The following is a 72,089-nucleotide window of genomic DNA, read 5'->3' on the forward strand; positions in this document are numbered from 1 at the left end:
TGCTCTACCCAAACTAGTACCTTGAGATACCTCCCAAACTCTCTGCCTTGAATTCCTATTTTTGCCTCTCCCCACCACCCAGCTGGGAGTGGGATCCTAATGTCACAGCTCCTCTGTATCACAGAACAAAATCCATCCTCCTCAGCCTTAACACAGAACATGCCACAACCAGAGTACGATCAGAGTATGACCGGAGGAGGGAGAAAGGAGAGTCAACAGCTGTAGGTGAGACTGAGCAGGTGCAGTTTACATGGAATGATCTGGTAGCTTGAGCCTGTAGGGCCATCAAGAGACTATGTGGGCTTCTGACTCTCAGACCAATTCAAACCTCAGAGGCTGCAGGAGAGCCTGAAAGAGGAAGTAGGTGTGGTCGTAGGTCTGGAGCGACAGCCAGTGCCGGCTGAGAGTTAGGGGGGCTTCTGCCTTTGTGTCTGCGACATAGCCAATAGCCAAGAGTTTCTGAAACATGACTGAGTGGTTCTAGGAGGCCCATAGGTGAGATCTCACTCCCCCCAAGCCAGCCCCACATTCTCTCCTGGAGGTGGGCATCTTAGTGACTATAATATCACCTGGGTGACATCTCCCTAAACTAGGAAAGAAGTGTGCCTGTCCCCTGACACTTCTAATACAGCCGTTTCCAGTCCTATACTCCTGGCCACACAAGTGGTGCAGTTGGTCATGGAAAGAGAACGTGGGCCTGATGTCAAGCAGGGTGAGTCTGTGTCCAGGGGCCCTCCATTCACTGCCCCTCACAAAGGCTTCCTCTGGCCCAGCCCCACCTGCCCACCCTGCTTCTCTCCACTTGGTCAGTGGAGGTGAACCAACACAGTGGTCCTTCTGCCCACCCGCGCCAGCTGGGCCCCGCGGGTGCACTGAAGTGATGCCGAGGCTCTGGATTCTTCCTCAGCTGACCGCCATGGGGCAACGGGCTTTGTGGTCAATGCAAGTGAGGTGTGGAAAACGCGAGGAGTTTCCATTTGAGGTATTCTACCGTAAGCATCCCTTCCTTGCTGCCTCACCCACAATGGAGACCTCCTCTCGCTATCCCAGCAACCCTCTCTACCTGTGACCGCGGGTCTGGAAGGGGGACCTTGGGCTTGAACAAGTGCTTTCAGTAGGGCCTTCAGAGGAGTTGGCTTCCTCCAGACCAAGATTACCACTGTGATACCAAGGGACCCTGAGCTGTGAATACACGCCCTTCCTTAGGGAGCAGAGGATGCTGTGGCCTTCCCTACCTGAATCCCTTTCTGGGGCCTGCCTTCAACTGCTGCAGAACTGACTGGAGAGTTTCAGAGGCAAAATCCAAATGCTCTAGCCAGAGGGAACCTGGTGTGTAACATAAGAGTTTAGCACATAGCTGGGTGGGTAGGGGGTGTGCACACCTTTAAACTCAGCACTCAGGAGGCAGAAACAGGCAGATCTCCATGAGGTCGAGGCCAGCCTGGTCTACAGAGCAAGTTCTAGGACAGGTTCTAAAAAGCAAACGGTTAGTGAGGTGTGTATTAGGAAAAGCATCTTGCTGTTGTAGACACAAAGGAGCAGCAAGTAGGGTAAAGAACAGTTAGACCCAGGGTCCCAGCCCTGTGTGCATGATGGAATTGCCTGTGGAGATTCAAGAAAGCTGTTTGGAGCCCACTTCCAGAAGTCCTGTTTCCTAGCCGGGCAGTGGTGGCGCACGCCTTTAATCTCAGCACTCGGGAGACAGAGGCAGGTGGATCTCTGTAGGTTCGAGGCCAGCCTGATCTACAAGAGCTAGATCCAGGACAGGCTCCAAAGCTACAGAGAAACTCCGTCTCGAAAAACCAAAAAAAAAAGGGGGGGGGGGTCCTGTTTCCTTTAGCTTAAAATGTGGCTTGAAGAGGAGGAATTTCTTAAAGCTCCACACTCACAAACCTTGAGTTACAAAGACACTGCTAATTAGGGAGAGGAGGAAGAAGAAGAAAGAGGAGGAAGGGGAGGATGAGAAGGAGAATGGGGAGGAGGAAAAGGAAAAGGGGAAGAGGACAAAGGAAATATGGCTGTACCCTGTGTGGTAGCTTGATCAAGAGTAATGTGCTAGAGGAGAAAAAAAGATGGATCTCTGAGGAGGAAGAATGGGTGAGAGGAACCAAGACGAGCTCTGCCACACACACACACACACACACACACACACACACACACAGACAATTGGTTTGGGTATAGACAAAACCCTGGAGTAATACCACTTGTGGGGTCCATGGCATGAATTCAAGTTTGACCATGTTGGGCGTCTGGTGCCTGTGAGCCATGTGAATGAGCAGCTGGCAGCTGGATGCACAACCCTAAAAGCTCGTGGAGTCTGGATTTAGTGCTTCTAGGACCCTAAAGTATGTAGGGCTCCCAGAAATGGCCAGTCTCCCTCCAAAACTATTCCCTCTACTTATCGCCAGTTATTATGCACTTCAATAACTATGTTCCAAAAGAAGCCCGATAGGTCCTGACAGTGGCAGGTTTGGGAAATTAAAAACAGGAACAGAATTACAAGCAAGATTTAACCAGATACATGTACACTGACATTCATGCCTATCAATAGCCTTGAATGAGTAAATAAAATGTGGACAATCCATATAATGTGACATTATTCAGCAATTAAAAAATGAATGAATTATGCTATGAACTTAAATAAAACACAAAAGAGCCAAAACACATTATCCTGAGTGACAATCAACAGTAGATAAAAGGACAGAAACTCCATGGCTTTACTTGTAAAGGCCCCCAGAACAGGTAGTTCATAGAGACAGACAGAAGCTGCAATTCTGTTTGGAATATTAAGAATGTCCTGGAAATAGATAGGTGTGATGGTTGCACAATATTTTGAATGTACTTGAGGCCACTGAATCATACACTCAAAATAGTTAAGCTGGTAGCTTTTATGTATATTTTCCACAATAAAAAAGTATCTGCATAAGTACTTTATATGGGGTAAAGAGGCACGCCAATCACCATTGATAATTACTGTATTGCTAGGGTAGATGAGTGTTCCAAAGTTCACAGGCAGATTGGCAGGCAGAAAGGTGCTGTGTAAACACAGCCTGTTCTGGCCCAGACCTGTTGCTCACTGCCTGTTCCAGCCAGGAGATCTGATGACCGAGTTAAAGAATGAACGGATGGTGGCCAGGATTCTGGAAAGACAGGGTGTCACACAGCCACCACATTCAGCCTGGAAGCCTGTTGTTCCTTGCTCTCAGACAGCACTGCCTTTGGGGACCAGGATGACACTCTTGGCTGGGAGATCTGAGATAGTTCTAGCGTCGGTGGAAAAGATCCACTCACAAGAGGCCAAGTCCCCACCAGGCCCCAACATGGGCACTTGTTCTGGGGTTAGCCTGGTCCAGGAGAGTGTGTGAATTGCTTCTCATGTTGCCAAGTCAAACCCATTTTCAAATGTCCAGTGTTTAGAGACACACACAAGTATGAGGTGGGACAAAAGACTCCAGGGACCAACGGGTGTGCTGTGGATACACTTGCCACGGGGTTTTCAGACAGCAAGTGTGCCTAGTGTGATTTGGGTTTCACTTCTGTCCCACCTACCCAGCCCGTGATTCCCCTGAAATCTGTAATCCCCTGTTGGCATCTGTGGGGAGACTGTCTATAGCTTCCATTAGGTTCTCAAGTGGGTGCATGACCACCCGCTCCCCAGATGCTTTAAAAATGCCCTGTGCGTTTACAATGTGACCTTAGAGTGATCAACTTCTGCCCCATGTTCAGGCGCCAGAGGCCTTGTGGATTGCTTCAAATGATCTGCTGGAATGCAGGAATCTGGTGGCTTACAGGTACATTGCTACCCTGGGAGGGAGGATACCCATGTTATTATTCTCAGTGAAACAATTTTGCGTGTGTGTGTGTGTGTGTGTGTGTGTGTGTGTGTGTGTATGTGTGTGTCATGAACTCTTGGATGTGGAGGTAGAGATCAATTGTGGTGTTTTCCTCAATTGCTCCCTATCTTGTTTTTTTTTTTTTTTAATTTTTTTGTTATTGTTGGTGTTGCTGCTGTTGTTTTGGTCTTTTTGATTGTTTTGAGGCAGAAGCTCTCACTGAATCCTGAGCTCACTAGGGTGGCCACAAAAGCCAGCCAGCAAACTCCACGGATTCTCCTGTCTCGACCTTTCCAGTCCTAGACACCCAGCCTTTTGTCCATGGGTGCTGGGTATATAGGACTCACATCCTCACATTATGTAACAGGGATTCTATCAACTCAGCTACCTCCCCAGGCCAAGTGATTAGTTTTCAGTCAGCATTGTCAGTAGAGGGGCTGTTTCATGTGACAGTGGAGTCTCCTGGTTGGCATTTATTCCTTCTCATTCCACAGGGCTTCCATACAGGTGTCAATGACACGCCTAAGTCACCAGTTTGTCCTTGGATACAGAGTAACTGTCTACAAAAGAATGAGCCTTCAGTTCCATCTGGTCCCTTCAATAATTTCTTACAGCCTCTTTTAAGCTGCAAAATGAGTCTCGAGTGGTCTAAAGGGGCTAGCTAGTCTTCAAGGTCTGGTCAGTCTAGCAAGCAGCAGGCACCTGGCCCTGCCCTTCCCCCTGCTGGGAGAGGATACAGGAAGCAGAGGGCCATGATGAATGTAATTTAAAGACTCCAGAGGATGACTCAGACATTCCATTGGAGCTTTGCTTTCCCCTTTGTGTTGATGGGTGAAATGTAATTGTAGTCATTTTTTCCAGCATTGATAAACAATGATTATCCATGGCAGATTATGAACTGGGGCTGGCCAGAACAGTCCATGTGCCAGCATTTCCTTCTCCCTCCCCCAACACCTGAGACAACTGTCCCAGCATGGATTGCTAGCTTCTCGATCCCAGGGGTCTTAGCAAGGGTTCAGTTGTAGGTGTTGAGAGGGACCAGTCTGGAGGAATGGGGAAATAGGGAAAGTTCTGACCTGACCTTGGGCCTATTCTCCACTCCCCCCACTCCACCCTCCCCCATCCCACCCTCCCCCATCCCACACTCCCCCATCCCACACTCCCCCATCCCACACTCCCCCATCCCACACTCCCCCACCCCACACTCCCCTATCCCACACTCCCCCATCCTACCCCACACTCCTCTGTTTCCCCAGGATGAAGGATGACTGCAGAGATGGTTGGGTTGGCATAGAAAGTTGCTATGAGGACAGAGGCAGAAGGCAATACTTGACAAGGATCATGAGCAGGTTAGCAGCCTTGCTAACCAACTCTTCCCACAGGCTTCATTTCCTACCACCCCCGGAGCACCAGAGAAGTGGCTAATGCTGAGTTGCTTAGCCATATCCAACTTTGCAACAAACAGTTCACCAGTCACATTTTCAAGAGCCAAATCCTCAGATTTAATCAGCTCTGGGTTAAAAATACTTTTTTAAAAAAATGTCTGTATTGAACCTCTACACACAGTTGTTTCTTGTCGTTATTTACTAAACAATATAGTGTGACGATTATTCTCATAGCGTGCACATCATTTGAGGTGTTGTAAGTAGTCCAGAGTTGACTTAAAGAGTACAGAAGGACGTGTATAGACTCTATGCAAATATTTCACTGTTGGACGTAAGTGCCTGGAGCATCTATCTTCAAGTTTCAGTACATGGCAGAAGAAGGTATTTGTAACCAGTCTCCTACAGGGACTAATTCATTGCCTCCTTCCACTTTCCAGATGAGGGGATTAGAATGTCACATGGCTGCTCCGTGAACAGTGAGGAAATCAGGTTTAGAAGGAGGATCATACAAGTCCAAAATCTGTTTTCTCGCCCCAGCAAAGGCTGCTCCCCATCAGGAGCTAGTCTTGCTGATCCCCAGCATCCCTATAAGATAGACAGTCTTATACCTGCAGCTACGGCAACATGGAATAGCCCCCAAGTAGTTAACTCTTTACCAGCTGCCAAGACACTGGTTGCTTGCAAAAAAACAAAAAACAAACAACAAAAAAAAACCCTCTCAACATATCTTTGAATGAATAAATCTTAAATTTCAAGGAAAAAAAAAAACCCTCTCTATCCATGATCTGGTCACCAGGGAACTTAGCTGGGGAGCTAGCCCGGCTGTGTGTCACCAGCAACTCTTTTCTCTGTTGTCCCAGAGGCGAAGGGACACAGGGCTCCTTTAAGTGGCACCGTAATTGCTTTAATTAAGACTTCTCCAGAGAAACAGAACAAATATGTGTAAGAGGAGACTATTATTGGGATTCTGTCACCTGTTTGTGGAGGTCAAGACACGCCACCAGCTGCCAGCTGCAGACTGGAGGACAAGGGAGGTGTAATTCAGACCTTCTGTTACTACTCTGGCCCTTAATGAATAGCACAATGCCACCCACATGCAGAAGGCTGTGTTTAGCTTATCCATCCAGATGCTGATTTCTTCCAGAAACACCCTTCTAGATATACCTAGGAATCTTGTGTCACCCGGACATCCCTCAGCCCAGGCAAGTTGATACACAAAGCTAGCCATTACAATAATCCTGAGATTTTTGCCCTTGTGGGGAAAATTCTCTGGGAACGGCAACACAGGAGGAACCCCAAGCCACAATGCCAAAGCCCAAGTATTACTGCTGGTGTTGGGTAAAGGAGGAAGAAGCCAGCAGGCCTGGGGTCCTTAGGGAGTTCTAGGGAGGCTTCTCACCCTGCTTTTTGGCCCTTGCCATTGTCTTGCTATATAATGAGGGTAGGATAGCAGTGAGGGCCGGAAAAGCCACTGGGGAACAACATTTGAGTGAGTACCAGTCATATTGGGCAGGGCAATGAGTTAGGGAAAATAGCAATCTAGTGACCTGAAGCAAAGATTAGAAAAATGGAAGCAACTTTTTCTAGTCCAGTTTATCCTGTAAACCAACTGGGGCTTGAATTTCTGTCTTAGGGTTTCTGTGGCTGCCATGAAACACCATGACCAAAGAGCAAGTTGGGGAGGAAGAGTTTATTGAGCTTACACGTCAGCATTGCTGTTCGTCACTGAAGGAAGTCAGGACAGGAACCTGGAGGCAGGAGCTAAATGCAGAGGTCCTCTAGCGGCCTGCTTACTGGCTTGCTTCCCCTGGCTTGCTCAGCCTGCTTTCTTACAGAACTCAGGACCACCATCCCAGAAATGGCACCACCTACCATGGGCTGGGCCCTAGCCCTCCCGCATTGGTCACTAATTGAGAAAATGCCTTACAGCTGGATCTCATGGAGGCTTTCCTCCTCTCTGATGACTCTAGCCTGTGTCAAGTTGATACACAAAACCAGCCCCATTATAACTTTGAAGCTTAAAATTCAAATATTTAAAAAATTATTTTTATGTATGTGTATGTGTCTGATTGTGTACCATGTAAACACAGGTATATCTCTTCAGCCCCGCAAGCTTAAATTTTTATTAGACCCAAGACCTTTTTGAAAAGGTTGAGTAAGAAGGGGCAGGTAATTTAGTCAAATCAACTTTGGCAGGGAAGTCATGGAAGCTTGGAATTAGAACTGCCACTGATACCCTGGGGTCCTGAACTGCTGTTTCTCAACATTTAAATAGGGCCCTGAATTGCTCAGTCATTGGGGACAGTATTTGACACACAGAAAGCATGTGATTGGCCGTTGTTCCTTTTAAGGTACAAGTAGGTATATTAGTCAGGGCTCTCCAAAAGAATAAAACAGATAGAATGTGTGTGTGTGTGTGTGTGTGAGAGAGAGAGAGAGAGAGAGAGAGAGAGAGAGAGAGAGAGAGAGAGAGAGAGAGAGAGAGAGAGATCTCACAAAGGGGATCTATTAGATTGACATCATAGGGACTGGCTAGTCCAGCAATGGCTGTCTGCATTCTGGAGCCTGGTTTCTGCCCAGATCATAAGACTGAATGCCTCGACAGCCCCAGTCTTTCCTTGAAGACCTAGAGGATTCCTGGAGAACAACTTGTCTGCGGTCCATGGGAGTGAAGGACCAGAGCCGTGGTTGCGCTGGCCAGGAAGAAGCAGGCTTCTGTTTATCTAGGCTGCTACTGGAAGAGGCTGCCCATCTAAAGGAGTCTTTCCCACCCATCAACCCTTTCTGAACCCACCCAGAAATGTCTCTGATGTCCACCTGACAGAGGGTCAGAGGAACTTGGCTGATCTAGAAAACAAGAGTAAGAAGACTGCTTTTTGCTCATAAAGTTTTAAAGAAAGAACTGGCAGAAAAGAGATGAGCCTATAAACCATTTAACCCAGAGTCCTCCAGGGTACTTCTACTTCCGGGTGTCCTCCCATCATTCCAGTGGAAGCTGTCCCTCAATTTAAATGAAGTTTGTTCTTTCTGCACTTTGGCTTTCTCTCCATGGCTTCTCGTGTGTCCTCTCCCTCTACCTCCCTTGCTGGTGTCCCTGTCAGCTAGCTCACTGTCCTGTGGAGTTCACTCCTGCTTCCTCTGCCTCAGTGGCTGCCTCTCTTCTCCTGTTTTGTTCTATGTGGAGCTTCTTCTCCAGGGAAACAATTCTTTGCCCATCCTAAGAATGAACTTGTGACACCCCTAGAGGAGCATCTCTCACCCAAGGTCCCCATAACACAATCAAGTTGACACCCAAGGCAGGCCACCAAGAGGTGGCTTGACTGAGTCGGGAGCCTTATACTACCTTTACATCTGCAAACTGTTGCAAAATATGTTTCTGTGAAGACAAGTGAGATGAAGAAGGGAGGGGCAGAGAGCTCTTTCTAGGTCTTGGCTACCCAAACTGTGGTTCGTGAACCACCCCTGCCAGTGATATTAGTATCACCTGGAAGCTTAGAAAAGGGACATTAATCTGGGCTCACCCTGAGAGGTGGTAGTTTCCTTGGTTTGGGATGAGGTCTGTACATTTGGGTAGTTCTTAAAGCTCCCCAGCAATTCTATTATTTGTCAGGGATTGGGAAGCATTTCCCCTTAACAGGTCCTCCTAGCCAACCCCATGCAAAGCCCTCGGTCTTGGCATTCCTCTGAGGACAGCCCACAATTGAAAAGAAGGGGGACAGCTCAAGACTCCTGAGTTCTAATCTCAGCTCTGCTTGATCAGCTGTCCGTGTGTCCCTCGAACCAGCCTATGCTGGCCACACAGGACTAAACTCTCTGTCATGTCTGAATCTTCGGTCTGCTGTCTGAAAATGAGCCCTGTGATTTTCTCCAACCACGACACCTGGTGCTCCCCCCCCCCCACACACACACACTCTGCCCCTTTCCTGTCTCATGGTCCTGAGGAAGTGACAGCTTGTGCCAGCTGTGCCTCTGCAGGTCCCAGAGAGCCTGGCTCCATCACATATGAAGGTCGTTCAAAGTCATGGTGGGCAAGGATCAGCCGAGCAGTTCCCCCTTGGCAGAGTCATTGATTGGGAAGAGGATGCTAAGAAGCCTCGGGTACAGCAATCTATATCTGTCCCTTGTGGTGGCTTCATGGTGAGTAAGTGGTGATTGTGACAGTCAGCCAGGAAACCAGGCACCTTATGTAAATTATATCTCAATTATAAACAAAGAGTGAGTGGAGCGAGACAGGCCCCCGGGGAAAGATGAGTCTTCAGGGCAGTTGGCAAACAGGATTCGGGGACTTAGGCAAGCTTGAGAGTTAAAGCAAAAGCTGGGAGGAGGGAATGAGAAGGAAAGCCCCAGAGACCCAGACAAGTGTGAGCAGAGATGAGGAAATAGAGAAGCAATAACTTTACTCCAATTCTAGGCAGCCAAATTAGTCCTAGGAGAAAGGATGGGGTTGGCTTCCAAGCAGAGTGAAAAGCCTTGCTGTCCTGCTTCTGGGAACTCTCCTTGTTTCACCAGGTTTGTTTCCCAAGAAGCCTCTTAGATCAAGATAAGTAAATGGGCTGCCAGTTGATAACCCTATTCCCCAGGCCTGGGGCTATGCAGAGACAGCAATATGCAACAGGCTTTTCCAGGAAAGGAGGAATAGACAGGTGGACTTACCCCAGGAAAGAAACCCACAGCAGACCAAAGTGACCACGGCAGAAAAGTCCGCCTTGGTGAACCAATGGGTTTTTGTTGGGACTACTAGCAGACTATGGGTGAAGGCTTACTTACAGGAGCAGAGATGGCTCAAAAGCAACTACCTCACCCCAAAGCCTACCACATCACAGCTGACAGCTGCCAAAGGCGGCGACCTGGAGCTCTCTGCATGACTTGCAGGCGGCTCCCCAGGTCTGGGAGTCTCCTCTCTGGTCAGCATCTCCCTGCCAGTAGCTGGTTCTATAGAGCTGGAGAGGGGCCCGGAATCTTGCGTGCTGTTTCTACTTCCTACTCATGTGATGTCTTATTTGTCTCCTGGGGTTCACGTGTCTCCAGCTCCTTCCTGATGGTTCAATTCTAGAGAAACTGTCACGCAGCTGATAGTTGGTGAGAAAGAGGAGCAAGCCTAGGAAGGTGCTGCTCCCCAAGCATCTTACCTCGGTTTGATGGATGGGCTCTGTCATCTTGATTAGAAGTGGACCAGGCATCCAGAGTCAGAAACAAGGCGGTGCCTGCCCACTCCTCACCACCCAGGTCCCACAGCTCTCCCAGGCTTCCCCGGCCATGCTTCTTGTGCAACCTCCACCCATTCATTGCCTCCAGATCACTGTGCAATTGTTTGTTTGCTTGTATTTCCTTGGGCTCCGAGGCCCTTGGGTGAAGGGTGCATCCTTCTTACCTTTCTACACAGCTCCAGCCCTGCTCGGGGCCATAGCACCACCAGTTTATGGGCAGGGAGGGACTGTTTTTGTGTTGTGGATCATTTCAGAAGCTTGAAGAAATTTTGATTCTCTTCTCAGGAAAATGCTCTAAGTGTCATAAGATGCAGAAGGTTGCAAAGAACATCAATTCTGATAAGATGCAGCTATTGAAAGATGTTTAAAAACACATGGATTCGTGGAAAAGTCATAAAGCTCCCTTCTTAAAGCATTGTATAGTGTGGTCCAGCATGGGGTGTGTTTTGAAGTTGCCATGACAACGAATGTTATTTCATGATACTCTGCAACAAGTGTGTTGTGAAAAATGAAAACACTCGTGACTTCTGTTGGTGGAAAATAGGTACGGCTTACCTTGCTGCGGTTGGTGCCCTTCCCCCTGCTGGCAGGAAATGCTGAACTTCACTGAATCGTGTATGAAAATATACGTGTCATCTTGTTATTTCACTCACACCCCTGGATTGTATGGATTCCTGCCGTAGAAACGCTACAGAAACTAATGAAAATAAGACAATGGACCTTGCAAACTGTCAAGCGTGATGTCCTTGTGAATGTTGTTAGTCTCTGAGCGATGTGGTGGTTTCTAAGATGGGCAAGAGAGGTTGAAAGCAAGGCTCAAACCAGATTATTCACAAGCCAGGGCTCTAGGGGACCAGATGGGAATGAAAATTCTAGCTCTTGCTTTTCGGACTGAATGTGGAGTCTCCCAGGTAAGTTGTCTGTTAACACAATGAGCCTTAGCATAAGGTTAGAGTTGTAGCAGGCATTAGTTAAGGAGAGGGCTTCTGGGGTGGGCGGCTGCCTCCTCACAGTTCCCAGAGCATCCTCTGGAGGGGCAATCCTCTGAGTAAAAACTGCTGGCCCTGAGAGCCCCTAGGGAGTAAGGGTGCATCCCAACCAGAAGGTCTTGACATTAGTGATTTTTAATATCCTCTCTCTGTGTCTCTGTCTCTGTCTCTCTGTCTCTGTCTCTGACTCTGTCTCTCTCTCTTTCTCACTTGCTCATGTGCACAAGAAAGTGAGAGAGAGAGACACACACACACAGAGAGACAGAGAGACAGAGAGACAGAGACAGAGAGACAGAGACAGACTATAAGCCAGAGGTTGATCTGAGTGCTTTCCTCAGTTGCTTCTCCACTGTAGGTTTTGAATCAGGGTATCTTTACTGAACCTGAAGGTCAGCAATTCATCTAGACTAGCTGGCCAGGGAGCCTCAGGGAGCCTTGGGGAGCCTGGGGAGCCTTAGGGAGCCTCGGGGAGCCTTGGGAGCCTCAGGGAGCCTCGGGAGCCTTGGGGAGCCTCCTGCCTCTACCTCCCTGGTACTGAATTACAGATGCCATGTCTAGCTTTTCTGATGTAGGTACTGGGAATACAAACACAGGTTTTCATACTTTCTTTTTTAGGTTTTCATACTTTTGAGACAAATACTTTACCAACTGAGCCCTTTGCCCAGTCCACAGCATGAGTCATTTTTTTTTAAAAAAAAATATTACTTTATATAAAGGAACGGGGGAGTGGCAACCCTGCAATAGGAAGATCCCATTCACGGCACCAGTCCCAATGACCTCGGGTAGGAGAACTGACCTCTCATTGGAGAGCAGGAAATTGTGGCCCCACACTGTGTCACTGCCATGACCCCAACCCCAGTTCATTTGACAGTTCAGCACCCTACATAGTTTGCCTGCCTGCCCTTGCCCCTGCACAGCACAGCTGAGACCCCGAGCTATTTTTATCACGTGGTTCTGGGTGTCTAGTAGAGGCTGTGGTGGGCTCCAGTGAAAGCTAGCTTGCAGCAAGTTTCCGGTGTAGCTTTCTCTCTCCCCATGTTCTGTCTCTCCTCCAGGCTCAGGAGCCACCTACTTCCTGGAGCTCACCCTTGGCCTCGGAGGAGAGCAGGGACAGAGAGGCCTTCTAAGGCTTTCATCTATACCTTGTCTGCCTGTACCTCAACTTGGGCGCCCAAGCTCCATTTCCTGTGTAGAGAGAGCTCTCAAGGTACTTCTCCTCATTTCCCTCCTCCCACTCAGGACTCTGTTACATAAAAAGAGCAGCTTTCTAGAAAGTCAGATTCACCAAGTTGGCTCTCAAATGTTTGACTATGAGCCACAGCAAGAAAAAAAAAAATATGTTGTCCATGACCCATCACAGATATATCTATATAGTTGTTGTTCCACCCCCTGATACCTTTTCTTCTATTCTAGACTTCTTTTCTTTTTTGAAAAATTTTTGGTTGTAACCCACAAACAAATAAGTTGATTTCATCATCATTGTGAGTCATAATTCAGTTTGAAAAATACTGTACTGATGTGGGAGTCCCCTCTGTATGCTGTGATTAGCACTAATGAAAAAAGAAACTGCTTTGGACCTATAGCAAGGCAGAACTTAGGTAGGCAGGGAAAGCTGGACTGAATGCTGGGAGAAAGAAAGGAGGAGTAAGGGAGCCACCATGGAGCCACAGCCAGAGTCAGACATGTTGGAACTTTAGCTGGTAAGCCACAGCCACGTGGCGATACACAGATTAATGGAGATGGGTTAAACTAAGATGTAAGTTAGCCAATAAGAAGCTAGAGCTAATGGGCCAAGCAGTGATCTAATGAATACAGTTTCTGTGTGGTTATTTCGGCTCTGGGCAGCAGGGAACAAGTAGCATTCCCTCCTCCAACACTTTTTCCAGTAGGTTTTCTTTCCTGAGCTAGGGATTGCTCTGGCTTTTGAGGTAGTCATTCCTTAGAGAAGGAAGCCAATTCTGTGTTCTCATGACTGAGAAGGGGCCAATATGGAGGATTCCAGAGCTGTGCTCAGCAGAACCAAATTTGGTCCCACGTCAGTTCTATGACATTGGCCACAGAGAAAGCATTGATACCATGGTGATGGGGAAATACTAGCATCATTGCTTTTCTCATTTGGTTTTTCTCTTAGCCAGTTGGTTGTTAACATATTTACTAGTACAGAATTGATGCTAATACTGCTCCTCGGGTCACAAACTGTATCATGAAGCTCTGGCATCAGCCTCTCCATTGATGAAATGCCCTGAAAACGCCTACTTCACTGAGGGAGGGGGGAGTATGTATTCATGGAGTCCTCTTTGGTGAGCAGGAAGGACAGCAGCTACCAGAAGGAAACTAACATGCAAATAACCCGTTTTCTGCCCAATGGGATTTGACAGATGAAGTCCCCAGACTCTACCGCCTTTTGTCATCCCCACCATTGCTGGTTGTGTGAAAACAAAATCATCTCCTATATGAAAAGCCACAATTTGCAGAAGGGTGGCGAGAAACAGAAGAAATGGAGGAAGGCCAGAGCACTGTGAATTGGAGCCAGACAGAGAGAAGAGTAAACTTGTTTTGCTCATTTAGTTGGTTTCTTTCTGGCAGAAAATGGCAAGGAAGTATTGCAAATCAATGGCCTTCCGGCGTAAGCTTTCCATCCAGGTAACGAGAGAGAGAGAGAGAGAGAGAGAGAGAGAGAGAGAGAGAGAGAGAGAGAGAGAGAGAGGAGAATTCTACTAGATGAGAATTGTGAGTTACTAATTCTCAAGCGTCTAGTGCAAAGGCTTTATAGTCTCCAAAGCAATCCAGTCCCAGGTCCTGATGGCCTCTCCACATGACAGATGTCTCTGCCTGGTGCCTACAGAGGACACTGAGACTGAGGAAGTCTGGGACCCTGGGCAGCCATTGCTCTTGGAAACCACATAGACAGGGCCCATACACAGGGATGCGTTTTAGTTTCTGGTTGTGGATGTAACACTATTAAAACATCAGTAACTTAAAGTAATTTACTCTCATCTTACAGTTGTAGATCAGAGGATCTGCCTGCAACTGCTTCATTGGAAAAACAAGTGCACCATTATCTATCTATCTATCTATCTATCTATCTATCTATCTATCTATCTATAGTTCTATGGGTGTATAAATAGATCTATAGATGTCTACCCTGCAGGGAAAACGTATGATATGTTGACCTATTTTTACACTCAGCTTTTTAAAAATGGGTCCTAGAGATCTATCTATCTACCTATCTATAGATATCTATAGATCTATCTACTTATAGATCTATAGGTAGATAGATAGAGTATAATGGTGCACTTGTTTATATAGATATCTATAGATCTACTTATATGCCTACAGATCTACAGCTATATCTCTATATAGATGTAGATAGACATTATTTTGGGAATTTTATAATGCATATAAAGCACTTGAATCATATTCACCTCCAATCCTCCCCTAGCCCCTCCAGATCTATTGATTTCTCCCACCATCTTCCAACTTTATGTCATCTTTTATTTTCTGCTCCAGAAACCATCAACTGTCAATAGCTCTTTAACTAGAGATGGAGGTTCATGACCCACTCCCTGACCAATGATAGAATGTTGACTTGTTTGAGTTCATGCACACAGCTGTAGCTACTGTGAGTTTATGATCACAGAAGTCAGGTCCAGAAGACAGTGTTTGGCTTGGATCCTCCCCTATCTCTACCTCAGTCCTTTTGCTCCTCTACTAAATGGCCCCTGAGCTTCAGGGGAGGGCTATGATATACTTGACCTATTTGTATACCCAACTTTTTTTTAATGAGTCCTGGAGATCAAAGTCAGATCCTTGTACATGCAAAGCAAGCACTTCATTTACTGAGCCATCTACCCAGCCCTCTCCCCCCTCTTTTAATGCAATGACCCTTGTACTTAGACTGGAGTCACTTAGATAACCCAGGATCCTCAGGCGTAGGTCAACTGATAAAGTAACAACCCTACTTCCATCTGCAATCACGACTCCACCTCTTGCCACTTAATGTAACATAGTCACAAGTTCCTGACATCAGGATGTGGATATCTTTGGGGTTGGAAATATTCTCTGTTCCTCGATGGCTAGTTTTTTTTTTCTTTTTGTTTATTTGTTTTTTTGGGGGGGGGGCGGATGGAGAGGCTGTTTTTGTTTTTTTGAGATAGGATTTCTCTGTGTCACAGCCCTAACTGTTCCGGAACTAGCTCTTGTAGACGAGGTTGGCCTCAAACTCACAGAGATCTATCTGCCTCTGCAGGCATGAGCCACCACCTCCCGGCTCTCTTGAGCATTTTTAAAGGCATGATACAGTTCTAAACAGGCTACTTTTAGAAATGCATTTAAGCTCATCATAGCCATAATCCATAATGGTTTATAAATGAGGGAAGTGAGGCAAAGAGAAGAAAAGGTAAGAGGAAGGGCTAGGCTAAAGGTCAAGCATTCTTCTCCCAGAACTCATATTCTTGTCATAATCAGAGTTATTTAGGGATGGATAAATGACTGAATTCTATTTGATTTCATTCTTTGAAGATCTAGAATCCCTGTTAGGATGGGATAGTTTTTTGGGTCTACCAGTTTCGAGTGGGCAGACCAAAAGATGTCCACGGCTGTCTGATGCAGAAGCTCACTTCCTTGAGCATTGCTCACAGAGGGTCATATAACCTCAAATTCACAGGTTTATAGCCGTTAGGACCCACAGATGTGGTCTCTGATCTGAGCCACCTTTCTCCCTCTGCTGTAGCTACTGTTTTATGGACATGTCTCAGAAAGGTCAAGCCAAATTCTCCCGCAGGGCCTTTCTATTTGCTATATCCCTCCCCTGGATTTTCTCCTCTGTTCATGCCAACGTCAACCATCACTTGTTACATAACCTAAGGATGCCCTTTCATGCCTGCTCCTCTTGTTTCTCTCTCCTGAGTTCTATAATTACAGCCCTGCACCACCTCGAGTTGTATCTGCAATGCTGGGGATCAAACCTGATGTTTTGTCCAATATCTTGGTGGACGGTCAGGCTTGAAATTTTCCTACTTCTCTTTGCTTTTCAAGTCTCAGAATGATGAACAAAAGGTGTCAGAAGGGGAATTGCACTTGAGGAGAGAGGAACATTTTACCGTGAGGCTACTTTTATACTGTGTGCACAAAGGAGCCAGAGGAAATAATCAGGGCCCAGAAGACAGGAGCTATTATTCGTTAGCCATATGATCTTCAAAAATAGGGTAAAGAAACTCCTGACTGTGGGGGCTGGCTAAGTATTTGAGTATTCACAATCCTATTTAAGAGCTGTTTGTCTATCTCCAGTCCCCAGGCAAGAATGCAGAGTCTAGACAGGACGAAATTGGCCCGAAGTACAAACCAAAGAGCCAAATTCTATCATCCTTTGTAACACAGTTCATCAGTCACTCCTTGCTGTACCTCTATTGGGAGATTTGAAAAGTAGGATGATATTGAAGAGATTGGCCAACCACGAGAAATGAAGCAGCTATTTTCAAACAGAATCATTCTGCCTAGAAGAGCACATGAGACAGAAACGAAGAATTGGGGGTCTGTGACCAGAAGCTCCTGCTTTCACAACTGTTGAGAGAACTCTTTTTCTCCAGAGGACTGCTTTAGAACTTTTGTCAAAAAAAATCAACTGGCCTATGTCAAGTTATTTCTGGACTGCAGTCTGTCTATAAATCTATTGGTTTATCTTGATGCAAATACTGTGCTGTCCTGATGGCTGTTGCTTTGTGTTAAGTTTTTAAATCAAGAATTGCAAGTGCACGGGGTTCTATTTTCTATTCCAGCATTGCTTTGGCCCTTCTGGGTCTTTTGAGTTTTTATAGACATGTCAGCATCAGATCATCAGTTCTTAAGGAAACTTTTTTTTAAGTTTCTTGCAGTGATTTTGATTGTCTTGAATTTATAAATCAATCAAGAAAGTACTGCTTTAATTACGCCAAGTCCCCAAGTCCATGAACATGGTCTATCTCTCGTTTATGTCTGTCTTCTTTAATTTCAGTTTTGTGGACTTGTTGCCCAGGTTTTTATATGCTGAACATTTATCCCTAAGAAATAGTTTTTAGATGCTGCTGTAAATATTATGTTATTTCAATTCCAATTTCCAGTTGTTTATTACTATATGGAAATCCAGTAAATGTCTATATTTGAGTTCAGGTGCTACGACCATGTAGGTCACATCCCAATTCTCTTTCCTTTTTTGTCACTTCATAGCATTTCCCACAGAAATGATATCTATGCAAGTAAAGACAGGTTTCTGAGATGGTGTGTTCAATGTGTTCAAGGAGTCCACATTAGATAAACTTCCAAATATTGGAGTAAGATAGAGGGACAATCTAATATGGAAATGGATGAATTTTTCATGTTCCCCTCTGGGTAGCAGATTCATCTATCTGGGAGCTTCATAATGCTAACATCTGCATGGATTGATATTCCATTAGTACTGGCTGAGAGCTGAGCACAGATCACACAATTATGTCTATTCACCAATGTTAGGAGCCTAAATGAGGTCTTATTGAAGGCAAAAATACGCAGCCTCAGGGTAGAAAATGCTCAAAAATTCGTCTGTGTGCATCACCTTCTCCCCCTCCAACACCCGCCAAGTCTGCTCTGGTCTTGGAGAGTCTCACCTTGCCTCCTTTTCCCTGTACCATGGAGTCAGTCTACATCAAAATGCAGATGACACTTGGCGAGATCCTCCCCTCAGAACAGCAGAGCGAAGTCTAGAGGTCCCCATGGCCGAGCAGTCCTCCTCACCTTGTCTGTTTTCACCCCTGCCGGTCAAGTTCACGCCAAGGCTTTCCTCTGTGCAGCCCCTACTCTCTCAGCTCTTCATTACCCCATCAATTCAGGTCTCTTGAGCCCTTCCGAACTTTCCCATTGACCTGACCATCATTCTCAGAGCACCTAGCCTCTTCCTGACCTTGAACTCAAGTTTGCTATTTGACACTTACAATATGACACACCAGAAGAGCCTGGGTCATTGCTAGTTTGTTTACTTCCCCTTTTGTGGGACAGGCAGTGGGCACTGGACGAGCAGCTGGGACGGTGTTTCATTTCTGTGTTCATACTTAGGTATGGCCACTCCCCAGCCCCAGCCTTTAGGAACACTCTTATGACAAAATCTTGAGTTTCTCTTCCTTTAAAAGGTTAGTTCAGACCTTTGGCTTCATGCTAAAAAATCTTCCCAAGAGATTCTAGAAAATACAGTTGTCCAGTCCACTTCAAACCCTTGAAATCCAAGTTTCTGGGGCTAAGGGCCTAGCATTTGCCTATGGGGTTCTCCAGAGAATTCCGATGTGCCTCAGGAACTGAGAACTGCTAACGGAAGAAGGGTGTTTCCATCCCACCAGGTGTTAGGTGGACTCACACGGAAAGGTCAAGTTGTAGAACGCTGTCCTCTGAGTGTTGACGGTCACCACAACTTTCACCAGCACAGTTGTGGTCACACAAAGACCCTCAAGGTCAGAAGGAGGGACTGAGGAGGATCCTTACACCCTTCCCTGAGAGCCCAGCCGCTCTCTCCCTCCCGTGCGTACTTCCTTCCCTGTTTTCTGGAATTCTACCCCAGTTGCAGTGGTCTCTGGAAGTCGTAGAGTACACAGAGGGTGGAGAGCTACGTGAAGAGGGGACTGAGTCTACTCAGCTCTGCAGAGTCGTCCTTCGTGCTGCAGTGAGAATCTGTCAGTGATGTGGCGACTTCAGGGTCATGTTCTTATTTAAAAACAAAACTCATCAGTTCACCACGCTGGACTCGGATGAACAGACTTTTATTCATACCTCACATGAAGCGTTAGTGTAATGGGAGACACATATGTGAGACCTCTCCAGGGCAAGTCCCCTGACTCCTGAGCCAACTCCATTCCCATGTATGGTGGGGGAGGGGGGTGGGAGAAGAAACCCAGGCCAGAATGGAAAGCATTTTCAAACTTTATTTACAACTGTCACAGTGACAAAAAGTAGTTTGGAAAAAAAATGCTAGTTTCTCCCTGAGCCTCAAAACAGAACAGACAGAAGTCACAGGAGGTTCATCTCACAACAGGCAATGTCACTGAAATACTAGGATTTTTTTTCAATACGATCAGTTAGAAATACACACAAATTACAAGAAGAGGAGGAGGAGGAGGAAGAAGAGGCCAGACAGGAGTTCAGCCACTTGCTCAAGAGCAGCTGGGTCTCCCCAGCAGGCTCAACGGCTGAGGGGCCTGACAGTTAATGTCAGGCCCTGGCCTGCTCAGACTGCACACAGTTGTACAACACGGTCTAGTGACCAGCCAAAGGAAGAAACCACCCCATAAACACACATATACACAAAGCTGATTGGATACTGGATTTACAAGCACGTCTCCATCACACAGCAAGACCAAGACAGATAACTGGGGTAGGGCTAAGAAGACACCAAAACACAGGAATTTAAAAGGCCAGACAGCTGTCCATAAGGGAGGCGAGGGACAGGAAATGCTGCAGGAGGGGAAACATGGGATGAACAGATCTCTGTAGCCAAAACAGAGCAGAGCGAGAGCAAGAGAGAGAAGCTTCCCCCATCACGAGGTTGGCTGCAGCTCTCTCCCACTTCTGCGAGGAGCCGGAAAAAAGTTATTGCCATCGGTGTGTATCACAGGCAGACGACAGAGGGAAGAGGCAGGGGGTGGGGGAGTGACCATCGGCATCCCCAATCCAAACCTCGCTGAATGCCGCGTCAACAGCACACCCCCACGCTCTTGCCCCAACGTGGCCCAGAGCCACACTGACTTTGAGGTATTAAATACAGCTAGACACACTAGTCCAAAGATGGGGGTGAAGCTGGACTGACAGAGATATGAGGGGACATTGGGAGTGTCTCAGTTGGTTGAGGGAAGCCCAAGGAAGGCTTTAAGTCCACCTCTTGACCAAACAATCCCACTCTGAGAACTCTGCCTTCTAACCTGCTATTCCAGAAGGTTCTGAGCTATGATCAGAGGCTGAGTCCAGATGTTAATTTCCCCCATGCAGCTGCTACCCTTGCCAGAAACAGGTGAGGTGGGAAAGGGATAAAGGCTGCTATTCCACAAGGATATCCCAGGTCAGCCCATACCTTCCCCCAACCTACGTTCAGGAGCAACACGGGGAGCAGCAGTGACCCCAGGGTAAAAACCACTCCACTGGAAATCTGGTACCACATGGGAGTCTCGGCCAATCTATCAGCATCATGAAAGCCCCCACTAGCCAACCATCTAACCAGGAAAACACACTCTGCTTTTACCTCCCACGGAAGCCAGGCTGGAAACCCCGTTGGAGTGGTGCTGCAGGTCAGATGGGTGATAGTTCATAACAGAGCTAGGGACGGTGTTTCATTTCTGTGTTCATACTTAGGTCCCCCTGACTGCTGTGACCAAAGGAGACAGAAAAGCAGGCCTGGGGGAGCTGAGTCTTCTACCATTCTGCTCCATGCGGACTTGGTAAGAGGTCTTAGGAGACCCACAGTGGAGGGAGGCACTCCGTGTTCAGGCTGCAGCCTTGGGATGTCCCACAAGGGCCGGAAGTGCTCTGGCTATTCCCCCAATGTATTAGGAGTCAAAAAGGGTAAATAGGGAGAAAAACTCAAAAGTACTACCCCTTACAAGCCTCCAGGTCCCTGGGGGCTGAGAACCTGAAGCAGCTGGGGCAGAGTCTGCGGGAAGGAGAGGGGGAAGCTTCCTTTCCTGTGTAGCCCCCCAGCTGACTTCGTAGGCCGTTTGTCCTGGCCCTGTTTCTCTGTGGGTAGCCAACAGGCTCGAAATGAAAGCAAAGGCTAGTGGAGGTGAGTAGCAAGACTGGAGATGAAAACTTGGTTGTCATATGCCCCGGCAGCCAGAGCAAACGCTGCTAAGCACTTACTGGCTGTAGTTCTCTTTAAAAATGTGGGGTTTGTTTTGTTTTGTTTTGTTGGTTTTTTTTTTAACCCAAAATGTTTCTTGCTCATGTGCTCACCTCCCTCCCTCAGCCAGAACCCCCACCACCACACACATACTGCCTCTAGCACTAGAGTTCAGATAGGGATCTTAGAAGCAGCACCCCTTTCCCACACCCCCACCCACACCCCTGTTTTCAGCAGCTTCCTTTCTCAGCCTTGCAAGTTGTCAGAGGGCTCCATTGCTCAACGAATTAAAAAAAAAAAAGACAAAAGAAAACCGACTCGGAGATTTTCAGGTGCAAAACGGAAGCCTCGTTTGACGTTTTTCAGAATGATTGTGGCTCACTCTCTTCTTCCATCGCCATGAGAAAAACAGTTCAGGTACACTGGCTCATAGGACCCAGGTGAGCCGCGGGACTCTACTGTTCCTTCTTCTCTTTCCCTGTCTCTTCGCAGTTGTCTTGCTCATCCTCCTGGACCAGGAATTCCTCAGGGGGCCACCGGAGCTCCCCGCTCTCCACCTCCCCCTCTGTGGGTTCCACCACGATGGAGGGCAGACGGTCCTTCAGTTTGCAGCATCGGTCAAAGTCCGATGGGTCGGGAAAGATCTGAAATTTTAAAGAGCAAAACAGACATCTGGTCACATATATATATCTGAAAAGAGAAGCTTGGCTCTTTCCTTACACACACAAAGAGAGAGAAGAGAAGAGAGAGAGAGAGAGAGAGAGAGAGAGAGAGAGAGAGACAGAGAGAGAGAGAGACAGAGAGAGAGACAGAGAGAGAGAGAGAGAACAAGAACACTGGCCATCTTCCAAGGATTATGTTCTGCCTTCTAGATACCGTGGGTGTAAGAAAGGAACCAGGGGAGTACGTTCTAGGGAAAATTATTCCAAAGCCAGACGTTTCTTCTAATCCTGAAGCTAAGAATTTGTGGCCCAAACGACTGAACAAAAGGGTGGGTGTAATTCTGCTTGTGGTGCTTTCCTGCTAGATAAAAGAACAGAAAATCATGTCTTCACGGTATGCCAGGCCTCGCTTCGGAACAAGCTCTTTGTGCCTGCAGTCCACATCATACAACAGACGTGAAAACATCACGCTCCTGCCTGAGTAATTACCGGTGCCTAGAAGAAACAAACAACTGGGCTCTTCATCATTTCAAACTGACACAGTCAAAACCAAGTGCTCCTCATGTTCTAGTCTGACATTAACTAAGACGCAAGCTCAGGTGTGCTTGCTCCCACACTGCGGCATCGCCGGCCCCTTTGGATCTTATTGAAACTGTCACATCCAAGCCAAACTCAGATCAAGGCAAGGCCACCAGTCACAAGCTAGCTGGGAACAGAATCCTTAGAGCCTTCCCCCTTTTTTCACCTGTGAGCAACCCTGGCTTCTTGCCAGTTGTACACCTGGAGGATTCAACTCTCCTTCCAGAGTCCCGTGAAAGAGGCACCATTTATTAATGCCCACTGTGAGTTCTGTCCAATGCCGACCGAAACACTGAGCCAGGCTATAAAACTAAGAGCCAAGCTTGGCTTCCCTTTGCAGTACTGCCCTGTGACTCCAGCTGACCCAATTCTCTGCCCAGTAGCTAAGCACTTAATCCTCTGGACTGCCAGTCCCTTGCCATTCATAACCCTCGGTGACACACCCAAGGAGAGAGGAGCTTTGGCCTGGGGAATCTGGGGCTCACCAGACCCTGATACTTAGCACCTGCAAGGCCATCTCCCACCTCTGTCCGACAGACAGGAAACCCAGGCCCCTGGGGGGAAAGGAGTCTTCACTGAAGGTCACACAGTCTGTTCGCATCGAACTCGAGTGGATGGAAAGAGATATTTGGACTTTGGAGAGATCCAGGGAAGCTGCTGGCTTTTGCTGTACGCTGAGGGCAGAAGAGATACTTAGGCCGCCTCCCCAGTTCTGCGGAACTCCTGGAGCGTCTGATCTCCCTACACACACACAGACCCCGTCACAGGCCACGTGGGGCTTCTGAGAATCAGGGGCCTCACAAAGCGTCTCAATCCCCGCAGACCAGTGATTATTAACCATTTATCCAATAAAGGCCTATTGCTTGGGATTAAACCTTAAGCCAGCGGCAGGAACACGCATCATTAAAGACTTAAAAGGGCTCGTAAAAAGTATCGTAATAACAGCCAGAAGAATAACAAACCAGGGAGGGGCTGGACCCACACAGGTCAGGTAGGAAAGCTGACCACCAGCTCCTGTTAAGCCACCCACTCGGATTTTTGCCCTTGGACTTTGCGGAACATTCACAACGACAAGTGTGGGTGGAGGGAAAGCAGGTCAGCTAAGCTTTAGCGGTGGGGTGGGAGCTAGGGGATGGGGGTTGTTGCTCACTTCTATGGAGCTGAGCCCTTCCTGGGGGGTGAGGCCATGAGGACTCTTCCAAGCATGAGTTCTGGGGTCAGATGTAGGCACTCTCCAGCGAGCGGAAAGCAGGCTTCAGTTTGCAAAGTTCTACCAGATATCTGTCCCTTCACGGAGACATCACTACCACCTTAGGGATAGCAAGAGCCCGGGACTCTGAAGGCCACAAGGCCAAGCCAGGATTCAAAGCTCATCCTTAAGTAGGATACACCTGGGTCCATCTCATCACTTTAGTTTTTCCAGAGGGAAAATTGAGCAAGACTCAGATTCCTACTGCCCCATTGGCTGAGGCAGGTTCCAGTTCATGGACAGGGATGACTGTCCAATAAATAAGTCCAATAAACAGAAGCCCCAAGTTTTCGCAGTCTAGACCCTCATCCTTCTGGACCTGAGATGTAGCTGTGGGAGCTAAAAGGAAGCCTCTGGACCAACCTTCTCCCTGATTCTAATGATCATTCAAGTCACCGAAAGGACTACAGGCAGCCCAGGCAGCAGCAGAACTGCGGATCCTACTACAAGCTGGAAGGGTGACGTTGATAACGGACGAGGCCATTGCTGAGCAGGACCTCCGTCTTCATACTGACAGTATGAAGTAGGTAGTGGTAGATCGCTAGAGCTAGAAATGCAGGCCACACTCCTAGAAATCAGATATCTACAGGACTTAAGTGAAGTAATCCCTTTGAGGATACTGGGTTGAGCCACGGGATCTGGATCCTTACTATAGACCCTTGTCATCAGCTGCGTGACCCCTGTCAGGTCCTCTCAAGCTCCCTCCTCAGTTTCTCCTCCAGAGACATGAAGTGGCCTTCTCATCACACTTGGTGGGTCCAAGTCAATCAATACAGAAGTGATGCACTTCTTGGAAGACCAAAGCAAAACTCAAATCATAATGCCTTCTTTGCAACGATTTCCACTGGTCTAGAGTTGGTATCTACTCCCAAACGTGAAGCAACACGACGAACACAGTTGCGAAAATGACAACAGTCAATGCTTTTCACACCAAGAGCTCCACGGTGAGGTCTCATAAGTCCGTGTGGGCGTAATCTGAGCATCTAACAGCCAATGCTGCAGTGTTGCCAAAGACTTCTGCCCTGTGAGCTCCTCAAAGCAAGAAACATTAAAAAAGGTGTGTGTGTGTGTGTGTGTGTGTGTGTGTGTGTGTATGTGTCTGTGTGTCTGTGTGTTTTGGTTTGGTTTGGTTTGGTTTTTTTGAGAGAGTGTTCCTCTGTGTAGTTTGGAGCCTGTCCTGTCTGTAGACCAGCCTGGCCTCGAACTCACAGAGACCTGCCTGCTTCTGCCTGTGTGAGCCACCACTGGCCAGGCTTAGGAAAAAAAAAATTTTTCACAAAGCTGTATTTGTAAAAATCACTATAATAATTCCTCTAACCCTGACATCAGAGATTTTGTTTTATTATCAGATCACACAAATTTGTGCCTCTAGAAACTATATCTCTCTCCAAAACTAAGCAACCTCCAAAAACACATCCTGCACCAGAATAGCTTCGGGAAAAGACAGAAAGCCTTGCAGAGTGTGTCTGAGCCTTTTGCCAGCACAATCTTATCTCCGACAGCTGCTTAAGAGGCTGACCCTGAGGAGGTCAGCATTTTTCCACTAAGTCATGGTTTTTAATCATCTAGGCAGCAGAAAAATGAGAGGTCACACCTACAATTTGATGGGGTGGGGAAGGCAATGGAAAAAAAAGAAGAAAAAGAAAGAACTCTCATTCGATTTGCCAAGCACATGACAGGTACGGTTGGGGCGGCAGGCAAACAGCGTCCTGCACGCTGGGCTGCCCGGCAGAACCTGGCAGAGAACAAAGAAATGCCCCTGTTCCAGAAACAAATGGTTTCTGGTTAAAAACCTTCAAGTCCAAAGTGCCCTGTCTTCTCTCTGGGTTGAAAACAAACAACCAACTGGAAAATCCCCTACAGTAAAGGCTTTTCAGAAAGAGATATGGGAGGCCCCTACCCTCACCCCCAACAGGGCTAATCAAGAGGCATCCAGATGCCAACTGCATGTTCTTCAGCTCTACCCCTTCCTGTTTCTGCCATCACTGCCCTCCACAACCAGCTGTCACATGGAGATGCCCAGGAGAATGGTGAGCACCAAGTTCCCACCTACACAAACAGAATAGAATCTTGTCAATCACCCATACACCAAGAACATCTTGAGTCCCATATGAGCGTGAATTTCACAGAGGACACCTCTGCAGAGGTACCCCTTGCCAGGTGCCCCCTCATCACAATGGGTCGCTGCACTTTGAGAACGTGAGAAGGTGCCACCGCACTGAAAAGCAAAGGAAGCTTTAGGATGACCCAGGATGCAGTCTTGGTGATGTAGATGCCAGCAGACTGGAGTGTCTGGCTGTGAAGGCTGTGGAGTCCAAAGGAAAGCTCTGCTGTAATGAAAATGCTTCCTGTGCTGTTCCGTCCAGCGTTCACTAGTCATGGGCGGCTAACTGAGCCCTGAAAGGTGGCCAGATTTTACATGTGACTCACATAAACACAAATTGAATAAAAATTCAAGCAGCTACTTACTCAAGCTACATAATTATGAGGACAATGAAAACAGGGTTTTAAGGAAGACTGGAGCTACTGGATTGGCTGACCAATACTAGTGGCCTCGGAGCTGAGAACTTTGGGGCTGTGGCCAGGTTTCTAGAGACTGTGAACTCATCAGGAGCCTTTTCCTGGGGCGAGAGAGTTGCTGGTGAGCCAGCTCCCATTTCACGAACAGAGAGGAACTGAAAGATAAAACTAGGCCTCCAAAGGCCCCAAATTTGGAGGCCTAGCTATCAGCTGTCTGCCTTTAAGCCAGGTGACCTAAACCTAGCTGCCTCTGGGGTGGGGATAAGAAAGAGTCGCCTGGCACCTACTATGGAAAATGTGAGCAAGTCTCGTCTTTGTGGCCCTTCCCTGTCAGTGCACTGCATGGCCATCATCTCGACAAACAAGATGATCTGGCCACAAAGAGGGTGGAGGTCTCAGCAAGGAGCTGGGAGATGCTAATGGGGAAAGCAGACACCAGCAGGTGGGGTAGATGAAAGGTGCCTAGCTGGACACAAAGGGCTAATTACCAGCTATGCAAGCTGAGACATGGGCAGCCCTGGATACCCTGCTTCTCTTTGCTGGGGAGGAGCAGAGGGCAGAAGAAGCTGGGGTGGGAAGGAAAGCAGAAGGCCTGGGAGAAATAGTCAGGCTAAGTCCCCAAGGCACCGTGCACAAAACCACACAGTAACCCTTCACCCTCTCCATTTGCAGAGAGCAACAAAGAACCAATCCTAAGCCAACTATGGAAAAGAACCACACTGTTCTTACAGGTGGACCAGGGGTTTGAAAAGTTTGGCTTTTATGTGGCCCCTAACTCTTAATATCTCTGTGACTTTGATTGCGTCACTCTGATTCCTCTGAGTTCCTTGAATAAAGAGAGGAAGTGGTTTGCACTCCTTGGGATTACTAGGGTTGGTGCAGGGTCCGCTGCACAGCCAGCTCATTCCTCTCTCCCCTCCATAAATTTGGACGTCTACTAAGGCTGATCTTACGGGGCTTGAGAGAGCGTCAAACCCAGGTATGTGTGAACACGCTGGGGAAACTCTTAACTCTAGCATTGCTAATGCTTGCCCTTAGTAAGTAGAGCAAGGGTTCCCCCGGAGTATTTCGAGCAAGGGCCTGGAAAGCCAACAACTGTAGCTTGGGACAGGAGCAAATGTACTACACTCTAGGTTTGTACTCAAAAATCCCAGGCCAGGCTCTTTTGAGAAAGACCTGTGATGGCACTGCCTCTCTCCCAAAGCTGCTGGCTCCCCCATGACACGGATTACGACAGCTGGAATGGAAACCACTCTCTTGACCAAGCCCCTGGCCCTCCTCCCTGGGTCTACTCAAGGGGTCTTCGCCCATAAAAGTCAGATACCTCCTAAACTCTAGATTTCCAAAGCCTGGATTTCTTAGTTTTCCTAGAGAACAACCATGGATTTGGCTTGTGTGTTTATTCCTTCTTAGGAGGGGCTGGTCTTGCCGACCATCTTGCTGGAATAAATGAGCTGCAGCTAATTCAGATGAACAACATACCCTGCTCTTTGGTCCTTAAGTTATATATCATGGCAAGAACTATAGTCTTTGAAATCTGACCTCTGGCTATCTTATCGTGTTGTTAGCACTGTTATCATCTTATTGGCTTTTGAATGTAGCAAGTGACTGGGAAACACACAGGGATTTTTCAGGGTCAGAGGGTTACAAGAGGGGGTTCTGGGAAACCTAACTGTTATCCAGTTTTGTAATTTCCACCTCACATCTCAACTTTTTTCTGAAAACAAGGCTATAGGACATCTACCTTACCCCTCTCTGTCCTTCCCTGGTGCTTCTAATCCTTCAGGGCACTTGAGCAAACACTTGGCCTTTAGAACAACCCTGAACCTCCTTCCTTTGAATCAAAGATGCTTAAGTGCCTAAGCCTTGAAACTGGAAGGAAAAGGAAATCCTTGGGATAAACACCATCTTTCATAAACATCTCTCAAACACACATCCATCTTCCAAGTCAGGGGTTCCAAATTCCAATTAATTAGTACTAATGACTCCTGATAATGCTGGACCCAGAAACAGATAAAGCTTCTGGAAGATTAGAGAATTTCCACAAAGTTCTCTGTGGCATAGGTGACTTCAAATATTTATATCTTATCAAATATGTGTATCATTATTACCCCTTGAAAGAAGATGACCTCCTGCCCAGTCTTCCCAGTTCCTATCCTCCTCCTCCTCCATCAGCACAACACATATGTTCCATGACTACGTCTCTTCTCTCAGAAAGTCCAGACTGGCCCAGCTGCCATCTCAACCATCCCTTCCTTCTCCATGTTAGAGACAAAAGTCTTGTGTCTTTAGCCCGGGTATCCTGGTCTGGACTGTGCTTCTTAAACCCTACAGCTTTGAAGTGCAGTGGAAACACTCTTTCAGATCTCCCGCGACAACTCTGCTATCCTGCCTCGAGGCCTTTGCTGGTTTCACCCGGTACCACTTGTGCCACACAGTACCGTGTCCACTTGCTCTACTCCAGAAATAAGCCATCTGCTAAGGGCCCACCTTTACGGGTGCCATAAAAAGGGTACGCTCCCCCCCAACAGGAACCAGCTGAGAGCCCTGCCGCTCTGCTCAGCCACGCTCTATTCCAAGAGAAGCCACTTCCAAGATCCTTTCATGAAAGAAGCACAGATGGGGAGAAAATATTTTCAATACTATGCAGATTGCATTTGCTTTTTAACCCGTGTTGACACTAATGATAAAAAAAAAGCCACAGTTCCTGAAACTGCTGGCACCTTCACAAGTACAGCCAGAAATTTGTACTTGCCATCACTTATCCACTCTCACCTCAAACGTTTAGAACAAAGACAATCAACAAAAAAATAACAACCCTTCATGAACTTCATACTCATCAGACACTGACTCTCAATCATGCTTCCATATTTAGGATGGTGAAACGCCAAGTTAAAGTCTAGCATTTCTGCCGCTTACCACGGTACCCGGGTTACTCCTAATAAAAGCCCTCATGTGGTTGAGTTGCCAGCTAAACTAGCCACTTTTTCAATGGCCCACCACAGTACTTGAAAAATGACTGAAAAAACAAACTATGGTTATTCCAACATGAACAATTTCTCAAAAATGAAAAGTGATCTGTAGTTTCCAAGGAAATGACTGATGGTATCTATTACCAATGATAAAATATAGAACTCTCAAGTGCAAATTAGAATTTTGGGAAATTTCTATCAGCTGCCAAGAACTTGATAACTCCTAACTAATATTTGCTAGCTTTCTGATGAGGCCAGCAGTGATATTAACAACTTTTTTGATATTGCACAATTGTGCAATGAATTTGATATGGCACAATGAACTGTGTCACCATTTGGAAGATTTGAATAATTTATGTCCAAATGATCAGTGTAGTACACTACAAAACTGAACATGGGGAAAAGAATCAAGCAAGGTACAAGCCAGACTAATAAAATTTAATGTAAAAGTACAAAAAGTTCAGTCATAAGGTTTCATCACTAAGCACATCACATTTAAGAAACTACTACTTAGGGGCTAGAGAGAGAGCTCAGTGGTAAAGAGCACTGGCTACTCTTCCAGAGGACCTGGATTCAATTCCCAGCACCCACATGGCAGCTCACAACTGTCTGTAACTCCTGTTCCAGGGGCCCCAACACCCATAGCAAAACACCAATGCACATAAAATAAGAATAAATAATTAAGAAAAAGAAACTATGACTTGTTGATGCATGGAATCCTAGCCCTTGGGAGTTGGTGGCAAGGAGGATTTGAAATTCAAGGTCATCTTCTGCTACTGAAAAAGTTGGAGGGCAGCCCAGGTCACATGAGGTCTTGTCTCAAAACAATGTCAGGGGTGAAGGGGAGGGAGGAGGAGAGGAGGAAGTGGAGAGAGAAGGGGAAAGGAGAGAAGAAAATGAAAGGAGAGGGGAAGAAATGGAAAGGTAAGGAAAAAAGTGTACCAAAAACAACCTGGAAAAGATGTGAAAATATTTCTCCTATTCCTAACTGCATAATCTGTATAAGCCAGATTTTATTCATTTCCTTCAACCAATACATATTGCAACAAATTTATACTCATGGGAAGCACACATGAGAATCTCACCATCTTTCCTCTGACCAGACATAAGAGAGATTTAAAAATGTAAAAACAATGCTTTTCTTCTAAGGTTTTTCTATTTTAGAAAATATAGTTGTATTATAAAAAACTATTATTTATAGCAACATATAATTGCTTCATTTTTCTAAATAAACTAATGAGTTAAAATTGAAAAAATTGCTTTAATTACTGAAACAATAAAGACATAATACGCATAAACAAAAGTTCACACATTGTTTTTTTCAAAAAAGTATAAACTGAAACCCAAGTTTAAAACCATTGGCCTAGGGAGAAAAAAACATTCCCAGAAAGACGACCAGGGAAAGTAAGGATGAAGACAATATAGACTTTAACGCTGGAAAGAGCTGAGTAGAACATCAAAAGTGCTTTTAAGCCGGGCGGTGGTAGCGCACGCCTTTAATCCCAGCACTCGGGAGGCAGAGGCAGGCGGATCTCTGAGTTCGAGGCCAGCCTCGTCTACAAGAGCTAGTTCCAGGACAGGCTCTAGAAACTATAGGGAAACCCTGTCTCGAAAAAACCAAAAAAAAAAAAAAAAAAAAAAAAAAAAGTGCTTTCAAATGTGGCAACCAGAGAGCAAAGCTTTTCAATCCTATATGGAGATCTACTAGCAGGAGGACTTCACGTCAGCATCTATCTGCCCAACAAAATTAATCGAGATTAATTCTTGCTATGGATGAGGCAACTGAGGCTGGCAGCGGTGGCATGAGCTTCCTGAGATAGCACAGACAACACAAAACTGAAAATAGAAGACAGTTGTCCAGATGTCCTTAACTCCTCTGAGTTGAGGGGGTCTGAGCTCTGAGTTCCTAGTGGTGCCCAAAGGACCCCTTGGGTATCCCAACATGTGACTTTAGAGGGGGACTCATGTCAAGATGACTAGTCCAATCTCAAATTTACCCCTTGTTCAGGTGCTGCAGAACCACAGTTCTTATCCTGGGAGGGAGGGATAAGAGGGTGTGTGGGTATGTACACCTTTTTGTTGACATAATCACTAGAAGAATTTTGAACAACTGCACCTCTGTTTCCACGCCCAAACACTCCCACTAGATCATAAATGCTAACGCATCAAACCAGGATGTATACACCACTCTTTTAACTAGTCTCAGTGTTAGGCTCAGCACAGCAGTGCAGGCTTATCCATGCAGCACTCAGAAAGCTGAGGCAAGGGGGATCATCAAGAGTTCAAAGCCAACCTGAGCTACGTACCGAGCCACAGGCCTGTCTGGGCTGCATAGTGAGATGAGACCTTGCCATAAAACAAAACAAAATAGACTAGCAAAAACAAACAGAAAACAAAACTATCCTCAAGTGTATTATGAGAACTATAGCAATCTGATATCAACCATTTTCTACTAAAACACTTCTAAGTAAGCTCCAGAGTCAACCTTATAATAACCCTTTATCTATTTGAAACTGAATTTCTATTCAGTTTCTAATTGAGATTTACTCTTGTTTTACTTTTTAAGTTAGACAGTGTTTCATGTATGTAGCCCAGGCTAGCCTGAACTCACAGAGTACCCTAGGCTTGCCTCTAACTCATGACCTTTCTGCCACATTCTTATGCAAGCTAAGATTACAGCCATACACCACCACACCCAACTGGATATTTTCTTAATATCTTCTTATGTTTTCAAGGCTTTAGCCATTGGGTTTTGCATACTTCCCTTCAACAAAAGATCTATTATGCATATAAGTTGACATTTTAAAAAGTCCAGTGACCTTAAGGTTTTACAAATTCAAGTTTTCTGTATTGGCTCAATGTGGCTATTAGTACCCAACCACTCAATAAACATATCACAAGTAATTATTAAATACAGAGGTTAATTTTTATTGGATAAGTTTCTCACCGTGAAGTAGGGGACTACCTTGACACATTGTTTCGAATGTTCCATTTCTCTGATGCCCTGAAAATTTCTAGCCCATGGCTTGCAGATCTCCCTTGTAAAGAGACAGACAGACAATCTGGACAGAAAGGTGGGGAAAGGCAGCTAGTAACCATTCCCTTAGAACGGTAATTTGTACAAAGCCACAGAAGGAAGCTAAAGGTGAGGGCATAGATTTCCTTAGACCCCTCCCTGTTTTTCATGTTCCCTGGAGAGTTTCTGCGACCCTTTGGGGCAGCTGCCTTTCTGTCTTAATACTTTATAAGACATGAAGTGGTGTCCACACAGGGCATCATTGAGAAGTGGTTTGGCATGAACCCCTCTAACACTGAAGTGAGGGGGGGAAATAGCCAGGAAGCACCTGGAGGCAGTGAATCATATTTCAGGGGGTAACTAACAAAGGAACACAGAAACCGTAACTGAGCAGACAGTGTCATAGTGCTTCTGCCAAAGAGGATGCTCTACTTCTGAAGGAAACAAATTCCTTCACGGCCCGTTCCAGTGAGGGCCTGTAGTCAGCTGTTTTACTCTTTAGACTTTTGGGGGGACCTGCCACCCAGCTCCCAAATAAATCACACAAGGAGGCTTATTCTTAGTCATGAATGCCTGGCCTTAGCTGGGCTTGTTTCTTGCCAGCTTTTCCTAACTTAAATTATCCCGTCTATCTTTGGCCTTGGGCTCTTGTCTTTCTCTACTCCTGAGTACCTTTGCTTTCCTTCTTACTCCGTGTCTGGCTGTGCAGCTGCGGAGCTGGACAGTCCTCCTCCTTCCTCTCTCATTCTCCTATCCCTTCCCTCCCAGATTTCTCCTCATCTTTATCCTCTCTGCCTGCCAGCCTCGCCTATTCTTCTCTCCTGCCTCGCTACTGGCCGTTCAACTCTTTATTAGTCCATCAGGTGTTTAGGACAGACAGTAACAAAGCTTCACAGAATTAAACAAACGCAACATAAACAAAAGTAACACACCTTAGAATAATATTCCCCAACAATGACCCCCTAAAGAGCCATGCTGCAGAATTTCCCACTCGGGGGAGCAAGTGTCTGCCAGCCTCACATCAACACCTCATTTTTCTGTTATGTCCGTGTAGGAGTCAAGCTCTTGTTTTACTCGCTTGTTTAAAATATACTTGCTTAAAAATCAAACGCTATCACCACAGAAATAGAGAACTAGTGTGTGCCGTAGGCAGCGCCATGGAAAGCACGGATATTCTCATAAACCAACAGGAGTACCGGCCCCTACTTGAACACTGGCCTACATTGCTTATATGCATGAGAAGCCTTGCAAACTTGTTGGGTAGATGGAAAGTGCCCATTAAATTTAGATCTACTTCTAAGCATTGTCTATTCTAACATCCAGAGAAGCAAAGTTTCATTAACCAAGAACTTGCCATGAGACAAACCCAGAGACCCCCCCAAATGGTTCCTAACACTAAGGATGTCTTTGGCCAAACTTTGTGGGTCTGTACGATTGCACTGGTCTTTTCAAGGTTACATGGTGCTTCAATGTCATTAAGAGAGTCTGGTAGTTTGAACATAATGGGTCCCCAGGAGCTCATAGAGAGTGGCACTGTTAGAAAGGATGGCTTTGTTGGAGGAAGTGTCACTGTGGGGCTGGGTCTCATATGCTCAAGTCATGCCCAGTGAGACAGTCCACTTCCTGTTGCCTTCTGACCAAGATGTAGCCAGCACCTTGGCTGCCTGTATACTGTTATGTTCCCTGCCGTGATGATAATCGACTGAACCTCTAAACTGTAAGATGCCAGATCAGTTAAACATTTTCCTTTATAAGTGTTGCCATGGGCAAGGCTCTCTTCACAGCCATAGAAACCTTAAAACATAGAACAATGACTAGCCTGTATAATCTAGAAAGTGTATTTTGTGTTAGCTGTGGGTCAAGAATATGATTACTAGCTATTCTTCCAGTGCTGGCTAAATGTTAGCTAAGCATCATTAATTATAATGTATGTGATGAATAATTAAACTACAGGAAGATTTACAACATCAGAATATATCAAAATAATAATATGCCTTCTGCCTTCATCTCCAGGCTCCATCATTATCCCATCTCTATAGATGTTACAGATCAGAGATGCTGCCATTTGTTTGAACTATCAATGCTGAGAGATTATATCTTGATAAACTCATTTATACATTCTGTTTTTAAGGTGCCATATAATCAAGAGGCTTAATGTTGTTGGATCTCTTTGGATTGACAGTTCTTTTTCTAGGAACTTATTCCAAAGAAACAATTTAGGGTTGTACAGAGATTTACATCAAATGATATCCAGAACAGGATTCATCCTAAGAACAAAAGATGCCACAAGCTAGACATCCAGCAACAAGAAGTGGTACATCCAGAGTGAACTACTGTTTTTACAAAGAAAGCCATGTGATAAGAACGAAGACAGCCACAGCATTAGATTAAATGGAAAAGGATTTGCTACGCATTGAAAAAATGTGCACAGAAAACTATTGAAAGTAAACATACCAAAATATTTCAATGATAGGAATGTGACTAGGTCTCGCCTCTTTGGTCTAGTCTACTTTGCTGCAGTCTATGAAGAATAAATATTATCTTTAGAATGATAACACATATACATCCATCCACACTTTTGCTCTTTGACTTAGAAATCCTACTCGTAAAACTATACTAAAGAAGTAATATAAATTATTCACTAAGGCTTATATTAAAATTTTAATGTAAACTATCACAATATAAGAGAAAAAAATGACCTAAAAATTTCAGCAGTAAGACAACAGTGAAACAAATTACCATCCAATCTCATGATACAACAGCTTTTCCAGGGTATAGTGGTGGATGCCATAGAGAGGCTGAGGCAGAAGGACCGTTGAGAGTTCAAGGCTAGCCTGGGCTACATAATGAGTACAAGGCCAACCTAGGCCACTTAGCAAGAACCAATCTCAAAATCAAAAGTAAGAAAGAGTGTGGGGATGTAGTTCAATGCTATTGTTCAGCATGAACAAAGCCTTAGCTTCGATCTCCAGGATCAGAAAACAAAGAAAGAGATCTAGAGTATTCTGGATATAAATTATAGTGGCACCATGATGCTGGTGACCAATGCTATTTAAAACCTCAGACCAGAATGAAGTGTAAATTTTGGGTGTATGAAGAGCACTGGGAAAAAGGGCGGAAGATACAGGAGTGTTGAAAAAAAACAACTTATGAGTTATGCCAGGTAAATGTGTGAAAATTTAGAAAAAAAATAAAGAAAAATGAACGCTTCCTAGCAGTCACCCAATTTTGAAAAGCATAAAAATACCAAAGTGCATACTTGATCAGTGAAAACAGGAAATGACTGACAAAGAGGGAAGAAAGAACTTTCCTATAACGACAACACTCTAACTGGAAAAAGAAAGCCCGCCAGCACTACCATTCCGCTGTCTCGGCTGTATGGTAGAGGGAGTGGGAGCAGGGGGACTGGAAGCGCTTATACCTGCTCTATCTATAGGGATGGTCACGGGCAAGTATTTTATGGTCTCCAAAGCAAAGGCAGAAGATGAATTCAGGTCCTGAGGAACTGGACACCTCAGCAACAAAGTCTGCGGTGCTCTCCTGGCTTGGTCCATACTACTCCACATAAAAGATCTAGAGCGATTTTTCCCTTGGGCTCCCATAAAATCCCTGGCTAAGAAGCTAGCAGCCAACACAGTTTTAGCTGAATGGTTGGAGGCCTCTACTATAAGGCCTAACTGATAAAACAAAACAAAACCCCACAAACCGAACCAAAACAACAAAAAACATTGCCCCAGTGCAAGATAAGAAATGAAGACGAAGTGGAGGAGGTGGAAGCAACCCGCACCTGTCCCCTGGGGTTCACCACTGAAACTCTGGGCAGAGACAGACATTGTTTCTGGGATAGTTTTGTGCGGCTGATAGGCCAGCAGCAAGCCAAGGATAAACTGTGGGAAGCAGGATTTGACTGGTTGACACAGATCCTTGCCGGGCGGGAAGTGGCCCAAGGAGAGGCAGGCAGAAGCAGCCCTGTGCCTAACCAGGCTGGAAAGGAAGGAAGCCCTAGCGAGCTGCAGCCCCGTGTGAATGAAATCCTGTCTTCACATCCTCTAAGGATTATTTCAGACTCAGGCCTGAAAGGTCATCTCAGGACATTCGCCAGACACCCAGGAATAGCTCTTGGCTTCAGTCACAAGATGCACCACCCAAATGCATCCCTTTTCTTCACGGTACAGTACAATCTTCCTTTCTTTCCAGCCTAAGAGACTGGACTGACTGGGAGGAAAATGCTGATCTTGTTAAAACATTTCACCGAGGATTGCCAAGGTACAGAGATAGCCTCAGCCCAGGAAAGGGAAGGAGGAAGGGCCCCATCCATCATCCAGCATCTATTTGTAGGACACTGGGAACAAAGAGCACTCTAAGACATAGGCCCTGGCCCTGCAGCATGATAAACACATGGTCACTGCAAGAGGGAGGGGCGGACCCAACACAGGCCTTTGGAGAGAAGCTCTGTGAATCCAGTGTGCAGCCGGCTGGCTGGCTGTGGAAAAAAAAGACGGCTCTCTCTACAGCCGGGCACAAATACACTGTTGTGCCCATGGGGGTAGGGAAGAAGAAGGCTCCCATGGGAACAGTTCCAGCCATCTGCAGGCCCTAATCCAGGGACTTTCCACAACAGTGAACATGACCTTTTCATCTAGGCTTCCAACATGAAAAGACGGTGCTGGACTCTTCTACAGAGAAGGCTTGCAATGCAAAGATGTGTGTCGGCGTAGCAAGAGCCAGTTTCACTCAGAGGAGACAACTCACGCTCCCAAGTCCGATGGACGGACTCCTGTGTGTCTCATCACTGTGAGGGAAGCGGGAGGAGAAAAAAAATGTGCCACAGTCCCAGGCATGTGTCGTGTCTATGGCTGACTATCTCCTGCCACAGGCTTTTGGGATTTTAGCTTTATGTTTCTCTGGGGACAGCTGAGGCTGTTTAAAGTCTGATAGTGACTGCGGGACCTGCAGGATTCTATCTTGCATCTACTTTTTGAGTCCTTCAGTCCTCGCTCCAGGACAGAGCTCCAACTAAGGCTCTGGGCCTGCAAGAAGCAAACACTAAGGGGTGACAAGAAAGGTCAACCCACCACTGTCCTTCTCTTGACCCTGGGAGATGACTCGGAAGATGCAGAAAGCTCTTAGCTCTCTGGATCAAAAGGAAGGCACCGGGGAGGGGAGGGGACATGGGAGCAGTAGGGTGTGTGAAGAAACTGCTCCTTCCGGTTTCCAGAATGGCCTTCTGGGAGGGAAAGCCAAAGTGCTTGCCTGAAAGGTGATGTCAAAGGCAGGCATGCATGGCCAAAAGTCAGAGCAGGTGGAACACCGCACCGATGGTAACCAAAGAAGAGCCTCAGGAGGCGCCATGGCTGCAGCTCAGGCTGGCAGGGGCTTGGCTAGAATGTATAAGACTCTGGGTTTTCTCTCTAGCACTGCAAAAGCAGACGTGGTCACACAGCTTGCAAGAGGATCTGAAGCTCAAGGTCACCCTCAGCTCCACAGAAAGTTCTAGGTTAACCTGAGCTAGAGACCTTGTGTACAAATAATATAAAATGAAAGGCATCTAGGGAAAGATAAAGGTATCAAACCTTGGACCAGAAGCTGAGGAAGGGACAGGTTTAAATCTGAAGGTACCCAAAGCTATGTATAGACTTAAGCATGTTGATTTTAAAAAAAAAATAAGGATGGTTTGTGTACAATGTGCCAGGAGAAGTTAGGGGCAAGGCTAAAATGAACCCTAAGGGGGTTACATTTAAGAACTCATAGAGAAATCATTAGAATCCTTCCCCAATAGACAGCCCTGGTCTGTTTGAGAGGAGACCCTCAAAGAAAGACCTACCCTTATACATCACATTTGTACAGTAGTGGGTCCACAGAAAGAGCAGGCTCCACCAGGCATCCAGTGATTCGTCTGCACTGGATGGCACACATTCCTATCCCATAGGCTGGTGACTGACTAGGAAACCCACAGACACAGCATGGGGATGGAGTTTCAGCCCTTCAGGACATAAATATCCTTACGGAGACCCTCCCACATGGCTCTGAGCGCCTGCTACCGCCCACGGCCTGAGCTAAATGTACTAAGCTTTCTAGTAACCATTTACTCACCCACCCCATGGGCTGTGATAATTCCTGCCAAATAAATGTTCCACGTGGGTTTCACTTATTTGAATGACTCTCCAGATGGATGTGAAGACACACAAGACACAGGCTCCAGATTTCTATGCATGCTCACAAAATGGCATGAACTCGGGGCTGACAATGTCGCTCAGACGGTACAGTGCTTGCCTGACATGTATGAGGCCCTGGGTTTGATCACCAGCACTGCATAACTGTGCCTCTAATGCCAGCACTGAGAGTCGGAAGGAAGAGGATTAGGGGTTTAAAGTCACCTTTGGCTTGTCTGGGGACACATGAAATCCTGTCTCAAAATATAAAATAAAATATTACTGGTATGAATTTCTAAACAATAGAAGGGCTAACCTGTCCTTCAGAGGATAAAAAAAAGATATGCATTCAGAGCCTAGATGGGTATAGGCTGGATCTATACCTTCAGCAGGACCTTTGGAGAACACCATAGAGGTATAAGTGGCTAGATCCCAAATCAGGAATCCCTTCCCATTAATCCCTGCTCTGCAGGCATATAGGTACCCGAGTGGGGAAAGGACAGTGGCTACAGGATACAAAGCTGACAATGAGGCACCCCTGCCACTATAGACCTAGTAATGGGAAGGTAATGAGGGGCCCACATCTTGAAAACTCAGCACAGCATCAAATGAAAGTTTAAAATTCAACCTCAAGCACAGACACTGAAAAGAATGGCCATATGCAATACAGAGAACTCAGGAAAGCTTAATTCGGGGTGGGTCTGGAAGGTAGGGGAAGGACTTGAAAGCCCAGTGGGTCACTTATGTGATGACCTTGTTTCAAGGTCAAATTACAAGCCTGAGATTCTGTTTCATCTGCCAAGACGGGATTGATGTATTCAGCCCTTACTCAGTTCCTTGGAAAAGCAGGTCTCAGTAAAAGCCACATACTATTATTATCCTCAGGAGGAAAGCCAAGAACAGAGCACTGAGTTCCCACCCTCAGCTCCAAGCAGAGCCCAAGCATACAGGGCGGCAGGCTTCAGCCAAGAGCCGGGCCCAGCCAATTCCCAGGGTGTTGGTGGGAAAGCTTTTAATTTGATGGCACCAGTTTTGTGGGGGCCCAGAGAGTACCCATCACTTGACAGTTGCCAGACCAGTTGACAGTGGAGCCCCACACTTGGCATAGACAGGCTGCCAAGGGGTATCTGAAGCATCATAAAATTACATGTGCGAGATGGGTTGCCCCTCAAGGCTCTCATTCTCTTTCAAAGTCCAGCCTTTGTTGATTCCCTGTTTCACGACATCTCAGATTCTGTAAGATCACTTCACCAGTGCCCACACATAGACTGGCCAGGCTGCATGTGTTCCAGAAATACATGGACATGCTGGTTCCCATAAGCCCCAAACCCTGGATGTTGCGTCCAGTAAGTACATCAGGTTAAATGTAGAAAATGCCTCATAAATGCTGCTTAGCCAAACACTGTAACTTGCCCTTTTTTTTTTTTCCTCACCAGACAACCAAGAGCCTTTTCTGAAATCATCTTTGAAAAGAGTGCTTAAGAGTTCCAGGTAAGATACTTGGACACTGGACAGTAGTCCCCACCCAGGAGACAGAGGTCGATTTTCTGGGGGCTATGGGAACTGAGCCCTCGATCCAGAGGCATAAAAAGTCTTCTCAGGAGGCATCCAGACACTACAAGCACCCAGAGACTCTTTTGTTTTCTCCAGCCACAGCAGCCCCAACTCAGTCCTCTTTCCCCAGCATGGCAGCCCTTTTCCATGTCATCTGTGGTGAGGCTACACTCAGGGACGTGTAGGGTTAAGACAATGCCCGACTCCTTACCTAGGATGTGTTTAAAGGAGAATCTCTCTCTCTCTCTCTCTCTCTCTCTCTCTCTCTCTCTCTCTCACACACACACACACACACACACACACACACACAGACACACACACACACGCCCTGACAACTGTGGCTGGAAAGGTTTCTGTGGTGGAAATCTACAACCCGGAACTGAAATATGCCTTTGCCTGTAACCAAGACATTTAGTCTGACTCAGAGGCTTGGAAACTGGAATCCAAAACTACCCTGGCAGGTGGGCCGGGGAACTTCTGTACTTCCCACCTGGCCACGGGGCCTTGGGCTGCCTTCCTTAGTCCCTTTCCCAGAAAAGAAAGTGAGAGCAGCCTTGAACAACCAACCGTTTTTTCCTTGGGCCCCTCATCCCCTGGGGTCCTTATTTGCAGCCAACATGGGAGGCCTGGTGTGTTGACATAAAACAAAGGGGCTCCTGAACCTCCCAAGCATGTCTGGTATTTGAAGCCATGTTCCCAACCTTAGTTTTCCTCTTGGCTTCTCTTTGATTACTCTCCTCCCATCACATGGCACCCATCCCAGCTTTTCTATTTGCTTCGCTCTTTACAAAAGAAGTGTCCCTGAAACAGCTCCGAGGAAGAAGCAGCTGGAGTAAGTCTAGACTCCAGCAGAACAAGCCCAGCGTGAAGACACGGGATGTGTCAGGAGATTCAAGCCATCAGGAGTAGAGATCCAAGGCCCCAAATAGGGCTGGGCTAGGGTCTCAGTGCGAGCTACTGCAAGAATGAGCAAAGAAATGTGTGGCAAGTGCTTTGCACTTCATGCCCCGTTCATCTTGCTGGCTACTGTACACAATACCTTAGTCTCAAAATGTCCCCTTACAGATATTTCTTTCCTCCAAAACTGGCAATCTAGGGACTATCTGATGATCCAAAACTAGTTGTCCATCCCGGAGGTAACCAAAATGCTCTGGTGCTGCCTGGGGTGATACCCCCCATTTTTCCGTGATGTTGAGGTTTTCCCACACTTAAAGAGCACTGTCCAAGCGTGAGAAAGGAGCCCCCCCCCCCAACTCAACTTTATGCTGTCCTATGTATTTATCTCCACTAGACCAGATGATCCCTATGCTGCATTCTGGTATCAGCATCGCTAAGAGGGCATCCTCTTGGGCTCTGTGTAGTTTACACATGAACTTTGGATCAGCCAGTCAGCTGTCACTCTGAGAAGATGGGTAGCTGCTCCCGTATCAGACCACCTATCCCCATCAGCTGCTTCTCAGCTGCATTTTTACTGCATAAGCCTGGCTGGAAAGAGTGGTCTGCTGTTACTGGGAGAATCAGGAAGGCTAGTTAGTGATGTCAGTCAGTGTTTACTGAACCCCTAGGTGTCCCAGGCACTACAAATGCCTTAAACCCACCTTCTCGTCAAGCTGACTCTTCATCATAGTCCTACAGGAGTCAGACCATTGCTGCCCCATTCTGCGAGTGAAGAAACTGGGGCTCACTGGCAGTCTAGGACTTTCTCAAGGTGACATGGCTCCCACAGGTGATACTGGGATCTCCAAACTCTTACAGGGGATACTGGGATCCCCAAACCATGCCTACTTACGGTAGCAGAGAAAAGCACAAGGTCCCAAGCTTGAACGCACCTGATAGGAGAGTCCATCCTTCCGGGGGCTGAGGCCAATCTCTTCCATGGATGGGGTGTTCATCATCACCTCAGTCATCTCAGCCGATCTCAGATAGTCAGGGCTGCCGAGAAATTCAGACCAGAGGTCAACACATCTACACACAGGCACATCCCTCCTCTTCGCGACGTTGTGGCCCTGAGATCAGGGGAATGGCTAAAGACAGGATGAGAGGTGCTCAAACAGCTCACAGCAAAACAAGCTCACCCGAGGATGCAATCTTCAAACCCACAGCACTGTGGCTTGCTCATCCGCAGAGACAGACAAAGCCCCCACTCTCTGCAACTTCTCCTTCCCCCGCCTCCAAACCCCACACAAAGCAATCTTGGATTTTCTATTAAATGTACTAGAAACAACACACACACACACACACACACACACACACACACACACTCACAGACACTCAAACACAGAATAGGTAGCTAAGTCTGTGAGTCTATAAGAAACTAACGCAGCTATGCCTCCCCTCATTCTCCCACTAAGAATAAGAGTAATCTTGCCCAGGAATTTCCAATGGGAACTGCACAGTAGAATTACATAATAACAATAACAGGCCAGCCTCGGGGAGACAAAGTCTAATCATGAAGCCTTCTTAGCTGTCTGTTTGTCTGGGGCTCCCTTAGGCAAAACGTCCCACCCCAAAGGGTCAGCTTTTTCTCCAGCTTCACATGTGCCATACTACCCCCATCTGTATCCCCAGAAGCAGCTGCCGCTAGGTCCCAGCATGAAAAACATCCCCTGGATTTAAAGTCTTAAGGATACACAGATTCTGATTGCAAGGAAATTTCCAGAGGGGCCAAGTTGGCCCACAGGGGTTGACATGAGAAAGTACTTTGTACTCTCTAAGCAGGGTACAAACAACCCATTATCCTTGCTCAGGCCATGGGCACACAGAGAGTTTAGTACGCATAGTGCCAAATCTAGGTACCCAGAGCACAACAGCCAGCATTTTCACTATCATGTCTGTGCACGTGGTTTGCGAAAGGAAAAAGGCAAGGCAGGGGCAGGCTTTAGAGAGACTACATCTATGAAAACAGGAAGACAAGAATCTTGTTTTTTTTTTTAAAAAAAAAATATATCTGATAGGGTAAAAATGGCATTTGGCCCTGGCAACAGAAGCAATTAGTTCCTGAGAGTCCTCACCACTTAAGAGCTGTGTGAACTTTAACAGGTCATCAACCCTCTCTGAGCTGCAGAAGCCCTGTTTATTACCAAGATGCTAACAATGCATAGCCCATAGCTATGTCTGGAGGGGAAAAATGTTGCAGATATCTTAGAAAGTGCTAATGACCAAAATAATCATAAACCTTAATGGGTGAGTGGGGGGGCTAATATCCTGAGGACCCCTAACATCTACCATATTTAATTTTGAGCAACGGGGAGGAGGGGCACAAAACCTCCACCACCCATAAGATACCATAAGAGTCTCACCCATAAGATACCAGACTTGTCTGCTCATGAAAGGATACACAGGCTCCAAGGGTAGGAGAATTTTACTTTCTTTTGAAACTCAGTGGGCCTTCTACTCAAAGCCAAACTGTGAGGGAGCAGAGACACTAAGAGAGAGTGACTGGCTTGGGGGCCAGTTTAAATTTAGAAGCTAGACTTTGAGACTTTCCTCCCCGGTCTGGAAAAACTGCCTCCAAACCCCAAAGAAGGGAGTCAGGAGAGCATCCACAGAGCTGTGACCAGGCTCCTAGCGGCTTTCTGTTCTTAGAACTGTGGCGCTAGCCCAGAAAGTTAAAACGAGAAACCTGAACTTTCAGAGTTCCTGGGATAAGCAGAACAGCGCTGTGACTAGGGACCACCTTCTCTGAGCTCCGAGATTGCCTTGGACCTGCAACCAGCTCTCCAAGGCCAGCACCTGCAAGCGCGCTCCAGGACCACGGGCGCTCAGTAGGGCCCCTCCTCTATACCCCACAGCAGGAAGGAAGAAGCAGCTGGCGCGCACGTCCCAGCAGCTAGGGCCCTCTCCCCGTATCCTCCAGGGCTCTGATCCCCACAACCCGATCCTCCCTGGCTGGAGGCAAACCTCTGCAGCCCCTACCCAGTTGTGACCGGCTTCTTCCAATCTGGCCTCGGAGGAGCCCACTCCTCCCAAACCCCAGCCTTTCACAAAAGCGCGTTGGATTTTAGGGGCCAGAGAGCAGGGGTTGAGAAGGTGCAGAGTGCACCCTGCTGCTTGTGGCTTGTGGGTGCGGAGAGCGCCCCCCCCCCCCTCCAGCTCTGCAACCCGGGCGGCTGCACCAGCTCAGCCCAGCTGCAGCCATCCTCGACGCCGAGACTTGCGTGCAAACAAAAAGGAAAAGGGGAGGGGCCCGGTGAGCCGGAGCCCCCTGCACCAGGAGGGTTCATCTCCTGCCTCCCTCTACGGACCCTCTAAGGGTGTCCTTAGGGGCTTCAGGCGGGACCCCGGGTTCTCTCCCACCCATCTTCACCATATCCACACCCTCTGGCCGCCACTTAAGTGAAGGTTCCGAGTTCACTTCCTTTGTCTGGATGCTCTCAGTACGGCCTCCCCCAACCCCCAGCTTTGCAACCTTGACGTCGACTCCTGCAGGGGCTGAGGCGGCGGGTTAGCGAGCACTGGGTGTCCGTGCCACTCTCTGGCCTCGCACCCCGAGCCGGCAGTAGGCGGCTGCCGTGCCCCGCAGGCACTCGGGTTAAACCGGTGTCCGCCACAGGCGCAGGATACTCACCAGTGAATGGGGAAATATACAGACATGAAGTCCTAGGGGAGGCTGACCCACGCCCTTGTGATTTTAAAAAAAAAATGTTCACTGCGTCCCGAATGAGGATTACAGGGGCGCAGAACAGAGCAGCGGGCAGCCGAGAGTGGGTACTGGGCAATCGCCGGTCCGCCTTCCCCCGCTGCCAGCGGCGTAGGCAGTGCAGACCAAGCTCCCGCTCTCCACCGAGCTCCGGGTCCCACAAAGAGCCCGGGAACCCGCATTTATAGGAGAGGGGCGGGGCTTGTCCTAGAGCGGCTCCGCCTCCCCTCGCCCACTCTTAGAATAACGTCATCAAAATCATGAATGGCTTCAGCGCTCGCAGCTCCCGCGGGTGGTGGCGGGGACCAGCCGGGCACTGTACCCCGCCTGAGCTGGCTCGCTGCAGCTACGAGCCCGGCCCCCTCCCCACTGTTAGCACGCGCGCGTTCACGAGCTGAAGTTCAATGTCAACGCGGCTTCCTGTCCAAAAATCCGCAGCGTCCGCAGCCCCCTCCCCGCGCACACCCCGGGACACTAAAGGTTGCGGGGATGGGTGAGCGTTGGTGCCCACTCGGGACGTGTTAGCTCGCCGTGGGAGGGCGCCATTCCTCCACTCGAGCGCCTGGCGCCGCGTTTCTCAGTGACTCCCACATATCAGGACCCTCTTCACTGGTCACCCATGCAGAGTAGGCCTTTCATGGGGATTGGCACTCGGGGCGAGGTCAGGAAAAAGAAAATAATGGGAAAGAAGGATGCAGAGACAAGAGTTGGGGCTTGTTGGCCTTCGAAAAGCCTGCAGTTCTGGGGTCTGTGGAGGGTTCTTTTTGTGGGGGAAAAGGATGTGGTGTCTTACATGGGTTTTCCTACTGCGCGGGAGCGCTTGCGGGTACACACACACACACACACACACACACACACACTCTAACACAATCGCACACCACTTGGGTTGGGAGAAGGGCGTGAGAGTGGGCAGCGTGCAAGTACAGCCCGCTAGCCTTAGCTCCCAGAGCAGTTCTGACGGCAAACACAAAGAGCTCCAGGAGACTGACTCCCACATTGCCCAGGAATCGCAGACCCAGTGTCTGTCCTAGAGATTAAACTGCTGCGCAGCCCCCGGAGCCGGGAAGACAGAACTCGGTATGCAGCGCTGCCCCTCTGTGGCCTCTGTTTCAATTACTCCTATAAAACAGCTTCATAACCTTGATCTATGTGCATAAAGGGGCTGGAGAGAGGGAGAGCTGTGGTCAAAAACTAAACACAATTAAATGCGCCTTGAAATAAGTCTGAGCCGTGAAAGAAAAGTGGAACTACACTGGCTCTCTCCCATAAAAGACTGCTAGGTTCAAGAAAGGGGTTAGCAGTGGCAGGGCCATGAGGATGTTGGGAAAGGGGACCTCATAATTGTCAGCATTTTCATTTTAATCAATTTAAAATTAATTTTTTACTCTTCCCCTCGAATTAATCCAAACATAAAATAAATCTGTAAGAGTAATTTTGGAATAACTGCTTTTTCCCCCAAACACATAGTCAACCTAAGTAAAAGCTGGACTTCCTAAAAGAGTATTTCATAAACCCTGGAACCAGAAAAATGCAGGAGGCTGTCCCTGCTCCTACAGATAAATCAAGAGCTGCTCGTGCTATTCAGGACTGCTCCATTCTGCTTATGGCCAGGTGCTGGGGTGGGGTGGGGGTGGGGTCGGATGGAAAGCCAGCCCTTAATAAACAGGTACTGAGGGAAGATGGTCCAGGGTGCGTTTTTGTTAACAGAGGGGTTGTTTGTATCTTTTTAATAGGTTGGGAGAGCATCTCAGTGCCACTGGCTGTCATGTGGCATGTTGTCACCTGGGGAGTCAATGTTTGGAGAACTAGGTTACTGAGACTTTTGGCAATCTTATGCGGTGGTCCCTAAACCAAGCCCTGAGATTAGCAGAAGGAAACCTCCTGCCATATCTCCCCATAGCAATCCCTCCTAAGGCTTGGGACGAAAGGCTATCATAGTACCACCGTATCACAAATACATCTTACATATTTGTGATTACTACCTAGTGAAGCCATCAAAACTTAGAAAGATGTCTTAACCCTCTCAGTACCTCCAAACACAACAGAGGAAATCAATTAGCCCTTTGGTGGACAAGGATGTGAAATAAAGTCTCTCTTCACTTGACCCTGTGAAAAATGCCCTATGTTAGAAGACACTGAGGGAATGCTAGATGCCTATTCTTTGGGAAACTGTATGAATGAACATTTTAGCTCAATTTCACCCATCACTAAATTAGAGCAGAAAATCAGTCTTGGGTTGTGACCCCCAAATCTATGTCAGTTCTCAGTGCTATTACAGTTTTTTTTCCAAACACGGTCACTATGTTGGCTTTCAACAGAAGACGATGGGATTGAAATGGCACAGCTTAACCGCTTACAGGCCCCGGGTGTAAGGATGTATAAACCATATCAGAAATAAATTAGGAAACTTGTCGCAGCTGGACGGGTTGAGTTGGAAGTGGAGTCCAGGGTGTAGGTAGGGCTCATTCAGCTTCCCCTTCTGTTACTTTGTTTCTGTTATATTGTTTCTGTTACTTTGTTTCTGTTACATTGTTTCTGTTACTTTGTTTCTGTTACATTGTTTCTGTTACATTATTCCCTATCTCTACATTTCCTGGTTCCTTTAAGATGCTCTGTTTCTTCCTTCTTCTCTGTGAGATAGGTTTCTACCCTCACTTTCCTTTGAATAAATGAAGACACAGAAACACTAGCAAATGAAATGACTTCAAGCACTGAAAGAGACCTTCCAAGCTACCGAGTCCAGGCTCCTCATTTTACAGGCGAGACGATGCCTAACAGATTAAATGGCATGTCCGAGGTCGCCAGGCTGTTAAGTGAGGTAGATGGAAACCACACTTGCGGACCACTGGTCAAATGTTCTTTCCACATTGTGTGCTCTATGTTTGCCAAGAAGCGCACAGCAGAGATAAAATGAGAGACCTGGGCTTGCTAGGCCTCCTCAGGCCATCAAGCAACATTCACCAAGCATCTATTACCGTGTGCACCAGCCTGAGTTTTCTGCACTGTCTCCAGCATCCCCCTTTGTCCTGAGGGATCAAAGGATTGAACTGCAATTCAGCTTGAATAAAAAAGGCTATGTAGAATTATTTTGCTTTCCAATCTCACATAAATTCAGTTTCTTAGTTCCTTTTCTCCTTTGCCAAAAGTCACCTTTTGGTAATAAGGGTAATGAACTTAAGATGTGCACATATAGTCATATACGTACATACATGCATATAGAGTGGAAGATGTCTATAGCCCATGCTTGCCTTGAATTTGCAGCAATCTTCCTGCTTCAGCCTCCCAAGTTCTGGGAATTGCAGGTGTGAGTGACCACACCCAGCCAGACTTACAGTCTTATCAGAGTTAACTCTCTCAGTTTTGACTGTGTATATATGAGGCAGATAGCTAACTATTCATCTAATTAAGAAGTCTTCATCTAAATTCACCTAGCAATGTATCCCACGTTAGGTCTCCTTGTGTTTTGCCAAGGACAGTCTGACACTTGAGTTGCCTAGTGGTGGTGAAGTTGGTGCTTAGGTTACTAATACTTTGCTTAGTTATATAAATGGGACTTTACCAAGCATGCTTGACCTGCTCAAGAAAAGCTGGGGAAAGCAAGGAGCAACATTTGTGGAGGCGTTCTCATGTTTAAGCCTCAAAACACCTTAGTCACAGGTTCTGTAACTACACTTGATGGAATGAATGAAGACGCCCAGTCTCCAGGGATTAAGTACCCTGGCCACAGCCACAAGGTCTTCTAGTGGCCAAGCCAAAATTTAACTCTGGGGTTTACTTGTTCCAAAGTCTGTGTCCCCTACAATATCACACTCACCATGGCCTCTGTGCCTTTGTTTGTTTTAACAGCTGAACTATGAGCTGAATACAGACGTGTTGGTTCCAATAGCAAAGACAGGACTCTTGGTAGCTATCCAGTAGGGCAGGGCAGGCAGAATAAACATGTTACCCACCCTGGTAACCTGGGAGCTTCTTCTTAAAGATATTAGTCAAAGGCTTGAGGATTTTTTTTAAAAAATATGAGTAGAAGGGGAGTTTGGGGCCAAGTTTTCAGTGAAACTCATTTGGGTACATAAGAAATCTAAGTGGCAAGAATGTGTGTGGGCCTGTGTAAGGATGAATGAGTGTTGTGAAAACACTCGGTGCATCGGAAAGCACTGAGCCGATGTGGGGCTTGCTTTTAAGGTGTCTGGGGAAGAAGACGAGTTTAGCAGAGTCCATTGCGTCAGCTACAGAGACTTATATTTTAGACAAATCTTTTGCTTTTCCTGTAAAGTCCCTCGATTGATGTTCTCAGCTGTTAGGGGATAGACACTGGTAGTGATGCTCTGTCTAGTGGCCACTACCGTGGCTCCAGTGTCCCACATCTCCCTTCAGACCAGCACCAGTGTCTCCTAAGACATGCCCAGCTTGGTGCATGGTGAATACAGAGGCCTGAGGATGTCATTCTACCTTCTTACCTTGGTCATTCTGGAATGAGGAAAAAAATGAGCACAACAGCCCCAAACCCAAAAGACAAAAAAATCTTTCAGCCTTTGATTTGCTTTGCTGTGCATCCTCAAGCAAGATGCCAATCCCAGCTCTCAGTAGGAAGAGGCAGGTAGATCTCTGCATGCCTTGTTTACAGTGTGAGTTTAGTTCCATGTTAGTCAGAGCTACATAGTGAGACGCTGTGCACACACACACACCCACACACACACCACATATCATATCACATTACACACATACACATATACCACACATACAAACATAGCACACACACACACACCACATATTACTTCATACACATACACCACACATACAAACACAGCGCACATGCACACACACACACACACACACAAACACACACACACACACACATCTCTGCTTCAGGCACCTAAAGCAATCAAAGCAGTCACTGGACATTGCTTTTGCAAGTATCAGAGAAATGAGGTAGAGAAACTGGGTCTAGAAGTTATTGGACCAAAGCCCAGTTACACTGTGACTCTGCAGCCCCACAGAAAGCCCATGGTCCTCCTGGCTTGCACTATCTCAGAAAATGTCTCCTCCCTCCCATCCAGAATCCCCCTCACCCTAAAAGAAGCCTGGGAGCTGGCTGCCCATAAACCCTTGCCTTCCTAAATATCAAAGAGAGTCGAACCTGGCTGTTTCTTTATTTCCATCAAGGGGCCTTTGAATCAAAGGGATTTTTTTTTCTGAGAATGAAAACACTACAGACTCTTGAGGGACCAGGCCCTAAAAAGAAAACACTCCAATTGGAACTGGTTCAAGGCCCTTGTGTCCAATTAAGGAAACACTTGCATTCCTGCGCTAGCTCTAGTCTATCTTTCTTTCTCTCCCTCCATAGCCACGCAGGAATGCACTTCCGCAGCCAGAAGGAGAGGCCACTATCACAGGGACACTGCTGGCATAGCGAGGGCTCCTCTGGTGGGCTGTGCCTGTCAAGGCTTTAGACAAAGAGCAGGAACTACAAAACAAGGCATACTCCTTCATACCAATCCTGCCTGCTCCTACCCAGCCCGGAGACCAGGGAGAAACTCCACCATACCTGTGGCATTATGAAAAAAGAAGAACACACTCCAGTCGCTTCCCTGAGTAGAAATACACTTCCGCTATGCTTCCTCCAGTGGCAACTGATCCCCGCAGATTTCACACCCACTGCTCCTCCTTGGAGGAGCAAGCAGCCTAAGACATCCCCCAGAGAATGGCTTCGGAGCACTTCACTGCCTCTGAGCAGTAACCTGAGCCAGCCCGAGCCTGCTGGAGTCCCTGGTGTACTTCACACCCACAAGACACGCCTTGGAATCAGATAGCTGGGTCCATCTTACACCCTTCTGCCCTTTCAACAGTTCCAGCAGGCATTAGCACATCCTCTACACCAGGAGAGTTACCCATGTTTGCAAGGAGCCATGCTAGGAGGACTTTAGGTCTCTCCCATCTTTGTCCTCCCCCTCACCCAGACAAAGCCATTCCCCATGAGCACCCTCATGTGCAGAAGCACTGTGCCCAGCAGGTGACTATAACTAGAATTCCTTAACCATCATCAGAGCTCTAGAGAAATGGCACACACACTGCGTAAGTGTGGAGTGTGCTGAGTCCCACGGCTTCTTGAGACCCTTGCTCTTTGAGGTCCTGTTACAAAGAAATGGGGTGCTGTCTCCAATGCTGGGCAGCATGCCAGGCACTGGGGAGGCAGGACTGAGATGTCAGCTCCCACTAACACTATATGGTAAGTGCCATAGCAGGGACTCATGACCATATTGGGGGTATGCTAGGTTCTGTCATGAGCTGCAGGCCTCTTAGAGGGATGCGGAACCTAAGCTCTACCAGAACAAGGATTGTGCCTAGCTGGGTGCTAATGTCCTTTTGACATTTGGCACCCAGTAGGTGTTCTCTAAATACTTGTTGGATGAGCAGTAGCTGGGAAATAGGTTCATGTTACTATAGTTGATCTCAAAGGATGAAGAGAAGCCAGAGAAAGGCAATCTTGCCAACAGGACAATTGCTATCAAGGCTCGGGGGAGGAAAATGCCAAGAGAATGCTGGGAACTAGACATGACTTGTCATCTATGAAGCTCAACGACAACAAAACCCAACAAAACCACAGAATCGAATTACAAATAAAGAAAATCTCAATGTTTTAAGTGAGTTTACTATTTTATTTTGGGATATATTTATGGCTAGCTTCTGCTGCATGCAGCCCACAGGTGTGGGATGGGCATGGCTGATAGACCTTGGGAAGAGACGCTGAAGCTTTGTAGGATACCAGCCCTGCATGGCAAACAGAATGAGTGCCTATGGCTAGAAAGGGTATGCTGCTGATGGACTGTGTGAAATTTCTTGAGGAAAAAATTGTCTCTCTTCTGTTAGCCAAACCAATTCTCCAGCCTTTGTTTCCTGGGCTAGTGACCAGCAGGGAGGCACTTCAGCAGAAACATAAGTGAGTCACATTTAGTTTATGTGACATAGGTCTTTGAAGACTTCCCCTCTGGTTTTACACCTCTCTGCAGCCCCCTTCCCTCAGAACCCAGCACCTCCTGACTGCTTTCCAAATGTTCAAGCCCCCCTTTTCTTTTTCCCTCAATTGTCTGTGCTGTGACTCCCCAAGCCCAGGAAGCTTCCAGACCAAGCATTTAATATGACACATAAATTCTGCCACAAGGGTGACATGTGGTACCAGCCAAAGCTGCTTATACTAAAGCAGCATTTCAAGCAGGTAAGTGCGGGAGACACCACAGGGCCATGATGACATGGGAAAGAGAGAGCTGGCAGGAAGTCTGGGATGGATACCACCAACAGACACCAATAGGGGACAGCTGTCCCTATTCCCATCTGTCACACCCTTCTAGAGGACAGCGGACTGGAGTCCTTGACCCTCACTCTAAAGCGATGACAGCATTCTAGTCAATGGGCTTCCACGATAAGGAAGGAGACTTGAAGGTCCAGGCAGATGGTTTTCCTGCTTCTAAGAAGAGACAGAGACTTGGGCTGAAAGGAACTCCTCTCGCTGGACCAAGGGAACTGGATGACCCTGCACAGGTGTGCACCAGCAGAGGTGTCCCTGGCCACAGTGAGGAAGTACTGCATCAGTAGCCCGAGTGCTGTCAGATGCCAAATGCCTTCTCAAGAGCTCGAGGAAGTGCCAGAAGGTCCATGCCCTGGAGCCTCAGCAGGTGTTCAGGGCTCATCTGATAGTGCTGGCCCCAGCCATGGAGGGCAACAGGGCAGCTGGCCACCCATACTGCTCACCCTCCTGACTCAGGGCTGCTTTGGAAAGCTGGCCTCGCACTCACAGCTGTCCTGAGTGCTGCTGCTGCCACTTCTCTGGGAGACAAGGAACTCCCCCAGTGCTAACACCGGAGGCTTTAGAGCCATGATCCCTAACCTCCCCGATGCTGCAACTTTTTAATATTAGTTCCTCATGTTGCAGTGGCCCTCGAATGTAAAATTATTCCATTGATACTTCATAACTGTAATGTTTCTATTGTTATGTATCATAATATAATTATCTGATATGCAGGATATCTGATTTGCTACCCAAAGGGGCCACAACCAACAGATTGAGAACCTCTGCTTTAAAAAAAAAAAAAGAGGCAGGGAAAATAGTAATGGGCATCTCAGCTCACTTCCATAAGGAAAAAACAATGCCTGCCTGCTATCCCAGCACTTTGGAGTTCAGTCACAATGCTTTTCAGCGAAGACTAACTAGGCTACTCAATGGGTCTTGATCATTGATAAGCACTATCCATTTTCTTTCCTTATCAGAGAGTTTGCTCATCCGTAAAATGGTCAACTGTACTGCACAGCAAAGGTGCAATAGTGTCAAGGGCCCAGGTTCCCTAGCAGAAAGGTGCAGTATTTAATCAGTCACTGTTTAAAAATGGACTGGGGGAAAGAAAAGAAAAGAGAGGGGAAGGAAGGAAAGGAGGGAGGGAGGGAGAGAGGGAGGGAAGGAGGGAGGGAGGGAGGGTAGGAGGGAAAGAAGAAGGGAGGAAGAAAGGACACAAGGAAGGATGCAAGGAAAAAGGAAGGGAGTAAGAGCTTTAGTAACGATTCCGCTGCTGTTTTTAGTAGAAAAACAGAAGAGGCACCAAGTGAAGTGTCTTCTGGGCTTCCCAGCTTAGCCTGCGCTAAAAAAGAATGATGCCAACAATCGTAGTCCCTGCCCCATCTCTCCTTTTTTGAAGCACCTTTTGGGATGTATTTATACAGGGCCTCTCACTTGCCAGTACCATGTCCACAAGCACCCACAGGACTGAGAGCTGAGACCTCTGGTTGCTGTATATGGATGGCCCACCAGTCCTTCCAGGTTAACAGTCTCTACCCTTACAACGCCCAGGGCTGCAGACATTTCCGTCAACATCTCACAGCTGTCCGTGTGGCAGGAGCATTAAGAAGGATCATGGTACCCAGTGCCAGCAAGTCGCTCAGCTCTTTTGTTCTTAGGACCTCTGCATGTCTGCACAAGCACTCACACTCCAGGCCAAGGGCATCTCAGCACTTGAATGAGTGCTCTGAGTTCTGGGTCAATGCCGGGGAAAGAACACTGACCCCAGTCAAAACAGAAGCTTGTCCAGTTCCCATTATTTTACCTTCTTTTGTTTTTTTTGTGTTTGGGCATTTCTTGCAAGTAACAACGGACACCTGCCAATGACTTCAGGGAAACAGGTGTGAGAGACAGGCTCAGTTTCAACAGGCCTCTCTCTTCTTTCTGGAGTGCAATGATTCATACAGGAGGTAACAGAGGCATCAAAGCAGAGGACTAGCCACCAGGCATGAGAGCCTGATAGGGGAAAAGGCAGGCCAACGGTCGCTACAAAGATTACAAAGGAGTGAGCTTTGATGGGAAGTGGGGGTGATGGCCAAAGTTGATACCCAGACAGACTTTCAGGTCTTCCGTTCTGTGGGAATGGGGGGTTGGGAGGGAGGGAGATAGAACAGGGTTGGAGATTTTGAGCTTCATAGCTGGAGAAGCCGAGTTAAGAGGGGCTGGTTAAGGAGGAAAAGGTCATGTCTCTTTCCAACAGACCGAGTGTAAATGGAGATTGCTCGTTTGTTTCCCAGCCATTCAGAACCAAATAATCCCACAGAAACTATAATTAATTATAGCACTGTTTGGCAAATCGTTTAGGTGTAGTCCTAGCTAGCTCTTACATCTTAAATTAACCAATTTCTATTAATCTGGGTATCACCATCAGGATGTGACCTACCGGTAAGGTAGGGTCCTCTTTCAGCAGCTGCATGGCACCTCCCTGACTCTGCCTTCTGTCTCTCTGTATCTCTGTTCAGATTTCCTGTCTGGCTTTATTTTGCCCTGCCATAGACCAAAGCAGCTTCTTTAGTAACTGATGGTAATAAAATATATTCACAGGACATAGAGGGACATCCCACATCCAGGGAGCTTCCAGGCAGTCACCCACTGTTCATGGAGTAGCAGCCACGCTATTGTCTAACTATCAATACTGTTTCTCAAGCTATGGGTCTGTGTCAACACGGTTTCTGCATAAAGGTCATGAGCCTGTAAGTGTGTGCCATGGGTATTCATACTGCTATACAAATGGGGTTCTGCAGAAACAGATGGAGACATGTCTTGGGACCCACACCTGTAGAAGGGAGGAGATAGAAGACAGCCGGAGATACAGTTGGGCTGAAGGCCCGACAAATCTTGGTAAACTCTGTGAGGAAATGTGGAGCTAATATCGTCCATCAAATATATCTTCCTATGCCAAAATGACTGGACCTTTGTGGCCTTGCCTTGCTCAATCCATACTATGGACTGTCTTGAAGGAGTGTGAGCATCGGGGAGGCACACCTAGAAGATACTAACAGCTGGAGGCTGTCTGCTGACCCCACGCTCACAGCTGGGCAGCAGACCTTTGCAGAGAAGATCTATCTGGGGGGCTCATTTGATGCCTTTCGCAGACCCCAAGGCTTGCAGCTCTGCTTCTTTGCTTCTCTGCAGCTAGCTGTGCACTGCACAGCACTGTAACCAATTGGCTCCTTAGGGAACACATGACTTCTTTCTGCTTATCTGACCCCGAACCCACCTTGCAGGGGACAGAATGAAAGCCCAGAAAAATCTGCTTTTCCCAAGCTCAACAGGCAGGGCACTGTGAGTATAGATCTGCTAGCCTGAGACCCTGCCTCCCCTCAGCCTCTTCTCTACTCCTTGATGAAGACAGTCTGGCACTCTGAGAGTCACAAAGGAACGACCACAGCTCCTGTTTGTGGATGGCAGATGCCGTGTCCCATCGTCCATGTGTACAGCTCTGCAGGAAGCCAGCAGCTTCCACCCCCAAGTGAGGTGAGCACAAGACCAACGGAAGGCTGAATTCAAGTTTCAGGGAGTCCCCAAACAGGTTCCCTGGAGTTAAACTGGACCAGCAGGGGCCATTCTGGAGCCTTCCATAATTGCTCTTGCAGGAGTGAGCATTGACTTGACCGTACATCTGCATGGAAGGTGCTGTGGGAAGCTTCCTAGGAAACTCTGTAGTTTACTACAGGGCTGCCGGCAAGGCCTCTCCATGATATTGGGAATCAGTGTTCTTATTCTGAGGCTCCATAGGGAGCTTGGGCTTTCCTGAGGCAGCTCTGCTTTGAACTTGTGATTCATAGATTAGGAGGATCATACACTACTGTATAAGTCAGGAATTCTGATCTCTGTTGAAAACACCCCAGCGTAAGCACCTGGGAATTCATAGCACACAGCAAGACTACTCTAGGGTCCATCTGCTCCTGCCTTCTCTTCTTCCCTCTCTCCAAAACTCTTATCACTTTCTAAAAGCCTCTACTCTACTCTCTGTGGCCGTTGTAAGCATGGATACTTTCTAGAATGATATAATATGTAAGTAACAGAATCAAGTAATGCCTTTTTGGGAAACCTTACATTTGTCTTCTCACTCTCTATTGGGGAACCACTTTGCAGGAATGGTGCAGTAGACTTTTAGGGGTCCCTGCGTGTGGCCTCCCACCCTGCAGTGCCAATCACTGCAGCCCTTGGGGGCCACCGTGAGGTTGACAATGCGGATAGAGTCTCAGAGCAGCCATACATGTTGAGCATGCCACAAAAATTAGGTTTTCCAAGAGTCTGGGAGAGGGTCTCACAGTTTCCAATTATTTCGAAGGTAATGAATGGCCAGGATCGGGAAGCCTGGCTGTCTCACCCCTTGTGGTCCAGACATGATGAAGCTTCTCCCCAGGCACAGCTGGGTTTACTTATCACATCACATATCTCCCCAGAATGCTCTGACTGGCCACCATTGCTTTCCCGTTGATGTTTTTACAAGCTGGGCATTTCTGCTCTTGCTTTTCTCCTGCAATCCTCCATGGCCGGCCTGAGGCATTCTTTCCAAGCTGACACATCAACACAACTCCTTCCGGTATTAAGAATTTTTCTCCAACTCCGTGTCCTTAGGCTGAACACATCAGTAACTGGAGAGATTTGAAAACCAGACGTGTCCACTGTTCTGCCTCTTTTGAAGCCAGAGCTTCCTAGGCCAAACGCTGATACCAGGATCTCTAAGGTCCTGTGCTTGGCTCAGGATTCTACATAGAAGGGGATGACTCATTCCCAGGTGTTGAGAGGGCCAATCACCACAAACAGACAACGCCTGTCTGCCACAGGGTGTCTATTACCCTTTGTCTCTGGGTTATTTCAGATCACTGGGAAGGGAGCAGAGGTAGCAATGAAATCCTTTGGAAATGATAGGTAGAAAACATGGATTAACCTTTCTCAGCTTCAGTTCCTTGGCTTGCCAAGCAGGGGTGGGGATAAGGACACCCACCTTGCCGAGCGGGGGTGGGGATAAGGACACCCACCTTGCCCAGGTTGAAGAGTGAAAAGGGAAGATAGGAAACACCTGGCTCGGCACCTGTGCTCCGTCTTTTTCGGTAGGAACCGGTTTCTGCAAACACACACGGTCATCTGAAGTCTCAACCCTCATGATTTCAGGGAGGCCTGACGGCCAGTTCCTTCTGCAGCTCACCCTGCTGGCGATTTCTGGCCATCTCTATCAGAACCCACATTTTAATTGGATTTAATGGGATTCCATGGCCATGCGCGAGACTTGTCAATGTAAAGGTCAGGAACCTCCCCCTTTGAACCTCGTGGGTTTAATGGCATGTCTCTTGGCAACGAGCAGTCAGTCAAAAGGAGTCTGCCCATCAAATTAAGACAATATTGACCTAACACAGGTGATCCCGGGTCAGGCTGGTTCTGCGGTGGCTCTGGCTAGACCAAGGCGCCCTCTGCTCACCTGCCCCGTTCACCTGCCTCTCCCATCACCTGCTCATAGCCACGGCTCTGGGGAGACTGCGGCTCCTGTTTACCGGGCAAGCACAGATAAGGTTTCTCACAACTCCACCTGGGCTCCTCTGCCAAGGTAAACTTGCTCCGCGGAATCGCTCCCTGACTGGAAAATGTGTCCGTCTATTTATTTCTCACTCCCACTGGAAAAAAAGGTGGGGGAAGAGGGGTTGGTGATGATGTCATTCTTTCCACAGAACCTTCTCAAAGGCATCACATGTCACAGCCACTTCCAGGCAACGCTTGGGTTTCTTTGCACAACACCTATGGAACAACTAGTCAAGGGTGCCAGTTTCCTTTCCTTCTCCGCTTTGCCTGTCCATCACCCCTAGTTAGGGCTTTTATTCTCTGGTGGACTGGAGGGCCACCTTGAAAAGGAACCTTAGTCTAGGAGGTGAGGAACCATTTCCTTGATATTTCTCTCGGAAGTGAACTACAACCGGGCAAATACTTTGGCAGCCAGTGGGGATGAGGGCCAGTTGTTAGTCAGATACATCAAAGGACAGAAAATAGGAGGTAGAAAAACGTTTTCAGAAGACACACAGAGTCCGTCACAGTTGCAGTCAGCGTAATTCTTGCTGAAGATAACACACTCACCTACTTGTTTCAAGTCCTTTTATTTCAAAGTAACTATTAGAAGCTGTGACGTGGTAACACTCACCCATGACCCCAGCACTCAGGAGGCTGAAGCAGGTTGGTTGCTGCACGCTTGAGGCCAGCCTGAGCTACACAGGCTGGAGCAGGGCGAAACTTTCGAATTTGGCTGTTTGCCGTGACGCCAAGATGTGCTCAGCTATGCTGCAGTAACAAGAAACACGGCCATCGCCAATCTCTGGCCCAAGCCCACAGAGGTTCCTTTCTCACATTTCCTTGTGTTCTCCTCCAGTGGCCTGAATGTGTCATGCTTCCTCTGAGGCCAGGGAGGACAAAGCTTTATGTCCGGGCTGCCATGTTGGCCAAAGCTTTTTGCTCACTGGCTTATGAGGTCATAAACATAAGCCACACTCCTTTTTTTTTTTTATTGGGTAGAGGAAGTCTCCAGGTCACTGCTAACTTCAGAGTGGATAGGAAATACAATCACCTGCCTGAAAAGCAGACAGCCAAAAATTACTTAGTGGGCAGCACTTATGACGGCCACGTGAGCATTAGCAAATATTAATACATCACACTTTCTACTTTGTGTCTCTTTATTTCAAAGAAAGTAAATAGCGGAAGCCTTGCAGTGTGGTGCACATCTGTCATCCTGGTACTAAGGAGACAGACACAGAAAGGCTACTTGCTGCAAGTTCGATGCCAGCTTGAACTGCAGGGCGAGTACCAGGCCAACACAGGATACATACAAGACACAACCTCCAAAATAAATAGATAGACAGACAGACAGATAGATAGATAGATATAGATAAATGTAGTCTAAAAAACACAAAAGAAGGGATAGATAAATATATTCTAAAAAACACGAAAGAAATGATAGATAAATAAATTAAATGTATTCTAAACAACACAAAAGAAAGGAGAGATAGATAAATAAATAAATGTATTCTAAAAAACCCAGAAGAAAGGAAGTAAATATGAGAGGCATAATTAAGTTCCTCTCCAAACACTTTATCCTAGTTCCTTCCTTCATTTCCCGAACTTGTTTTGATTTCCACCTTAATCATCCTCTCCCTTGTTTTTTAAAGAAAACTTTTTATTGCACCAGTGTGTATTCACAAACACTGTCAAGTTTTATTTAGGCGGGGTTTTGAAACCTTACCAATAAAGTATTATAACCCTTTTTATTACACAGAACATAAGCCTAGAGAGAGAGAGAGAGAATTAGAATCTTCTGCAATGCATTTCTGCCTTGGCATTACAATTTTGAGATCTGGATCTCTGATGACAGATCCTGCTGTCCTCCATTGTCTAACTACAATGCAGCCTGCTTATCTGTTCTCTTGTTGACGGATATGCCAGTTGTTCCCAGCCGTGGCAATAAACATCTTCATACATGTCTGCCTGACCGCCTGCCACCAGTGGGACTTCCAGACGTGACCACTTTCGTCTTCATGCCTAGTTGCCAGACTGCTCTCCAGAGGGCTTGGATCAGCTGGCAGCACCACCAGCCATGCATGAGACTCGGAGATTTAACTGCTCTTTCCTAATACTTGGCACGAGCTGTGCATTTTTGCCAATCTGGTGGGTGGGATGGTAGCGCTCTGTTGTTTTGCATTGTATTTCTCTAATAGTGAGAGTGTGCTTCTTTTTATAGTCATTGGCTCTCCGGAGTTCTTCTAAGAGTGTCCTATTTTTTTTGTCCATGCCTCTTCCATATGTCAGCTTATTAATTTGTGAATTTTATTTACATATTATATTAATTACAAATTTCTTCTCTCAGATAATATGGTTTGTTTTTCTATGGGTTACAATGGACTTTGTTGGATAGATGTCAATACAACTAAATTTATGAACTTTTTGCTTCTAATTTCTTATTTAGTGAAATTTTTCTTTATCTTAAGATCATGGCTTTTACATTTTTCATGTTGTCTTTTAAAGTTTGTGTTTTTTTCCCTTTTTTTCTTTCTTCTTATTTTTTGTTTTTTAATCTTCCTGAAATTGAACATAGAGAAATCCACTTGGATGTTTTCTACATTGGTGAGAGCTCCTTTTAGCACTCATTGGTCAGCAGAACCCCTTTCCCACCTGGGTTAATAGCTTCACCTCTGCCCTGGATTGTTTCGGAGCATGGATGAACCATGGCTGGGTTTTCTGCCCTCCTCCATTAGTCTATCCTGTGCCCAACTGCATTGTCTTCTTGCTAAATATTTTGAGACTAAATGTTGACATCTGGCATGGCCAGTTCTTCAAGCTTGTGTCTTTTCAAAATTGCTTCTCGGTTATTCTTGGCCCTTTGCTTTTCAAAGGGAATTTCATAATGATATTATCTAGTTCCAAACAAAACAAAACAACCCGCCCCCCCAAGAAAAAAACTATTAATGCTAACTGACATTCTATAGATTAATTTGAGAAGAAGTGATATTTCTTTATTTTCAAATCTCCTTTTTAGTTATTTGTATAAGGCGTGGCACACCATGGTTTCCCAGGCTTATGTAAGACTCTTAACTTCCTTCTTTTCCCCTCTCTTCAACCCTTCTTTGGCTCAAGCAATATGTCCAATTTCTTCTTGTTGCTTTGTTATCTTTCCTTGTGGTACCATCCCTGTCTTTCGAGAATTCCCACCTGCATCCAACTCTCCTAGATGCACACAGTACTGACAGGGTGGAGGAAGGACAAGCGCTCTAGCAGCCTTCGGTGAGGCGGCGTGAAAGCGGGATTACACTGAAGGGGTGTGCGGCCGTGCTTTCAAGCTTTAGAATACAGTATGTATCCTATCTCACACAGTCAGGGCTAGTCTGGCGGTTCTGAACTCTAGCTCTATCGTCTACCAAATCAGATCTCGGTCAAAATATAGAGCTTCTTTGTGTCTGTTTCCCCTCTGCAATGTCAGGTTGAAAATATTAATTATCTTGTCCTCGTAACTGTGGGAAATAAGAGTTAAGGTGAGTCAAGCCCTTGGGGCAGTGACTGGCACCATACAGGTGCCACTGATGTGTTGCCTGTCATTGTCATTTACTGAGACAGGGCATCTTTAAACCGTGCTCCAGATAGGGTTAATTTGAATGTTTAAATCAAGTCAAGTCAGAATAACTGAGCAATCTTAGCAGCAAGTACAGGGTGTTGGCACTATGTCTTCTCATTGGACAGAAGGCCTCTGTCCATACAGTTGATGTAATCATTGCCCACCCCAGCAGTGCTGGTTTTAGTTTTGACCATGGCTTTGAATTTCAGATTCAATGAATTCAGGGTTGAATGCCACTCAAGATAGACCAATCCAATTTTCTACCTCATGCTTGATAGCCCAGAGGATTAATATCTGAGGAAGGAGAGTCTTTCTGAAAGAAAACCAAGAAGGTTGGATTCTCGAGAGATCACCAGGCTTAGTCCAACAAATAAACGGAAGAGATGAAGTAGCGCGGATCAACAAGAGTTCAGAAGGTGCTGGGGGAAACTCTTCAGTGAAGCTGGAGGGGGAGGGCTTGTTTCTCAAGGGCTGGTGACTGGCGTCCTGGAGAAACAGACTTATCAGGGCAAAGTATGGGCCTTTGTTACTCCTAAGAAGGCTACCAGAGGAGTCTGCAGTATCTACTTGTGGGCCCTACCAGGCAGCCAGGGGAGCTGACAGCTTCCACAACTGTTGCTCTGTTAGTTAAGACTTTGGATGTCCCTATTTAACACACATGCATAGATACCCAGACAGACAGACAGACAAACACACACACACACACACACACACACACACACACACAAGACTAAGGCCATGTCACCAAGGACAACCTTAGTTTGAATTCCTCTACGTAGGCCTAAAGAGCCAGGTTACGCTGATGTCCTATCAAGTTCTGCTGGCCAAGGGGGAAGGGAAGACTCAAGGTGCCGGGCATAGACACACAGGATGGCCGGTGGCGATGTGGTGAATGTAAAGGAGAGGCTGATTGGGAAATTATGGATAAGAGTACAGGGAGGGAGGCCAAAGTGTGGATGGGATCACTGCCGTGGAGTCACGTCTCCACCTTCCGGAAGTCCCTAGAAAGTTGCCAGCAATCCCAACAGCTGCAGACCTGTGGGAGATCTCGTCCCCTCTAGTAAAGCAGGATCAAAGCAAGGGCTCCACAGTATGTGTAGATTCCCCTGGGCCCTCAGACTCCAGGGCAGAGGTTGCTGTATGCTGTGACAATTCGTGCTCTGGTGAGAGTGGCACCAGGCTGTGTGCAGCATTTTGTGTGTGTGTGTGTGTGTGTGTGTGTGTGTGTGCGCACATGTGCATGCGTGTATACAGACCACAAGAAGGTCTCGTTTGCTTCCTCTTACCCCCAGAAGCTACACAAAGCAGTACAAATTTTCTCTTCAATCATAGAAGAGAAAACGGGGTCCAAGAAGAAGCCAATAAGTCAAGGCAGAGTATCAGGATGGAACGCCAGAATGCAGGGCCGAGTCTGGAGCTGGTGGAGGTCGTTAGCTCAGGGTTGGGCTGGGCTGAGCTGGTTAGCCCAGATGCTCCCTGCCACAGGGAGGGGCCTGCTGAAGGGACTGCCACCTTGACAGAGGTCATGCCCTGGGTGTGGGCACACTCCAGTCGTGACTGGGCTCCTGCTGTGTACTCCCAGCACCTCTTGCTCAGTCTAGCCCTCCACCCTTCTAGTCTCTTGGCTCATTCATTGACGCATTCACTCACTCAGCAGACAGGGCTGCACCGTGCACAGAGATGAAGTAGGACCTGTTTCTTCCTTTCATAGCATGTTGGAGGGCAGCAAAACCCACACAGATAAAGGCAAGAGGGATTGGATTGCTCTTTTCAGACGGTGCAGGGGCTAGGAGCACAGGCTTTAAAGCCAGAAAGACAAAACAAGTAATGAATGAAAATATGTTTGAAGTCATAATGACTAAGCATTTCTTAGAATGAAATATCAGATTGAATGGATTCCTAGTGTTAAATAACTTGGATATAAAAGAAACCCAGATCTCTGTAGTGGAGTTTAAGAGCATAAATGACAAAGAGAATTCTCAAAACATTGATAGAAACTGGATCAACTAAGATGAAAAACACCAGGAACATTACAAAAATTGATGATAAAACTGAATACAGCAATTATGTAATATTTAAGCTGTTCATGGAAGAGGATTTCATGCCTATGATTTTATATCCAGACAAACTAATACTTAAATAAAAGTTTAAAAATATAGTATCAACAGAGAAACCCTGTCTCGAAAAACAAAAAAAAAAATATAGTATCAAGTATTTAAGATTTTAGATGACTTTATCTTAAATTTCTTCTGGAAACATTCCTGTAGCTAAATGTTCACTAGCGAAATCTGACAAACAAAAATAATAACAAAACAAACAAACAAACAAAAAACAGAATAAGTCTAAAGAAATGTATGCATAAGCTAGGCATCACAGCTCATACCTGTAACCTAAGCAATTGGGAGACTAAAGCAGGAGGGTCGGCAAGAGCTCAAAGGCATCCTGAGCTAGATAGTGACAGGCTAGTTGTTGTTACCGTGAAACCTTGTTTACACACACACACACACACACACGCATGCACGCACGCACACATTCACGAATGAGCACACAGACTTAGAGAAGTCAAGGATAGCAACAAGACATTGGACGTGCTGGATTTTTAAAATATACAAATCCAACGTGGCTGGCAAGCTGGTTCATTTGGCAAAAGCACTCGCAAGCCTGACGACCTGGGTATGATCCCCAGCACCCACACAAGGTGTAAGGAGAGAAGCAACTCCTAAAGGCATCCTCTGACCTCTACACAAACACCATGGCACACCATAATCATACATGTATACACATACTAATAATCAACTTTAAAATACATATGTATGTTCAGAAATGCCTGATAAGATTGCTGGAGGGACTCGGGAGGCAGAGGCAGGCGGATCTCTGAGTTCAAGGCCAGCCTGGTCTACAAGAGCTAGTTCCAGGACAGGCTCTAGAAACTACAGGGAAACCCTGTCTCGAAAAACCAAAAAAAAAAAAGATTGCTGGAGGGATTGAAGAGAGAAGTTAAAGCCATATACTAAATACCACAAAATTTTTAGGCTAACAATATTGTGAAAATTAAACTTTGAAAGCTTACTAACGTTGAGAAAGTTTTCTGGGTTTTTTGTTTGTTTGTTTTTGTTTTTGTTTTTTGAAAACTGTAAAATTTCAAAATTGGAATTAAAGGGATTAGTGCCGGGCGGTGGTGGTGCACGCCTTTAATCCCAGCGCTCGGGAGGTAGGGACAGGTGGATATTTGTGAGTTCGAGGCCAGCCTGGTCTACAAGAGCTAGTTCCAGGACAGGCTCCAAAGCTACAGAGAAACCCTGTCTTGAAACAAAAAAAAGCGAAAACAAAGAAACAAACAAGCAAAAGATTTAGCAATTTTTCAAGCATCCAATAAGGGACTGATCAAAGAACTTCCCCTTCCTGGAAAGCTCTGGACTCAGGCACAGACAGATAAGTTCTGTTCTTGTTGAAGGTAGAGATAATCCTTAGAACCCAAGCTGTTCCAGACAACAGAGCTGAGATTCTCCTCTGTAAGACAACCTTTACTACAAAGCCAGACAAGGACAGTAGAGACAGAAAACTTTCAGACTCCTTCATGTTTCTACATAAAATACTAGCTGACTGTATGTAAGAGTCCGGTAGTGATGATACATGGAAGTATCAGGGCTCGGGAGGCAGAGGAAGGAACAGTGGGTGGGGAAGCAGGATGTGCTATTAGAAGACTGAAGATGATCAAAGTGTATCATATACATGCCTGAAATGTCATTTTTTGTATAATTAATAAATGCTCATACACCAGGCCAGGCTTGGTGGCACAAGCCTTTATCCCAGCACTCAGAAGGCAGAGGCAGGCTGAGCTCTGTGAATTTGAGGCCTGCCTGGTCTATGTAACAATTTCCTGGCCAGCCAGAGCTACATAGTGAAACCTGTCTCAACAGATATACATAAATAAATGCGAATAAAAAATGAAATAAAATAAAAATAAATAACATAAAATAGTTACAAATGGAGCTGGAGAGATGGCTCAGAGGTTGAGAGCACTTCCTGCTCTTGCGGAGGACACTGATTTGGTTCTCAGCACCCACACAGCCCATCACAGCCCCTCACAGCCCCTCACAGCCCCTCACAACCTCCAGTCACTCCGGTCCCAGGAGACCCAGTGCCCTCCTCTGGTCTCTGAGGGCACTGAACGCACATGTGCACAGATACAAATGCAGGCAAAACACTCAAACACACAAAAGAAAAAGCAACAAACCATCTAAAAGCTATAAATGATTAAAGATTATTTTTAAAAATAGGAAAGTTTGCTGGGCAGTGGTGTCACATGCCTTTAATCCCAGTACTCAAGAGGCAGAGGCAGGTGGATCTCCATGACCTCAAGGCCAACCTGGTCTACAGAGTGAGTTCAAGGATAGGCAGAGCTACTCAGAGAGACCCCCATCTTGAAAAACCAATAAATAAATAAATAAAGGGAAGTTTAATGTGAGAAAGAAACATGATTTTCACCACTAATGGACTGAAGGTCAAAAAGTTCATGATTATCTCAAAAAAGTTTTTTTTTTTTCAGGGCTGGAGAGATGGCTCAGTGGTTAAGAGCATTGCCTGCTCTTCCAAAGGTCCTGAGTTCAATTCCTAGCAACCACATGGTGGTTCACAACCATCTGTAATGAGGTCTGGTGCCCTCTTCTGGCCTGCAGGCATACATGTAGACAAAATATTGTATACATAATAAATAAATACATATAAAAAACAGAAAAAAGTTTTTTCAAACTTACTAAGTTTAAGAAACTTTAATTTTTTAGGAAGTATCACAGACCTCTATTTCTATTTTTTCAAATGGACAGGGCTATGATTGAACGTCTATGCCCAGTGGAGGACATGGAGAAATTCCAGGTTTATGCCTGAAATCAAAGGTCCCTATAATGATTGCCATGGTTCAAGGGAGTTATAGTTATAACCAAAGCAATAAAACCAAACCAACAACAGCAACAGTAATAGTAACAATAATAACAAGCAGGGGCTACAGGGAGGAAGGAGGAAAAGCTGATCAGGCACAGTCAAAGCTCAATCAACATTTTAGATCTAATCAAAGTTCAGAAGTTTTCTGAATACCAATTATATTATGAAGATGAATGTCACTCCCTAATGCCAGCAGTAGAAGATATATTAAAATACAGAACATATAAGAATATAATGATATTTTCAGAATAGTAAATGCAAAGCAAAAACAAACCCTGGGGCATTTGGGATCATTCTTACAAGAAGTGTTGCCCCTTTAAGGAGGAAATTATTAAACTGTCTCAAAAGAAGGGAAGAAGAAAAATAAGACACTATGTTCAAGCCGGGCTGTGGTGGCGCACGCCTTTAATCCCAGCACTCGGGAGGCAGAGGCAGGCGGATCTCTGTGAGTTCGAGGCCAGCCTGGTCTACAAGAGCTAGTTCCAGGACAGGCTCTAAAAAAGCTGCAGAGAAACCCTGTCTCGAAAAACCAAAAAAAGAAAAAAAAAAAAAGACACTATGTTCATTGATGGGATAATTTAGCTATTTTCACAATTTAGTTTTGCTTATATTTATGTGTGTGTGTATGTGTGTGTGTATGTGTGTGTATGTGTGTATGTGTGTGTATTTGTGTATGTGTGTGTGTGTGTGTATGTGTGTATGTGTGTGCCATGAGGGTTGGTGCCTGAGCAGACAAGAAGATGTCAGCTACTTTGACGTGGGGTTCCAGGCAGTTGTGAGTCATTTGATAGGGCTGCTGTGTCCTGAACATGGGTCCTCTGGAAGAGCTTCAAGGGCTCTTAACCGCTAGCCATCTCTCCAGACCCAGTGATTTAACATTTTGTATATATGAATTTCCTCCAAGTTAATTTATAACTAAAATTCCATCAAATTATTTTAGGAACTAAAGAAACATATTTTATAATGTACATGGAAAGGCTGTGGGACTGTAAGGTATCCGATGTTGCTGTAAGAATGAGCAACTAGCGTGAAATAAAACGAAGATGCTCAGGCCAGAGCCACTGTTACGTAGTCACACTTGACACTGACGATGGAGGTGGCACCCAAAACATCGAAGAACATAAGAGTTTGAAGATCGGTAACGGGATCGAGCTGGTTCCATTTCATGCAGAAACGTGAAGCACCTCCTGGTCCCTTGTGACACGTAAGCTCAGTATGGAAGCATGGAATGTCTTTGTGGCTCTGGGGTGGAAAAGCACAGCCATATGGCAGGAACCTGATTAAGCTGATGATATCAACAGTGCATACTTAGTTCAGTGCCATTTACATACAGCTGAATGACAGTGTGGAAGGATGTGTCTGCAACCAGAAGGGGCTGCATACCTTGGCCATATCTTTATCTCTTGCGAATAGAAAAGAGAGGAGATGTTAGATACTCTTGGTAAATTGACTGAATAAGCAGGAGGAGACCCAAATGTTGTCAAATGTGTAAGATGCCCAATGACATGAGCAATCAAAAAAATGATAGGTGGCCTTTGAACACCCACTCAGCAGCAAACCCGCAAGGCGGAGAAATGTTAGCCATTTTCTGGAGAGATGGAAGTCTAGAGAGTCGCACTGGTGGGAGTGACAGTCAATGTTGTTGTGCTGCAGTCCTTCCTGGAAGCTGTCATCAGGTAGCTGCATGGACCCCAGACCCCAGCACCTAGAATCCCTACCCCTGAGTTCAGGCCATAACTAAATTCTGCAGGGAAGTGTGCATGTCCCTTGCTGGAAGACACCTAGGGCAACATTGCTAAAACGAGACAAAGATGAACAAAGGACCACAGTGACATACAACGACGTGGTCAGAAGTAACAATATCAATGTGATTAAATCTTAAAAATGAATTAGGGATTCCATTATATAAAAAAAAAACTCAATGGTCAGAGAAGTATTTCTATACACTAATAATGAGAAATCTGAAAAGGAAATTAAAATATCAACTCCATTTACTACCGTGTCAAAAAGAATTAGACATTTCTAAGATAATTAACTGTGATGGTATAAGTTACATTCACAAAAACTAAAAAAGAAAAGAAAAGCTGCTAAAATAAGAAATTTAAAAACAAATCAAAAGATGCCACATGTTCATGTTGAATGTTCAAATGTTAAGATACCCATACTGCTGAAAGGGATTTACATAGTCATGTAACCCCTAACAAAATTCCAACAGTACTTTTCCTAGACATAGTTTTCTATTCAAGGCAAAATTAATATGGAATATGACGTGGCCCAAATAACAATCTGATAAGAAGAGGAAACACAGAGGATACACACTTCCTAAATTCAAAGCATACTACAAATCTACAGCAATTAAAATTAAAATTAACAGTGTGACATTAACATAAAGACCAGAAAATGGGGTAGTCTTAAACAAACTGTGTTGGGGCAGTTGATGAAGATGAGCCAATACTTTACACCACATGCAAAATAATAATAATAATAATAATAATAAAATAAAACTTAATGTTGAATTTGGCTAGTTCTTGGATGTGACACTAAAAGAACAGGTGAGAACAAACAAACAAACAAAAAGAAGCAAAACCCATACAACTGAGAGTTCATCCAACTAAAAATTTTTTGTCTACAAAAGGATATAATCTGAAGAATAAAAGGAAAATATGGAATGGTAGATGGTATCTACAAATTAATTTTATCCTATTAGATCTGTGGAGTCCATACGTTGAATAAGAACTCCTATAACTCAATAATTAAAGACTATATAACCTGACACAAAAATAGGAAAATTTGAAACTTCGAGATGTTATATGTTTTTTTTTTTCAACCAAAAAGAGCAAAATGATGCAATTTGCAGGAAGATAGGAAGATCTAGAGATGATTATGTTAAACAAAATAAACCAGACTCAGAAAGACAAATACAGTGTAATCTCTTGTTTATGAGTCTAGGAAAGAAGATAAGACACGTAAGTAAAAGAACTTTGGAAAGAGGAAGGGATCCCCAGGAGGAGAAAGAGGGACAGGGGAGGGTAATGGGGTAAATATGGTCAAAGATTCTTACATACATACATGTAAACTCATAATAAAACCATTATTTTCTATAATACACACTAATAAAAATATGACATAGAGATGTGAGCATACAGTGTTTGCTGTGCTGGCATGAAAACCATCCTCTGAACTCTTGTAAACAGCCGGACATGGTGGTGTGTTTGTAACCTCAGCGCTGGGGAAATAGAGACGAGGGTTCCTCGAGTTCGCTGGCCAGCCAGCTTCGCTGAGCCAGCAAGCCCCCAAGCCCATGAAGAGCTATGATCTCAAAAAACAAAGTGTGTGGCTTTTGAACAATGGCATCCAAGGTTGACCACTGGTCTCCACACTCACACACATACATGAACACATATCTACACACATGAACACACAAACTTTCAAGCATGCACACACACATGACTAATACACACATGAAAAGATGTTCAACATCAGTCATTTTCAGACAAGTGCAGATCACAACTACAATGTCCTTTCGTGTGTGTGTGTGTGTGTGTGTGTGTGTGTGTGTGTGTGTGTGTGTCCAGGAAATAGTCAATGCTGGCAAGGATGCTGAACGACAGGGACCATCGTCTGGGTTACTGGGATAACAAAATGCTGTGATTGCTACGGAAAACAGTATGGATGCTTCTCAAAATAATTAGGAATAGAATTACCACTGAGCCAGCAGTTCCACATCTGGCAATTTGGACAAAAGAACCGAAAGCAGAATCTTGAGGAGATGGTCACACGCCAAAGCTCATGGCAGCCCTAGTCACCGTGACCAAGAAGTGTAAACAACCTCAGTAGCCACCGAGCCATGAACAGATAAATAAAATGTGCTGCGCAGTACCCATCCACCGGAACATTATTTGCTTAGGAAAGAAACCTACTCTATGCAACACAGAAGAACCCAAGGACGTGATGCTACATCCACGGTTCTTAACCTGTGGGCTGTGACCCCCTTTGGGGGTAGCCTATCAGTTTTCCTGCATATCAGGTATTTACGTTAAGATTCTTAACAGTAGCAAAATTACAGTTCTGAAGTAGCAATGAAAATAATCTTATGGTTGGGCGTCACCACAACATGAGGAACTGTATTAAAGGGCCATAGCATCACGGAGGTTGAGAACCACTGGGCTAAAATATACGGGGCAGTTGCAAAGACAAATTAGACCAGACAGTGGTGGCTCATGCCTGTCATCCCAGGGCTTGGAAGGCTAGGGAAAAAGATTGCCATGGGTTCAAGGTTAGCCTAAGGTACAGTGTGTGGCTTATATTTTTAAAAAGGAGGTAAGGGAGGGACGGAAAAAATAAGACCTTTGAATATCTTGGTAATGACAATGAAACTGATGATGGAGATTTTAGAGAGCATTTAAAAGAGGTGAGAGACCTGTGATAAATTAATGAGGCGTTAGGGCCCTAAGACCAGAGACAGAGTTTTGCTCCATTGGGTAGCGCATGTGAATCTGGTGTCTTATTAAAGCAGAATCCAAGCCGTGCCTCTCTCTTTACCTGTTTCGCGGGCCTATGGGCCTGGGGAACAACAGTAAGCTGTGTCCTCCGGCCAGCTTGGACAACCCTGGACTCTGAGATGAGTATTGACTGGGAATGACAGCTTAAGGATTCTGGGGTTTCTGGGTTCTCGTGCTCAACCTCACAGCAGGCCTTGCTGCTCTAAGCCATTTTGGCTGTAGAGGACTCTGCAGAGGGCTAATGTGTCCAAACCCCAGGTACGCCAGTTGCTCCCCTCAAGATTCAAATAGGACCCCAGGGGACAGGCGACCCATCTGAAGCAGACTGCACTGGGATGTTTGGCTGACACCCAGGTGACCCAACCGGACAGAAGCAGTGACATTTCCTTCTTCCTCTCCCCATCCCCTGGCCTAGATACCATCCATGCCTGTGTGAACCAGATGGCGCCCTAGTGAGAGATGCTGCCTACTAAATGCCAGTGAACTCACCTCAAAGGACCAGCATGCACACGTCTGCAAAGGGATTTTCCTCTGAGTGCTCCCATACTCCCACAGGCAGAAGGGGTGATGTCCTCTTCATGGATACAGAAGCCTGTGTAGAGGGAAATGGTCCCCAGTTAGAAAAGGACAGATGGAGGCCTGGAGGTCTGCCTTGTTTCTGTTCAAATTCCAGGAGTGTTCGAGGGTCTTGCGTGGCCTCTACGCCTTGGAGGCACATCCTCCCACCAAGGGATCCTGCATCTCACCTTGGCTTCTTCCACGTTAAAGGACAAGAAAGGTCTCAGCGCCCCCACCCCCACTCCAACCCAAGGTTTTAAAGGATGTAAACCTCTGGAGTGGCAGGCTCCTGCCCCCTGCTGGTAATGCCTGGACATTGCTCAAACAGCATTCTAGTCACCAAATCCCTTTGAAGATGGCTTTGCTTCTTGAATAATAGCGATCTGAGCACCGTTGTGCCAGCTCTCTATATCTGAACAGAATACAAATCACGCTAGGAGCTCCAGACTAAACATCGGGAGACCCCATTTCCAACCTCGTGTCTTCTGTGTTGTGTTGGACTAATCTCTCAGCTTCTATTTTCAAAATTGTAAAATGGATATAATCCTATTTACCTTTTGTGGATGTGAGGAATGAAGAGGAGGCATATTTGGAGCATCACAGAGCAGAGACCGAGGAGAAGGCCCACTAACACTGGCTGATATTCAGGGTTTTATGAGGTTGTGGCTGTTCACACTTTATTGGCTTGAGGGCTGAATTCTGCCCAAATGTTTCAAACATCCTCAGAATTGGAAGGTAATTAAAGGCAAATCAGGGCACTGGGAATTTCTTAAGGTTGATTAGAGGTATCCATTGTCCCAATACTCAGGCCCCACCTCCCCTTGCATGCTTAGGAAGTCTCTCTGTTGTGGCAGGACACACCACACCTGCAGGGCCCAAATGTGACGTCAAGAGACCCAAAGCAAATGCTGTTTTCTTTGCAGTCCTATTCACTCTTCTGTGGGTGAATTTAGGTCGAAGACTGCCTGATTTTGCATTTATTGAGATATTTTCTCTGAAGATGTTGGAGGATGGGAAAGAATATGTTAAAATATATTGTGTGGGGCTGGAGAGATGGCTCAGAGATAGAGAGGACTGGCTGCTCCTC

The 72,089-nt window shown here is 46.3% G+C and overlaps 1 protein-coding gene across 1 annotated transcript; it reads right to left on the reverse strand.

Annotated features, from left to right (window-relative positions):
• Positions 1 to 21,564: 21,564 nt before the first annotated feature.
• On the reverse strand, positions 21,565 to 44,726 carry Lbh (LBH regulator of WNT signaling pathway). Its single transcript, XM_038320580.1, has 3 exons — positions 44,512 to 44,726; positions 41,774 to 41,876; positions 21,565 to 21,884 (listed from the first exon to the last, which is right to left on the reverse strand). The coding sequence occupies exons 1-3, from the start codon at positions 44,535 to 44,537 to the stop codon at positions 21,696 to 21,698; spliced, it is 318 nt and encodes a 105-aa protein (XP_038176508.1). The 5' UTR covers positions 44,538 to 44,726; the 3' UTR covers positions 21,565 to 21,695.
• Positions 44,727 to 72,089: the final 27,363 nt, after the last annotated feature.

Source organism: Arvicola amphibius, chromosome 2 (assembly GCF_903992535.2).
Source record: "Arvicola amphibius chromosome 2, mArvAmp1.2, whole genome shotgun sequence".
Lineage (NCBI taxonomy): Eukaryota > Metazoa > Chordata > Mammalia > Rodentia > Cricetidae > Arvicola > Arvicola amphibius.

Coding starts and splice junctions, on each gene's coding strand:
- Lbh (XM_038320580.1), bottom strand. CDS start 44,537: ATGTCTGTATATTTCCCCATTCACTG. Junction 41,877..44,511: donor GTATATTTCCCCATTCACTG/GTGAGTATCCTG, acceptor ATTTCTCGGCAG/CCCTGACTATCTGAGATCGG. Junction 21,885..41,773: donor AGGATGGACTCTCCTATCAG/GTGCGTTCAAGC, acceptor TTAAAATTTCAG/ATCTTTCCCGACCCATCGGA.